The 68,897-nt window shown below is 45.3% G+C and overlaps 8 protein-coding genes and 1 pseudogene across 9 annotated transcripts; 6 read left to right on the forward strand and 3 right to left on the reverse strand.

Moving 5' to 3' along the window:
* Positions 1–10,306: 10,306 nt before the first annotated feature.
* LOC120681647 (glycine--tRNA ligase, mitochondrial 1-like) lies at positions 10,307–16,980 on the forward strand. The gene is made up of 9 exons (XM_039963236.1): positions 10,307–10,698; positions 12,169–12,551; positions 12,633–12,750; positions 13,043–13,237; positions 13,348–13,572; positions 14,104–14,163; positions 14,329–14,409; positions 14,485–14,890; positions 16,507–16,980. Exons 1-9 carry the CDS (start codon positions 10,381–10,383, stop codon positions 16,752–16,754), a joined length of 2,034 nt encoding a protein of 677 aa, XP_039819170.1. The 5' UTR covers positions 10,307–10,380; the 3' UTR covers positions 16,755–16,980.
* A 191-nt stretch (positions 16,981–17,171) lies between these two features.
* LOC120681648 (cytochrome b-c1 complex subunit Rieske, mitochondrial-like) lies at positions 17,172–21,073 on the forward strand. The gene is made up of 2 exons (XM_039963237.1): positions 17,172–17,527; positions 20,153–21,073. Exons 1-2 carry the CDS (start codon positions 17,353–17,355, stop codon positions 20,803–20,805), a joined length of 828 nt encoding a protein of 275 aa, XP_039819171.1. The 5' UTR covers positions 17,172–17,352; the 3' UTR covers positions 20,806–21,073.
* Positions 21,074–23,980: 2,907 nt separating this feature from the next.
* Positions 23,981–26,500, forward strand: LOC120681649 (annotated as a pseudogene). Its single transcript, XR_005677989.1, has 4 exons — positions 23,981–24,175; positions 24,959–25,347; positions 25,459–25,700; positions 25,787–26,500. The product of XR_005677989.1 is annotated as a probable glucuronosyltransferase Os04g0398600 (transcript).
* A 115-nt stretch (positions 26,501–26,615) lies between these two features.
* On the reverse strand, positions 26,616–27,689 carry LOC120681650 (pollen-specific protein C13-like). The gene is made up of 2 exons (XM_039963238.1): positions 27,233–27,689; positions 26,616–27,136 (listed from the first exon to the last, which is right to left on the reverse strand). The coding sequence occupies exons 1-2, from the start codon at positions 27,390–27,392 to the stop codon at positions 26,805–26,807; spliced, it is 492 nt and encodes a 163-aa protein (XP_039819172.1). The 5' UTR covers positions 27,393–27,689; the 3' UTR covers positions 26,616–26,804.
* Positions 27,690–33,486: 5,797 nt separating this feature from the next.
* Positions 33,487–37,543, forward strand: LOC120681079. Its single transcript, XM_039962623.1, has 4 exons — positions 33,487–33,691; positions 33,795–33,896; positions 34,482–34,510; positions 37,179–37,543. The coding sequence occupies exons 1-4, from the start codon at positions 33,487–33,489 to the stop codon at positions 37,356–37,358; spliced, it is 516 nt and encodes a 171-aa protein (XP_039818557.1). The 3' UTR covers positions 37,359–37,543.
* Positions 37,544–42,537: 4,994 nt separating this feature from the next.
* LOC120682609 (nudix hydrolase 13, mitochondrial-like) lies at positions 42,538–45,842 on the forward strand. Its single transcript, XM_039964579.1, has 5 exons — positions 42,538–43,039; positions 43,159–43,346; positions 43,443–43,526; positions 45,006–45,158; positions 45,288–45,842. Exons 2-5 carry the CDS (start codon positions 43,173–43,175, stop codon positions 45,468–45,470), a joined length of 594 nt encoding a protein of 197 aa, XP_039820513.1. The 5' UTR covers positions 42,538–43,039; positions 43,159–43,172; the 3' UTR covers positions 45,471–45,842.
* Positions 45,843–59,729: 13,887 nt separating this feature from the next.
* On the forward strand, positions 59,730–60,884 carry LOC120683895 (ethylene-responsive transcription factor LEP-like). Its single transcript, XM_039965992.1, has one exon. The coding sequence runs from the start codon at positions 59,855–59,857 to the stop codon at positions 60,668–60,670; it is 816 nt and encodes a 271-aa protein (XP_039821926.1). The 5' UTR covers positions 59,730–59,854; the 3' UTR covers positions 60,671–60,884.
* A 742-nt stretch (positions 60,885–61,626) lies between these two features.
* LOC120681080 lies at positions 61,627–62,545 on the reverse strand. The gene is made up of 2 exons (XM_039962624.1): positions 62,134–62,545; positions 61,627–61,994 (listed from the first exon to the last, which is right to left on the reverse strand). Exons 1-2 carry the CDS (start codon positions 62,543–62,545, stop codon positions 61,978–61,980), a joined length of 429 nt encoding a protein of 142 aa, XP_039818558.1. The 3' UTR covers positions 61,627–61,977.
* A 2,491-nt stretch (positions 62,546–65,036) lies between these two features.
* Positions 65,037–66,023, reverse strand: LOC120681081 (adenylate isopentenyltransferase 3, chloroplastic-like). The gene has a single exon (XM_039962625.1). The coding sequence runs from the start codon at positions 66,021–66,023 to the stop codon at positions 65,037–65,039; it is 987 nt and encodes a 328-aa protein (XP_039818559.1).
* Positions 66,024–68,897: the final 2,874 nt, after the last annotated feature.

Raw genomic sequence — 68,897 nt, forward strand, 5'->3', positions numbered from 1 at the left:
TTGCCGCAAAGAAACCATGCTACAATTGTGGTGGTATAGGCCATTTCTCCAGGGATTGCCCCTCTCCGAGGCGTGGTGGTGCCTTCAATGCACCCAGGCCTAATAACCCTCTACCTCAAGCATCATGCCAAGAAGTCAAGCAATAACAAGCTCCTAAACGTGGCCGTCTCAACTACACCACCGCCGAAGAAATTCCGGAGAATGCCGAAGTTCTCATGGGTACGCTCCTAATCAATTCTCACCCTGCTATGGTTCTTTTTTATTCTGGAGCAACTTTTTCATTCATCAACAAGAAATTTATGCTGCATAGTAAGCTTGAGATGCAAAACCTACCAGTGCCATATCGTATAGAATCACCGGGTAGAGAGATCATTTCTAGAGACTTTGTGGATAGAGTTCCAATTCTCATCGAGGGAGCTATTTTCCAAGATAATCTTCTTGTTCTAGATCAGATAGGTTTAGATGTGATTCTTGGAATGAATTGGTGGGTAAGCATGATGGAGTTATTAAATGTGGGCCCCGCACCATCGATCTTTTGCATCCCTCCGGAAAGAGAGTTCTACTCTCTCTTGCCAAGATGGAATCTTGTTTATATGCTTTGCCGAGTACTAAAGCTACAACATTGGAAGATATTCATGTTGTATGTGAATATCCAGATGTCTTTCTAGAAGAATTACCGGGTATGCCTCCTGATCGTGAGGTGGAATTCATTATAGAGCTCATGCCCGGGACTGCTCCTATCTCTAAACAGCCTTACCGAATGCCTCCCAATGAGTTGAAGGAATTGAAGAAACAACTCAAGACTTTATTGGACAAGGGTTTTATTCGTCCGAGCTCCTCTCCTTGGGGATGCCCGGCTCTCTTCGTAAAGAAGAAAGATGATAGTTTGCGGATGTGTGTTGATTACCGTCCGTTAAACGAAGTCACTATCAAGAACAAATATCCTCTTCCTCGAATTGATATCTTATTTGATCAACTCTCGGGAGCTCGTTATTTCTCCAAGATTGATCTAAGGTTAGGTTATCATCAAATCAAGATCCGGAAAGAAGATATTCCTAAAACGGCTTTCTCTACTAGATATGGTCTCTATGAATTCACTGTCATGTCCTTCGGCCTTACCAATGCGCCGGCTTATTTCATGTATTTGATGAATATCATCTTCATGGAGGAACTTGATGTCTTTGTGATCATCTTTATCGATGATATCCTTATTTATTCCAAGACCAAAGAAGATCATGCTCGTCACATTCATATTGTCCTTCAAAAACTTAGAGAACATCGTCTTTATGCCAAGTTCAGCAAATGTGAGTTTTGGCTTGAAAAGGTCTCTTTTCTCAGTCATATTCTCTCTAAGGATGGTATTGCTGTAGATTCTAGCAAAGTGCAAGATGTTCTTGATTGGAAGCAACCTCAGAATGTCCATGAGATCTAGAGTTTTCTTGGACTTACGAGATATTACCGCCGGTTCATAGAGAACTTCTCTAAAATTGCGAAGCCTGGGGTCAAGTTTGAGTGGTCCCCAGCCTCTGAAGAAGCCTTTCAAACCCTTAAGGATCGTCTCAGTACTGCTCCAGTTCTTGCTCAGCCAGATATTTCCAAGAGTTTTGATGTTTATTGCGATGCTTCTCGCATTGGTCTTGGCTGTGTTCTTATGCAAGAAGGCCGAGTAGTGGCCTATGCTTCTCGTCAACTCAAGCGACATGAAGAAAATTATCCTACCCATGATTTAGAGCTTGCGGCTGTTGTCCATGCTCTAAAGATATGGCGTCACTATCTGCTTGGCAATCATTGCAATATCTATACTGACCATAAGAGCCTCAAATATATTTTCACTCAATTTGATCTCAACATGAGACAACGTCGATGGCTTGAATTAATCAAAGACTATGACATTGAAGTGCACTATCATCCCAGTAAAGCGAATGTCGTCGCCGATGCACTAAGTCGGAAGGCTCAATGCAATTGCCTGACCATAGCTCCTCCTGTACGTACTCTCTGTGATGATCTGCGGAAACTCGGAATTTCTATGGTCAAAGAAGGCTATCTTGCTACTCTCACGATCAAATCTGATCTTTATGATCAAATTAAGGATACTCAAAAGAAGAATAAGGGTATGGCTCGAATTCGGGAATTAATGAAGGAGGGTAAAGCTCGATGCTTCTCTACCGATGATCAAGGAGTTCTATTCTTTGGGAAGCGTATTGTGGTGCCTAAGGATCATAGCCTCAGGCGAATTATCCTTGATGAAGCCCATAGTTCTCAATTCTCCATTCATCCGGGCAGTACCAAAATGTATCAAGATCTCAAGCAAAGGTTTTGGTGGACTCGCATGAAGCGAGAAATCGCTCGATATGTCGCCGAGTGCGATGTTTGCCAGAAGGTTAAAGCCGAGCATCTCAAACCAGCTGGTACTCTTCAGCCCTTACCTATTCCATCATGGAAGTGGGAAGAAATTGGAATGGATTTTATCACCGGGTTACCCAAGTCTTCTCAAGGATATGATTTCATATGGGTAATCGTGGATCGTTTGACAAAATCGGCTCATTTTCTTCCAGTAAAGACTATGTATCATGTCAAGCAATATGAAGAGTTATATCTCACTCGCATTGTCTGTCTTCATGGTGTTCCTAAGAAAATTGTTTCTGACCGCGGTCCTCAGTTTGTTGCTCATTTTTGGAGAAGTCTTCAAGAAGCTATGGGAGCCGATCTCACTTACAGTACTGCTTATCATCCTCAAACCGACGGTCAAGCTGAGAGAGTCAATCAAATCTTAGAAGACATGCTGCGAGCCTGTGCTCTCATATATGAAAAGAAATGGGTTACTTGCTTACCATTTGCAGAGTTCTCTTATAATAATAGTTATCAAACAAGTATCAAAATGTCTCCTTTCGAAGACCTCTATGGAAGACGGTGCATGACTCCTATCAATTGGTCCGAATCTAGAGAAAGTCCTTTCTTTGGTCCAGATTTGGTGAAAGATGCCGAAGAACAAGTCAGAATTATCCGTGAGAATCTTCGCATTGCTCAATCTCATCAAAAGATTTATGCTAATCGTCGCCGTCGTGAACTCCATCTTAAGATTGGCGATTATGTCTATCATAAGATTTCTCCATTTAAGGGCACTCGCCGTTTTCAAGTCAGAGGAAAGTTAGCGCCACGCTATGTGGGACCTTTTCGGATTATCAAGAAAGTTGGAGCAGTGGCTTATCAATTGGAACTTCCTCAATCACTCTCCGCCGTGCACAATGTTTTTCATGTCTCTCAGTTGAAGAAATGCCATCGTGTTCCAGCTGACGCCGTCGACATTGAGTCACTTGATCTTCAACCGGGCCTTACCTACGAGAAATACCCAATTGCCATTCTTGATCGTGATGAAAGAAGAGTAAAGCGTAGCATGGTGAAGTTTGTGAAGGTTCAATAGAGCAATCACTCCGAAGATGAAGCCACTTGGGAGCGTGAAGATCGATTACGTCAGGAATACCCGGAATTCTTTTCCGATGAGTAAGTTCTCTCCCTACCGCACTCCACTTCCTTTATGAAGTTCATCTTCCCAGATATGGTTATATGTGGACACAGTCACCATCAAGAAAACTCTAAGAATGTTTCATCACATGACATCATCCCTGCCCTTGTGCATCGTCTCTTTGATGTTTATCTTGTCTAGGTGAATATGGTCTCAACCTAGTCTGAGTTTTATCCTTCCCCTCTTGTCTACCTAAATCTCGGGACGAGATTTTCTTTAGGGGAGGAGAGTTGTCACGACCCCGATGTCGAGCGCCGGCGCACGCATCGCGGCATGCCCCGTGTCAGCCTCACCGTCGGCCATCCTCGAGCCGCGTGACGGCCATCCCCGTTCACTGCACGCCGCGCCCATTCCGCGACCGCGCACAGCCTCGTCAACGCCACGCGCCAGCCATCCTTGGATGCCGTGCCGCGCGTGCCCTCCCTCGCGCGTCCTTATCCGCGCCGCCATCGCCGGCCTTATCGTCCTCTCTCTCACGCGTTCCCCCTTCTCCACCTCTTCTTCTTCGCACAGAGCAGAGCCGCCGGCCGCCATTGATGCCGTCCCCTGGAGCTCTGCTGCCGGCCGTGATTCGCTGTGGTAGTCCCGCCTAAATTAATCCGACTTAAGTGCGCTAACCATCACCGAAACAGTAACTAGAGTTAACACACACTTAAAACGGAGTAATCCGGCAATGCTGTCGGGTAAAATCCCGATTAAACCACTTGAAACAGGATCGACAAAGCAGTTCAGAGAATACAACATTCACAAATTTTACTGTACAGAGAATGAAACTGAAATATTATTACAAACCGAGTTTGAATTTGTAAAAGTACAACAGAGTTCAAGAGTGACGGAAAACAAACGATAGTCTAGCGACGAAACAATACGTCATGATGAAGCCCGTACATGACGTCATCCATCCTCAAATGTACCACCTGAAAAACAAAGCCACAAGTAAGGCTGAGTATACTAATACTCAGCAAGGCTTACCCGACTAAGGGTATACTTAGCCCTTAATTTAGACATGCAAGGCTTTTGGCTGGAGGGGTTTGTTTTGCCGAAAAGCAGTAAAGAGTAGATCCTTAATTTCAGGTTTTAGCTTCCAAATTCTAGTTCATTAACCATTCTAGGTGAGCATCTATCCAATAGCATACATGGTGGGAAACAATTATCTTTCATCATCCAATCAACCATATTCATCATCATCATCTTTCACTTCTTACTCTATGTGGCAAAAGAGTTAAGCAATCCCAAACCATGAGAAACGGACGATTCGAATCGAATTTGTTAACCTGGCCAGGCAGACCTAACACACACGTATGGGAACCAAGTCACCCACATGACTTTTCCCCTTTCTTTCCGGGTTGTGGATCAGGGTCACCCACCTCGACTACAAGAATCCACGCCACGGTACGACGCCGGGTCGTGAGCCTTCTTGCACCCGCATGTGGCCACATGAGAACAACGTGCAAAGAGGGTGAAAGTAAAGTCCACTCGCCAGGCCGATCAGGTACTTAAGCTTACCGATTACCATATTTCTCGGCATGTGGTTAGTATATTCAAAAGCTTAACCACCACTACCACACACTGCGGCCTTATCCATTTTCACTAAACAGACGGGGTATCACAAGCATCACAACCCCGCCCGTGAGCCTTATAGTTGCAATATGTAGTAGACATTCAACTCCTATAGTTCTCGCGAGTGACAGGAAATCACTCGACTTCTACCGAACCATTAGCCTAGCCATCTAGCGACCTACACATACTAGTGTTCAAACATAGGTACCTAGGATCATGCAACTAAGGTTCCAATCAACCCCTGTAATCTTGAATGCACAAGTCAATAGGAATAACAATAAGTTGCATAAATTTAAAATAGACGGGACATGCTCCGGGGCTTGCCTGGGATTAACACTAGGTCAGTGTTAGTTAGAGGAGAATTGCTCAACGAGCATCTTCCTTCGGTCGTGCACGTCGGGATCCATCCGTCCATCTTCTAAACGTGTCCACCATTCACCGTCTTCTGGCTCGGCTTCAACGTCACATCCTTCACATGGTACATCTATCGTACCTAAATGAAATGCAACAATGTATATGTATGAATGCAAAGTTCCAAGTTGCTCAACAATATAGATGTTATTATTTTTCCTTCATGATAAAGTTGTAGTCCAACATGATGTGAGTTTGGATGTGAAACTTCTTAATTAACATCTCCTGGGCAGTCATTTATAGAGTAGTAATTTTATCTATACTAACTCATAAAAGAGCTGAGTGTGTTGCTTTTCTTTTATATTAGTACAGAAAAAGCATTTCTACCCAAAAATAATTCTCCGGACTAGGAAATGTAAATGCTGGTAATGAAATTTGACCAGTAGGTTAGATTCCTTAAGATGAGCTTGTGGTAAAGTTTTCATAATTTATTGAGCTATACAGCAAGCATAGGAATTTAGATTCCTTTCCTATGCATTTATCTAACTAAACATCTACAGAGTAAACTACTTAGTTTCAGTGGCTAAAATTTTACAGGAATGTTCATGTACTGAAAACCAAGCTATAGTAAAAATATGAGATTTTTCTAATGAAGGAAACTAGGGTTTTTGATTTACAAAGTTTATTCATGAATAAATCAAAAGGACTAGTTATACATTACTAAAAGTTCCCAAAATTGTTCTATAGCATCTAGAAGCTAAAGTAAGTCTTCTGTAAAAATTTCAGCTCAGGAAAACTAAAATAGAACCGTGTGGATTTAATTCTATTTAACATAGGCATAAACCAAGATCTAATGAAACATATAGCTAGATTTGTCAAAATGTCATCAAATTTTTACATTAAGCTACTCATCTAGGGTATAGCACACTGTCCAAAAATAAACTAAATATCATGGATAGAACTTGAGATACATATAAATGTGTATAAAACTAATATTTAATATAGAGATAAAACTATTGGTCAAATGCAAAAGTGGATGTAACAAAAGTTGTAGGTTTTGATCTAAGTATTCCAAAACATTTTAGTTTACATTTTTATTATTTTTCTACGATTTTATATGGAATTTACAAGTTTGCTGTCTTGAGGGTGTTTTTACAGATTAGACCCCGAAGTTTCATTTCTTCTCATATGGGGTCCCTGGCGGTCTGGACAGAACAGGGGAGAGGTTTGCGCGGCGTTTTCCAGCGAGGTCCCTTGCCGGCGGCGAGGGGAAAGTTGGGGAAAAGGGAGAGGGGTTCGCGCCGCACCTTTGGGTGGTCTCGGGGCGCGGGGAAGTGCTCGGAGGCGGCGGCTCCACGGAGCAGTGCGGACGGCGGCGGTCTGCTCCGGCGCGGCGGCGTTCCGGCGGCCATGGGCGGAGGTGGCTGATCTTGGGAGCTCCGTTGGAGCGAGGTGAAGCCATTGCCGAGGTCGGTTGGAGCCGAGGGAGGGCGGAGGAGGGGTCTCCACAAGAGCAGACGGCCGGCGGCGGCGCTCTGATGGCCTTGGGTGGTGGGGAAACGGACGTCGAGCAGCACGGTGGCTCGGGGAAACTAACTGCAGGCTCGGACCGGGCGAAGGATGGCCAGAGAGGGGACCTCCACGGGAGGCCGAGCCTCGGTGGCGGCCATGGTGAGCGGCGGTGGCCGTTCTAGGCAAAAGGAGGCGCGCGACGCTGGGCTCTCGAGCTCAGGAGAGGAGAAGGAAGGGTTGGGGACGTCTCTGAGCTCGAGGGAAGGCTCTAGGCGGTCAAGGGCGAGAGAAGGGCGAGGCGCAGTCGGCCGTCGTGGCACGACGTCGCCGTGGCGCTTCGGCAGCCACTCTCCCTCAGCTAGGAGCCAGAAGGAGCCTTTTGTTCCGGTTGGAGCCTCGAACCGGGATTAAAGGTGTATCATTAGTAGGCGCGGGGAGCCTCTTTAGTCTTGGATTGACGGTTCTGGTTGGGAAACCGGGACAAGCAAGGTTTCCCAACCGGAACTAAGTGCAAACTTTGAGGCTGAGGATCTATGCATATATACGTTGTTCATACGAGCTAAGGAGTAATCATCTGCATCTTTACCATATTTGCAATAAAAAAACTAGCCAGTCCAATATACATGAACCATCACTAGATCACATTTGGAGCAAGTGAAATAATGACATTCAATATTAATTGTTGGGGGGGGGGGGGGTCACAGTTGATGATTGCGTTCAATGACCCAAAAGGGTGCCAATATATAGTCTCCCACTCTCCCTCAAGGATATAATCTGTTCAACTTGCTGATTCAACATATATTCTCGTTTCAAGCTAAGAGACCTTCACTTCATGACCGAGCTAGGGTGAAGCTAAGGAATAATATTACCACTTACACATTCCCAACAACAATGCCACTTTCAAGTGCATGCATGCATGCATCCAAAGAAGTGCAGAAAGAGATAGATGTGTATAAGAATAATGCCCCGGAACTAGTTCCACATCAACTAGCCTTTCCGAAAAACTATTTCCTTTAATTGGCACGAGAGAGCTCCCTTTTGGATTAGTCTTTGCCCCATTGCTGATCATGCTTTGTCCTAGCTAATGCAATGTGTTTCTCTTGTCGCTGATAGCTATGCGGTTTTAGCTTTCCTTTTCCTTTTCCTGGTTTTTAACTAAATAATTGGACTATATATATAGTCTAATTATTTCAGTTCTTTTAGCAAAAGGAAAGGCTCTAAGCTTCAGTTCCTCTGAAACCTAGTGCATCGTAGTTAGCAAGGATGAATAATTTCCGGTGGTCGGTCACTGTACTTTGTACTCCACTAGAGGAATCTGGTCTAGTTTGCAAGTATGACAGAAAGAACCGCTAGAGCAATAATCCAATTGTTTGGGGCCCTTACCGCGTAGTGGCACATTTGTCAACAGAACAGCAAAAGAAGTGCTACAATTTGGTCATTTGGGTGCACAGATTATGAGTCGGATCAATATAAGGCCCAAGTTATTAGGAAATGTTGTAACAATCCACAGGACAGAATGTTTTTTTTTCCAATCATGCGCACGACAGAATGTTACTACCTCCGTTCCCATTTATATGATGTTTCGGATCCATATGCAAGTCAAAATGGCTGTCTGAAACGTCATTTAAATATGACCGGAGGGAGTAGAATCCAACAATCTGTACGTTCCCTGCAAGCTAAAACAAACAGGGTCTAATTCTGGAGAAATTATCTCATTTGCTTCAGAGTGAAATGCTGGAAAGAATCAAGTTGGCCAGCTGCTGGTTCTCTTATGCCATTTATCTGCTACTAGCACTCTAGCAGCGTGACTGAACTCCCTTTTCCAGGCAACCATCACCCATCTCCCCCAACGTTGTAGGGGCCGGGCCTGATATCTGGACTCATATAGAGATAGAGGTGGAAGCAACAGGGCAAATAAAAAGGATTCCGGGACTAGATGCCCAAAGCAAACTTTATCAGTTCGGCGCCGCGCCGATTGGATGCAAAACGTACGTACTCCAGCTAATGATCGGAGAACGAAGAACACATCACATGCCGCGCACGCAGCCTAATCATCATCATCAGCTCCTTCCTTGTCGTATTAGTTGACATCGTCATATGCATGCACGTCCATCTTAGTATATAATAGAATCTTTAGCTTTGCGCCGACTTGGCCCGCTGGCCGCCTCCATGCATCGTCTGTCGTGAGTACTGAATCTATTCTCATTCTGTACGCTGGTTTCTCTAGCCATGTGGCACAATCATCATCTTCCATCATATATGGATGTTCTCTAATTGTTAAAATGTGTTTAAGAAGCCTAAGCCGCTGCAAAAAAGAAAACACTTCTATATATGTTTACTCAACACCCCAAATTCCCAAGTCACACATGCATGCATTTAGGGGCCAATTTCACAAAGACACGCTTTTAGTTCAGTTCATACAAAAAGGGGGAACTTTCACTAATACCACCGTTTGAGCAGCGATTTTTATGTGTATCACCAAGCCAGTTAATGGCATGTGAGGCGTGTGGGTCCTGCATGTTATTGACATAGGCGAGTGGTATAAATGCAAGGTGTACCTTGAATGGTGGTATAGATGAAAAACACTCCTATAAAAAGGGTACACTATCGGTTCATTTTTGTGGAATTTAATGGAAATGAAAGATTTTTAGTGGCGCAGATTCATAAAAAGTTTGGTTTATTTTGTGGTATTGAATGGAAATAAGGCATGTTTGGTAGTGCTTCGTATGATTCTGATTCTCTATGGGAGCTGATTCTCTGAGAAAAGTAATTCTGTGGTGGAAAGTGATTCACTTTGATTCTCTAGCATAAACACTTAAAACCAGGATGAAGAATCACTTCACAGAATCAAGAGAAGCTATTTTTCCCCAGCTCCCAGCCTCGTAGTTCATTTCACAGAATCGCTTAACAGAATCAGTAGAGAATCACTTCTCTCTTAAAAACTATTTGGCAGAGATTCAGCAAAGAATCAGCTTTGGAAGGTCAGCCAAACACACCCTTAGATAAGTAAGGTCTTAGTTGTCAATGAAGTGTTTCTACTTTCCTCAATATGAAAATGAGTAATTTGAATCAAATGCTGGACGCATCAAAATTCTACCAAAAACAATCCTTCACATCACCCAGTAGGCGACATGCAGCTGAAAATCCTGGCGGCAGTTTCATGCTTAATATGGGCCTATAATGGATATTCACCGTAACCTCTCTAATTCTTAAAATGGGCCACTTCAAGTCGGCCTTCTGGATCTACTCCTATAACGGGCCTAACATGGGCCTACTTCATACATTGGGTCTGTTCGCCCGTGCTTATCTCGTCACGAAAATATCTTCTACCCCGTGGGCCCGGAAGTATGGACCCACGGCCAGAGCGCCGTGGACAGCCTTGGTCACCGACTAGTGGGCCCCACACGTCAGCCCCACCCACCCTGCCCCATCTGATGCTCCTGCTCCGCCGCGTCTGCTTCCTCCTTCCGTCGCCCTCCCCTCGCGCGCCGCTCGCAAAACCTCTCCCGCTCCCCCTCCGCCCGCCCAGAACCCTAGCCCCGGCGGCGCGCCCGCTCGCTTCCATGGCCGCGCCGGCGGGTGGGACGGCGGCGACGAGCCGGGACGCGTTCCGCGCGGCGGTGACCAACACGCTGGAGCGGCGCCTCTTCTTCGTGCCCTCCTTCAAGATCTACGGCGGCGTCGCGGGGCTCTACGACTACGGGCCCCCCGGGTGCGCCGTCAAGGCCAACGTCCTCGCCTTCTGGCGCCAGGTACTGTACTACTGCCATACCTAGCTTAGCTAGCTCCCCCCACTACTTTAACTTGCTAGGAATTGGAGGTATAGGCGGCACCATTTTACCCATTTTGATTCTGGATTGAGGCCAAATAGGATGCGAGGAGGGCCGCTGGGTGCTGAATTTTTGTTCTGTTTGTTCTGGTCTCACCGAGAAAGGTCGTCTGGCCCTTTGTTTGCAAATAGTAAGGTTTATAGCGTAGCTCCGTTGGTGTGCCGTGTTGGAGTTTCAAGTCGACATGTGGTGTGCTGTGGTGTGGTATGCGCTGATTGCTGAAATTGGTTGCCTACCTTTTGATGAAAGGGAAAGGTGGTGCTCTGGCTTAACCTATGCTCCTTTCGTGAACTGTAGACCGTGGAAATTACTCTGGTTTTGGTAAGTTCGTGGATTAGTATAGCTAATTTGGTTTACTGGACGGTAGAAGATCAGGGAGCAGCTCACACTACTCAGTTCCCAGTTTCACTGTGTCGGGGCTTTGAAAATTTTCAAGGCTTACCTTGAATGCGCGGAGTTTTGAAACTATGCTCTGCAAATAATAGTTCGTAACAGTGATATATAAAAGAAATCTAGCATATGTGTTAATATTTGCAGGGCTGGTTGCCACCAGGTGGTACTGAGAAAGTGTATTTGTCAGAGTAATGAGCAAATAGTCCCAGAAAAATAGCTCTTTGGTGCAGCTAAGGAATGCATTATTAATTTTCTATGAATAACTTATACATTTGATAATGCTACAACAAAACTGCAGATTTAGGCCAATGTATCACAAAGCTACAGATCTAGAGGATAGCTGTGTGCTTGGGTAAATATGTGTTATATGTGCTTAAATCCTCTGAAGGATAACATGAAATTTTGTGACACAATTGATGCTAAATCTATTTGTTTTGTGATAAGCTGACCTAGATGAGTAAGTATGTTGTTTTGATAATTAATGCTGGACATCTATTTCTGTGATATGGTGGCATAAATATGTAGTTTTGCCAAAATGAATGTTATCTTGTGAAATTTACACAGTATTTGAATACCAGGCGCATTTAGGGGAAAGGCTCTTACTCTGAGTCACAACTTTTCAATTTGATTCATGGATGGTCAGGATGCTATGGGTAACAGCATTGTTGCAAAAATGTTTCCGTTACCATTTTTGTTGTAATAGGAAAAATGGGGTGGATATGATACATAAATCTTGACATGTGTTGAAGTATCCTTAATTTGAATATTTAAAATGTCTAGGCTAATATATATTGGGCATATCAGGCGAAGAGAGTACCTAAGTTTTGAATACATGAAAATTGTTGCAATGAGCGTTTTATTTTACTGGAATTTAGGTTTCTTTCACTTGATATGTCCCCGTGCCAACATGTATTAACTATATGTCTTCAGTACTTACTTTTGTGAATGCAGTATTATCATGTTGATCCTTACTTGCTATCTAATGTACACCTTTTTCAGCATTTTGTATTAGAGGAAGGGATGCTTGAGGTCGACTGCCCATGTGTGACACCAGAAGTTGTCTTGAAAGCCTCTGGTCATGTGGATAAATTTACAGACTTAATGGTTAAAGATGAAAAGACAGGCAACTGCTACCGTGCAGATCATTTGCTCAAGGATTTCTGTAAGGATAAGCTTGAGAAGGACCAGACATTGTCACCAGAGCAGGCAGAAGAATACAATAAAATTCTTGCTATCTTGGATGATCTCTCTGCTGAGCAATTGGGTGCTAAGATTAAGGAATATGGGATTGTTGCTCCTGACACTAAGAACCCGTTGTCAGATCCCTACCCCTTCAATCTCATGTTTCAGACTTCCATTGGACCATCAGGTTTGAGTCCAGGGTGAGACAATAACAGATGAATATATTCACATACCACTATGTTCAATCAAGTTTGAGCCTAACTGTTTCATTGAATTTGCAGGTATATGAGGCCAGAGACAGCGCAGGGTATCTTTGTGAACTTTAAAGACTTGTATTACTACAATGGCAACAAGCTACCTTTTGCTGCAGCTCAAATTGGCCAGGCCTTCAGGAATGAGGCATGATTTTCTGTTCATTACCTGTGCTAGTCGTCTTCTTATTGACATATTTGCTATCTAAAATGTGATGGGACACGTGAAAGGTTATCATTACTTGCATCACTCATGTAATGTACACTTAAGTCATCAGCTATTTAATAGGTATTCAGATTCAGCACAAAAGATATTATTTATAAACTTGCTTTTGAGGTAAACTGCACTAGTAAAGTGTGCACAAGTAGATTAATTAGTTGCAATTTTAGGGCTGTCCTTCCCAAAGTACATTGCAGACTGAAACAAACTTCTTCATTAGATATCTCCCCGCCAAGGCCTTCTGAGAGTCCGCGAGTTTACATTAGCTGAAATTGAGCACTTTGTGGATCCAGAGGACAAATCCCACCCAAAATTTGGTGATGTCTCTGATCTAGAGTTCTTGATGTTTCCAAGAGAAGATCAAATGGCAGGAAGGTCAGCCACAAGACTTAAACTCGGAAATGCTGTATCTGAGGTATTACATTCAGATACTTCAGTTACATGTTGTTATGGCACTATGTTATTATTGGTTCTGTTCTCTTATCTTGCAGTTGATGTCACATTAATTTATGCTACAACTTTTAGGGAACTGTGAACAATGAGACCCTTGGCTACTTTATCGGAAGGGTCTACCTTTTCTTGACACAACTTGGGATTGATAAAGATCGTCTACGCTTCCGACAGCATCTGCCAAATGAAATGGCTCACTATGCTGCTGATTGTTGGGATGCAGAGATTGAATGCTCTTATGGATGGATTGAGTGTGTTGGAATTGCTGATAGGTCTGCCTATGACTTGCGTGCACACTCGGTATGTATCAGTATTGTCACAACTGCTTGCACTGTTGGAAATGATCAAATGATTATTCATTATACACCATGCTTGATCATATCAAACTAAGAAGCGAGGAACACTGCATATCTTTTTTTAAGTCACCTTTAAATAGTGCATCTAGAAGGGCGGGCCTGGTGCAGCGGTAGAGCCTACCGTCTGTAACCGGAAGGTCCCGGGTTCGAGCCCCAGCCTCTGCACATTTGTGTGGGTAAGGCTTGGGGCTTAAAGACAACCCTTCCCCAGACCCCGCACAGTGCGGGAAGCCTACGGCACTGGGTACGCCCTTTTTGGGTACGCCCTTTAAATAGTGCATCTGCCACGTCTTATGGTCAAATAGCTAGTGTTATGAAAAGTTGGACCTTTTGTTTTACTGACTTCATTTACCCCCATTTGTTTGTCCTATACCAAAATAAATAAATAAATCGTTGATGCATTCAATTTTGAAGCTGCTCATAACATCATGATAGAAGTGCCCCTTTCTAATGTCATTATTGGACAAATCAACAGGATAAAAGTGGTGAGAAACTTGAAGCACATGAAAAGTTTGCAGAACCCAGAGAAGTGGAGGTGAGGTTACCCTTTCCTTTTATTGTTTGCAAATGCTTTCAGTCATTATTTTTCTCTAAAAAATGATTGTCATTATCCCAGCTGTGAAGCTGTAAGGTGTAAGGTTCCTGTCAGTTTTTAAAATTAATTGCTTTTCTAATAATAGTTTCATTTTGCCACATTCAGAAACTAGTTATAACCCCATCAAAGAAGGAGCTTGGCCTTGCATTCAAAGGGAACCAGAGGATGATTCTTGAAGCATTGGAAGTAAGTTTTGTTTACACATTGGCTTGTTATATTATGTTTTAACTGTGTGTCTTCATGCACTTTCTCTTCGTTCAGGCAATGGGTGAGACTGAAGCTTTGGAGATGAAAGCTGCATTGGAGTCCAAGGGGGAGGTTGAGTTCAAGGTGTGCACCCTTGGGAAGGATGTTACGATAAAGAAAAGCATGGTTTCAATTAATATTGAGAAGAAAAAAGAACACCAAAGGAAATTTACTCCTTCCGTCATTGAACCATCCTTTGGGATTGGGCGCATTATATACTGCCTTTTTGAGCACTGTTTCTACCTAAGGCCTGGCAAGGCAGAGGATGAGCAGTTAAATGTGTTTGGTTTCCCCCCTCTTGTTGCCCCAATAAAGTGCACAGTCTTTCCACTGGTGAAGCTTGAGAAATTTGAGGTTGTTGCCAAGAAAATCTCAAAGGCCTTGACAGCAGCAGGGATTTCACATATTATCGACATGACAGGTGCATGACCAAACTTCATGGACTTGTGCTTATTTTCTATTCAGCACTTATATCTGAGTTCTACTATTGTCTTTTTGTTATTTTTTTGCAACTTACTATACTTTTAAAGATGAGATAGATAAGAGCATCTCCAAGAGCCTAGCCAAATCTCACTCTCCATATTTCCATTTAGCCAAGATTCCCCCTCCATATTTAGGTAAACTCCAACAGACTAGCCAAATCACTCTTCATATTCATATCCATTCGTGGATACGGCGCCTCCTGTCCACTCCTCGCCGTGACGGCCGTCTCCGCAGGAGCCTTGCCGGAGAGATTTGTACGCGCTGTCCAAGCTCAAGTCCTCCCTACTCTCCCACAGCGCTCGCAACAGCACCTTGCTCGCCGACTAGGACACCTCGTCCTCCTCCGATCAATTGGATTGGATTGGATTCCCCAACAAACAACCAACAATTCAGTGCCTAAAGATCATCGCAAGGGTCTGAACTCCCTCATCATCCTGGTCACGTGGGAGGTCTGGAAGCACCGCAGTGCTTGTGTGTTCGAGGGTGCTCGACCAAGTGTTCAGTTGCTTCTCCAGTGTCTAGTGAGTGTGTTCTTTGGTGCATGGCAGGAGCATCCAAGCTCAAAGAGTTCCTCGATAGGTCACTGCCCCTGACACCTTAGGCCCTGGGGGTGTGGTCTTGGTTTGTTTCTTTTGTAAGAATCGACCTAGTGGTGTGAGTTGTACTGAGCACAGGGGTTGTCTAACCTCTGTACTCATTCCTTTCTTCTATCTTAAATGAAATGACACGCAGTCCTACAATGTTCGAGAAAAAAAAACAAGCAACAAGGGCAAGGCAACAAATTAAGTGATCTAAGCAAGCCCCCAACCAGACCCAGACCAGAATCGGAGGAGCTGGCGGCGTCTACTAAGCTGTAGGAGGAGCCGCTCGGCGACGACCCAGCAGCAGCAGATACCTAGGAGCAGCACAAGTTCCTGGTGCTCTGCCTGTACGAGGCACCTCAGCGGGGGAGGGGCGGTGGGTACGGGCAGCCCTGGCAGGGAGGGGCTGGGGCGGGGAGGGCGCGCTGGAGGAGGGGCCTAGGTAGGGGGCGCGGGGATGGAGCGGCGGACGGGGAGGGTGCACGGAAGGGAGATGGCGAGTGGGAGTCGCTCGGCAAAGATGGCTAGCGGAGGTAGGGGATACCGTGCCAGATAGAGAAGAGAGGAAGGAGAGACTGTTGGATCACTTTTTCCCAGTATTTTTCTATTTTTACCGATCCGAATGGATTTAGCTAGCCTCTTGGAGTTGCTCTAAGTAGTTTTACATGATTTGTCGACTGATTGTTAAAGTTTTAATGTCTCATAGAGGTTCAAATTTCCTCTTGGTATGCTTCGTGACTCAGTGTCCTGCTCTGCTTCCTTTTCAAAAATATTCCAATTGAATTAAATGGAGCATGTAAATATGTTCTTCCAGATATGTTATTATGGCATATTCCACACTGCACCTGATGATCTAAAATTGTAAATTCCCAATACTATTTTATGGTATCATGCTTTAGCCTTATTGGGCAGTGACAGACTGCAAGGCTGTTGATTTTCAGTCTGTCATGTCATCGTGGATATTTTGCTGCAGGTAACACAATAGGAAAACGCTACGCAAGGACGGACGAGCTCGGCGTGCCCCTGGCGATCACCGTTGACAACACCACAAGCGTGACGGTGCGTGACCGGGACAGCAAGGACCAGATCCGTGTGGAGGTGGACGAGGTGGCCTCGGTGGTGAAGGAGGTGACGGACGGGCAGAGCACCTGGGCCGACATCATGTGGAGGTACCCGGCGCACACTGCCTCGGTCGCCGAGGATGAGGAGGCCGAACCCTGAAGAGCACAGCCAAAACAATATCCAACGATCGTTGGCCCCTGATAGCATTTCCTGCTTAAAAGAAACAGAATGCGTTGTCGTGTAAGTCTACGGTAGCCTGATTCCTGCAAATTTCCACACTTTATTTGTGAATTGTGATGTTTGACCCGTAGATTCTGCTGTTCGTTTCATTTTTTTTTTCACCTTACGAACTGCAATGTTTGATGAATCTTTTGTCAGATTGCAATTTTCACAGTGGCGCACAATACGTGACTACATGTTAGTGCTGAGTTGCTTGTCGTAAGAGGTGGAATTTCAGACACTACGTCGGAGATTCTGTGGCCCACCTGTCATTGATGCAGCTCATTAAGCTGGCTAGCTGAAATGTTCAGGCCCAATAGAATATATCTAGGCCCACGTAACACAGTGGGCTGCAGGAATCTGGGTAGCGTAGCCCAGCACTCCCAATATTTTTCTCCGCCTCCCGTTTTTTTCCCATTCCTCTCTCTCTCTTCTCTCTCTCTCTCTCTCTCTCTCTGCGACCGGGCGGGGCGAACCCTAGCCGAGATTAGATTGGAGGCGAGCGCCACCATCGGCGGAGGACGACGACGACGACAAGATGCTGAGGGTTGCGGGGAGGAGGCTCTCGTCTTCCCTCTCCTGGCGCCCTGCCGCGGCCGCTGCCAGGAACCCGCTTGCCGGCGCTGGCGCCCCCGGCGGGGACGACGACTCCGCCCGCGGCCGGAGCCAGCCGCGGTTCTCCATCGAGTCCCCCTTCTTCGCCGCCGCCAGGGGTAAGCGCGTCGTGTGCCCTCCGCCTGCTTCATGTGTTTCCGTGTAGATTCGGCTCGGATTGGGATCGGGATCCGTCCCGCGAGTTCCAGAGGATCCCTTGATCTGATACGTGGGTAGATACTTTGCCGCGTGATGGGTGATGTTCTGGCCCCGATGATGGCGTTGTTCTGCTTACGAAGCATTATGTTTGTATTGTTAGGGCTCTTTGTCCTTCACTTGCTTGTTGTGATGTACAGCTTACTGCCAGTAGTTCTTACCTTGGATCGGCCTTGTCCGTGGTCTACATTCATAGTATTACTGTTGCAATCTGCGCCAATTTACCTGTCCGTTTGATAAATTTGTGCTCAACTTGTTTGGATGATTTTGTATTTCCATTCGAAGTAATGGAAATGGGGGCGGCCTCGATTCAAAAAATAAACTTGTTTGGATGATTTGTGTCCCTATTAGGGGCCATTTCTGCTGCCCCTAGAAGCATGAAGTATGTTCTCGTTTTTACAATGTTCTTATGTTGTTTGGAGCACCATTTCTCCACCTACTGTTACTGAGCATTGTTTGGACATAAATAATTGGACAACTCTAAGGGACCGACCATGTAGACATGCAATTTTACCTAACAAATTGGTGATGAGTTGTCTTGCTATGATGGCAATGTTGTGTAATGTGAGTATACAGGAGGGGGAGGAGCATTTTCTAGTAATATGTCAATACTCTTTGTAATCCCCTAGAATGCTTGAGCTAGGGCCGCATCTCCTTAAAAAAAAAAGGATGTACCCAGTGCCATAGGCTCCCGCACTGTGCGGGGTCTGGGGGAGGTTATTAGCGGGAGGTCTTTCCCACACATCGTGCAATGTGTAGAGGCCACCGCTTGAACCTGTGACCTCTCGGTTCACAGGCGGCAAGCACTACCACTTGTTTCTAGAGTTTCATCTGAGTTTCTACCATTATAGCTGCTTTATTCATGCTATCTTAGTCTACTTCTGTTGATGAGAAGCTTCTATTAATGTTGTGTGGCACTCATCTATCACCAATTGTTCAGTACCATATTGCATGTAGTTATTTAGTAATTTACTTCTGTCTGTGATGATAAACAAGAACAAGTTTGTATGTTTCTTTCGCTTACCTGTTGGCTGGTACCATGATAGTGACCACTTACATTTGATTATGCTTGGTAGATTCAAAAATATATACATGATGCATCTTGTTGTTAGTCTAAGGCCTGCATATGTGCTGATTTTTACTGTGATTAGTGTTGCTATGGATGAAAGCTCCATTAATAAAATACAAGGATTCATCTGCCTTATATTCTTGTAGACCTTCATGTTCTGGAGAATCTCTTGATCCACAAAACTAGGATGTAGGATACCCATAAGATGGCTGGTTTAGGTTCTTATGATTGCCATAGATTGACCTGAAAGCCTTCATATTTGTATCTTTGTGGTTGCTACATCATCTCTGACCTTTCTAGACATGTGTTTGTTTTCCTTCATCATCTGCACATATGGCTCTTTCATAATTTTTTTCATCTTCCGTAAATAAGTCTGTATTTCATCTGCTGCTATAGATTTTCCTATTTCCATAAGAAGTTGGATGATCTCCAAAGAATTAGTTTTGACAGTGGAGTCAGAAGAGATACGCAGAGCAATGATCTCCGCAAATGTTGTAAAGAACCTTATCAGTTCAGTTGTAAACAAGCGCTTTCTTGTGCTAGCGACAATTAGTATGTGCACCTTCAAATTTTATCTGTATGCCTCAATTTCTATTTGAATAATGTCTCTTACCTAGCCTGAATGATTGGTGTCACTATCTGGAGACTTTCTTCACTGTTGCATAAAGTACATTCCCTTGATTTTAGCTGGTTGATATGTTGTTTGGCGAGTTTGGGTACTATCATGACGATGCTGATAGTACTCATGGCAAATTGGCAAAGCATGTTGATATGCTTACATTTAATTTGAACATACAATTAGTGACCTACTCATGGAAAAAATAACTCTTCTCTGAACTTCTGAAGTAACATACCAACTTTACTTCACTGTCTTGTTTCTTTAATCTAGTTTTGCTGCTTGAGCGGCTCCCATTGTTTTTTGAATGTTCTAGAGACCTTATATAAGGCTTTGTTGTTGTTGTTGTTGTTGTTGCTAGAGACCTTATATATGTCTGGACTAATTTGCCTTGTCACCTTTGGTGATTTACTTCTGTCAATGTGTTCCAAAACTACAATTAGTTTATAGGTTTCTCTTGTACCTGTTGGCAAAGGCCAAAACAGTGGCCACTATTTACTGGCTAAAGAAATAGCTTATTATGCTTTGCTTGGTTTGAAAATATTCCTCATGTTTTCTCTTGTCTAAGACCTGCGTAGCATATGTGAATTTTATTAAAATCTAAAATTACTAGAGCAAAAGGAACAATGAAGCAACAGTGGTTCCTTCATGTTAGACCTCTATGGGACACTCATTATTCAATGTTGGCTAGTTCCATGAAATGCCTCTTAGGATGATCTTGTTCCTATCGTTGCCAATGCTGGTTTATCCTTGCTTGCGCTGGAGGTTGAATGCCCTACTATCATTTGCTAGTTCTTTACTTATAAAAAATTGATAGGTAACGTTAATAAACTTGTCCTGCAGGTTTCTCTTTCTCTTCAACTGAAACACTTGTACCAAGGAACCAAGATGCTGGTCTGGCTGACCTCCCAGCAACTGTGGCTGCTGTGAAGAACCCTAACCCAAAGGTGGTTTATGATGAGTACAACCATGAAAGATATCCTCCTGGAGATCCCAGCAAGCGCGCCTTTGCTTACTTTGTCCTGAGTGGTGGGAGGTTCATTTATGCGTCACTGCTGCGTCTCCTCATATTGAAGTTTGTCCTGAGCATGTCAGCAAGTAAGGATGTGCTTGCCCTCGCTTCACTTGAGGTGGACCTCTCCAGCATCGAACCAGGCACCACGGTGACTGTGAAGTGGCGTGGGAAGCCGGTCTTCATCAGGCGCCGGACTGAGGACGACATCAAGCTGGCCAACAGTGTGGACATCGCGTCCCTGCGCCACCCAGAGCAGGATGCGGAGCGCGTGAAGAACCCTGAGTGGCTGGTGGTCATTGGCGTCTGCACCCACCTGGGCTGCATCCCGCTCCCGAATGCTGGAGACTTTGGTGGCTGGTTCTGCCCATGCCATGGCTCCCACTATGACATATCTGGGAGGATCCGCAAGGGACCTGCGCCGTTCAACCTCGAGGTACCCACCTACAGTTTCTTGGAGGAGAACAAGCTGCTCATAGGCTAAGAGCTCGGAAAGTACCGCCTATTTTATCTACCTTAATCCGCAGAGGTGAATCCCTGCTGTGCTGTTATATTGTTTCTTCTTTTGTTGGGTTGGGTAAAATTTTTGTTTCGCGGGAGTCAGAGCCATGCCATAATGGTTGACTGTCATCCACCAAAGTGAATTTTTCAAGTAAAAATAATTTGCCACTGTTGTGCTACTGAAATGTAAGTTGGAAATGAATTGGGAACTTCATTTTTTCCAAGGTAATGTAGGGGGGATATTGGATGCATCTTTCTGGCACATCCTCATGTGATGGATAATTAGCAGTCTCCGTTAATTTTGCCATTTGTTTATCTGTTGTGAAGCTACATATTGAACTGGTGATGGTTGGGGGGGGGGGGGGGGGGGTCAAAATTGCATGCGTTCCACGATCGGCGGTCGAGCGATGCCATTGTGGATTGGCCGGTGGTGTTCTGCCGCTGGCTGTGAGCCTGTGATAAGGCTGTGTTGGTTGGTCCTACCTGACAGTGACTGAACCGCGTGCACGTCGTGGCCTGTTGCCATCACGGGCATAGCAGCAAGACCATGACAAGGACGACTACGCACAGCCAATGGCCCAATGTTCAGATGGCGTCTGCAAGGGACATGGTCACTCTTCTACAAAACATTCAAAAAATACCCCCCACAAATTACACTTATTTCATTATTTGTACGCTTTTCGATCGTTGGAATCTCATGGAGCTCACCTAGCTAAGCTCGCTAAGCTTTGGTATCAACTCGAGTAGACTCCGTTTTATACCCGAATTGAGCTCGAATCAAGGCCAGATCGTGCTTAGAAGCTCGGAAACATAGTCGATCGCGAGTTCTTCAACAGCCATTTTCTCCATCGTGGTTCACAAAAATCACGCATATTTTATACGGGAACATAAAGATGGCGGATCGATCCATATCCTGCCGCTGCTGGCTAAAGAGACTCAGGACGATGAGGCCAAGCAGTGGCCGGTGTTGAGTGGGCCAAGGGCTGCATGAATTACTAGGTCTGGGTACGACAAGACCTTCTACCTCCGCCTTGTGCTGCGGCGCCGACATCCAGAACCTCGCCGACCTCACAGGCATGGCGGCGGACATGCATGCGCGGCCGTGGTGGCGCCGCACGTGCACATCGGCGAACAGGCCGGCTGGGGTCGAGCGTGTGGCGGTGTAGCTGCGTCGTGCGGCGTCATGGATGTGTACTTTCCCTAGATAGGATCGAACCACTCGATCCAATAGTTCTTCTGGTTGCAATCCATTGACCCTAACTCCCTAAGCTATTTTATGGGTTGGAATTGGAGCCCATTAGAATCGCTTGTATGGATGGGTTCGGCGATCCCTTGGAGCAACCCGCACCACGCCCATCAGGCTGTTGAAATATGCGTGAACCGAAGGCAAAATATTTTCGAGGGATCCGAAGCCGGGAATACGTGGCAAAGTAGGATAGGATATGAGCTATCTGACAACGAAGAAAACTGGGTGAAAAACAAGGTACTCGAGCGAAGCGGCACATGGCAAACGGGATGATGAACAGGTCAAGTGTCACCCCGCGTCCAGCCCAACGGTCCAAGGGGAGGGAAGGCGTCAACAGTAGCGTCAGGGCCAAGCGTGTCCATTCCGAATCCTTCGAGTCCTCGTAAACAAACGGCAGCTCATCGAATTTTCACTATTTTCCTTAAAAAAATAGAATTTTCACTATCAAAATTTAAAATTCAAACATTTTTTTTAAAATAATAGTAGTACTCTTATCCCTTCCCTGACAGGAAAATATCGAGTTTCTAGCTCCGCCTGATAATACAGCGGATCGTTTTAAATAATGGTAGGTCTCTTTTTTCCCCGTTGATGCACACCCAATTTACTACTAATCTTTATAGATAAAGTTTTGAAAGACGGGTCACATGTTGCCTACAGCTGCATACATTTACTCTTTTTTCTTCTTGAATGGGTGCATTTACTTATTAACATGAAGATGATATGTGTTTGGGGAGCTTAAGTTGAGTGCTAAACTTTAGCACCTAGCACTCGTACATTTGTTAAAATTTTTAAATTTCGACTAAACTTTAGTCCATCCTATTAGCGTTCCTATTTACATACTAGTGCTAAAATTTGTACTTCAACCATTAGCACTCGGATTCAAATGGAGCTTAAGTAGACTTTCTCAACTGTGCCTTACTTTAAAAAAGTGCCCACATATTTTAGCATCCTATTCGTCGTATTTCATTCCTCGTCAAATTCTAAATATAAACAGGTCACTATTTGATAGTTGGGTGTTTTTCTCCTACTTCATAATACACTTGAACTTTTTGACCGGCTACTAGTTTTGTTATATATCTAGAACTCAGTGAAATAAATTTTAGCAGCTATAAAACATGTTGAAACGTTTTCACTGAAAATTGGTCGAATAAAGATGTTAACCGTTCAGGGATACGTGATTGCTAATTTACAGCGATTACCATCCTTGATTACTGTGGACTACTAGTTGGAGTGTGGACCCATTCTCTCTCCTCTCTCCTCTCTCTCTCCAAAAATTTTCAAAATTTCCAGTCACATCGAATTTTCAAACACATACATAAAATATTAAATGTAGTTGAAAAGATAATTAATTATATGGTTTAATTGTAAATGACGAGATGAATCTTTTAAGCCTAATTAGTTTATGATTGGATATTAATTATCAAATAACAACAAAAGTGCTATAGTTTTCGAATCCAAAAATTTTCACCAACTAAACGGGGCCTAACAAAATCTCTCCTTTGAGCTCCTCAATTCCTCTTCCTCCTCTTTGGTCCTGTTTAGTTCCCACCCCATAAACCCTGTAAATAAAAAAAACGTCACATCAAATGTTTCGACACATGCATGGAGTACTAAATGAAGTCTATTTACAAAACTTTTTGCATGGATGGACTGTAAATCGCGAGACGAATCTAATGAGCCTACTTAATCTATAATTTGCAACAGTGATGCTACAGTACCATCCACTAATTATTAATTAATCATGAATTAACTAGCATCATTAGATTCATCTCGCGATTTACAATCCATCTGTGAAAAAAAATATAAATAGACTTCATTTAGTACTCCAAATCAGTAAGATTCCATCGAAAAAATGTTTGAGTTCGATTTTTGCGTTCGAACTAAACACGGACTTTATCGAGTTCCCAAATCCAATCCCCTCGCGAAGCTCTCCCCCTTCGCCCCTAGAGGTCGAGACCGGCGCAGGCGTCCGGGATGGGATCAGGGACGGGGTGGCTCCCCGTGGCCCTCCTGCTGCTGGCCGCCTGCGTCCTCTCGCCGCGGGTCGCAGCAGCCGCCGCCGGGGAGGCCGAGCACGCCGTTCAGCAGCACAGCGAGCGCATCTCAGGTGCCCCCAACTTCTCCCCCCTTTCATCTCCAAACTTTGCCTATCCAAAGTTGATTCCTATTATGATTTAGGAACCTAGTTTGCTTGTTTTTCTCTCCCCCTTTTGCGCGTTGTTGTTCCCTTGGAATCCGAATCCCGCGTGGCCGTTGATTGTGGGTTGATAATTTCTTCGTCCCGCCTGGAGCTGGAGGTTCAATTTCTGAATATTTTTCGTGGGTGCTGTTGCTTAGAGTTGTGGACTAGGATGTCTTTGAGGGCTAATAAATCCGCGTGATTTCAGCCGAATTTCCTTCCCTTTTTTGCGCCTTTTGTGTTGGATTTCTCTTTTTGTTATATATCAAGCTCAAGTTTTCAGGTTCAAGTTCTGTCCTTTTCTCGTTGTGGATGGTACCGTCACCGTTTAGTTGTTAGCTGTAGGGTTGATTTCGGGTGCTCTCCTTGCCCATTTCGTCCACATATTCTTGCGTTTCTTAGTTCCTTGATAGGTAACATGAGAAAAAGAGCTTTTTATGCAGCTTTGTATACTGTGTTAAGTTGGCTGAAATGGTATGGAATCAAAGAGGAGCCTAACTCAATAACATGAATTGGTTCAAACATAATAAATGGCTATTTCATCTTAGCTTTCAAATCAAGTAGAGAATGCTCAACATGTTATTGGGCTTCGAAACCAATTTTGGGTGGAAATATCCACATTCATGTTTCTCTGCTGCACTTTTTCTGCATCATATATGTTATGTGAGTTCCTGGCATGTCTGTACTTACATGACAACAATGGAACTGTAGGGAGTGCTGGTGATGTGTTAGAAGATAATCCTGTGGGGAGGTTGAAGGTTTTCATTTATGACTTGCCGAGGAAGTACAACAAGAAGATGGTCACCAAGGATCCACGGTGCCTCAATCACATGTTTGCTGCAGAAATTTTCATGCATCGTTCTTGCTCTCAAGTGCTGTGCGGACTCTAAATCCCAAGGAGGCGGACTGGTTCTATAACGCCAGTTTATACTACTTGTGATTTAACTAATGCTGGACTGCCCTTGCCATTTAAGTCACCACGGGTGATGAGGAGTGCAATCCAGTATATTTCAAACAAATGGCCCTTCTGGAACAGAACTGATGGAGCAGATCACTTCTTTGTTGTTCCGCATGATTTTGCAGCATGCTTCCACTACCAGGTGATTACCATGCTCGTCATGGTTTCCATTATGTATATTTTTTTCTTTTAATGCCTTAACTACCTTTTTTCTCAGAAGATGCATGGGTAACAATTGTATTGATGTTTGCAGGAAGAAAAGGCTATTGAGCGTGGAATTCTTCCATTGCTGCGACGTGCTACTTTGGTTCAAACTTTTGGACAGGAGAATCATGTCTGTCTGAAGGAGGGTTCTATCATTATTCCACCCTATGCTCCTCCACAGAAAATGCAAGCTCATCTGATTTCCCCCGACACTCCACGCTCAATCTTTGTTTACTTCCGGGGACTTTTCTATGATACGGGGAATGACCCTGAGGGCGGGTACTATGCAAGGTAGCAATCACTTTGAGGTTTTAACATATTTGAATCCTATTTTAATGTTTGAGCACTTTATTCACTTCCATAATATTGTTGTACAGAGGTGCACGAGCTTCTCTGTGGGAGAATTTCAAGAGCAACCCTCTATTTGATATTTCCACAGATCATCCTGCCACTTACTATGAAGACATGCAGCGTGCTGTCTTCTGCCTGTGCCCATTGGGCTGGGCACCATGGAGCCCTAGATTGGTTGAGGCTGTGGTCTTTGGCTGCATTCCAGTCATCATAGCTGATGATATTGTGCTACCATTTGCGGATGCAATTCCATGGGAGGAAATTGGTGTCTTTGTCGAGGAGAAGGATGTTCCGAAGTTAGACACAATCCTCACATCAATGCCAATCGATGACATTTTAAGAAAGCAAAGGTTACTGGCAAATCCATCAATGAAGCAGGCCATGTTGTTCCCACAGCCAGCCCAACCAAGGGATGCATTCCACCAAATCTTGAACGGTCTTGCTCGCAAGCTGCCACACCCCGAGGGAACATACTTACAACCTGGCGATAAGCATCTCAACTGGACTGCTGGACCTGTGGGAGATCTGAAGCCCTGGTAGCGAAGAGCAATCTTCTTCTCAGATAAGCTTTGCCATGGAAACCCCATAGGAGTAGTCTATACTTCATGAAGTGTGATGTACTAATCGAAATGTTGTGCTTTAGGTGCAAAATACACCTTGGCCTTGTCTAGTCCTTATGAACATCATGTAACTTATTATCTTTCGATGGAAATGAAATTGTGTTTTTCTTGCTATCAAAAGTGCATTTTAGATTGGTTATTTATGCTGATAAGTTTTTGCTACAGCTGTATTGTTGCCCTGTCTATTGCAGAATGGGTAGCAACTAGCAAGAAGAAGAATGCAGCACTCATAATATGGCCAGTCACAAATCTGTGAGTAACATTAGATAGACAGCATAGTTACATTTTTCTTTTTGTTTTGTCCAGATATTGTTAATCATTGACTCTGTACTTTACTGACACATCCAAGCTACTTGCAGATGCAGGCCAGGCGACTAATTTGTCGTTTGTGCAGCCTGTCCAGTGATGCCACCGTACTCCTTTCTTACTCAGTCTGATCATCCAAGTCGAGCTGCTTGAGCAGCTCACCGCAGACGGGCAGCGGCACGTCCTTGAAGTAGCCGAGCGGGTTGGCGAGGCGCACGCTGTCGCAGATGCCGACGTTCCTGGTGAGCAGGACACTGGCACGGTCCCTGAGCTCCTGGACCTGGTCGCAGTCCTCACGCGGGCTCTGGACGAGGACGACCTCGCAGATGTCCTCCTCGTGGCTGTCCTTGAGCTCGATCTTGTAGGTGCCGGTCTCGTCGGTCACGCCATCGATGGCGCGCTCGATGTTGCCGGTGCCGAAGTGCTTGCACTCCAGCCTAACCTTGGCGCCTGCAATCAAGAACCCAGGTGAGCCAATGCTTTGGAGTTTGGACATGCAGGGTCAGCGAAAAGATTGCATCCAGAGATTGAGAGATGCCACATTACCCTTCATGTACTCGGTGACATTGGTTTCGAACCCGGCGCGGCAGGTGTCGCAGTAGACGCGGCCCTGGATGACGTAGTCGGGAGCGTTGGTGGCGATGGCAGCCACGGCAAACAAGAGGATGACAGTGGCGACCGCAGGAAGGATGCGGAGCGAGGCCATGGCCGCCGGATTAATGTTTCCTCTCCCCTGGATGCTGGAGAAAAGGGGTGGGAGCCTTTTATTTGGTGGGAAAGGGGAGAGGAGGGTAGTGAAACTAGCCTGGTTTTTGCAATGGGGCGGTGGCGTCCTTTTTATAACCTGGGAGGCCGGAAGGTTTGGCTGGATGACCGTGGAAGTAGGAAATAGCTGGAGGCTGGAGCAGCTGTCCTGATTCTGGCCGTGTTTTGCGCAGTTGGGAGGCAAAACATGGTGAAAACTCTGGCGATTTTGGTTGAGTTTCTCTGCGGTCCACAGAAGTTGAACAAGTTCTAACGTGTTAGACATCAAACATCTCCCATCGAGCATTGCCATTCGCATCCATGTTCCCACAAAATGTGAGTGAAATAATCTTTTTTGGAAAGCAATTTGAATGAACTTATCTTTTCGAAAAGAAAATGTGAATGGACAAATGCTGTTTCATGTCCCTTCTAGTGCACGCATCAGGAGTGCAAGAATAAATCTTCATGTTCGGCATTTCTGCATTCCAGGTGATGCATGGTCCCGAAAGCATTTCTTGATCCATCAACTGTGGAATCAAGTTTTGGCAAACAACATGAGCATCAAGAAGATGCAACACGCTTCCTGAATTGAGCATCAGGAGCAACTCACATTTCCAGATTATTGCTCTTTATTCCTAGAGTAAAATACACCAGCGGTCATCAGACTTGTCTTATGGTGTTATTTAGGTACCTAAACTTTTACAGTGCGCACTTAGGTCCTTAATGTTGCTATGAGTGTTATTTGAGGTTCAAATCACCCTATCGGCTAGTAATACATACGTGACTCTCTAGTGTGCAGCTTGACTGCTTGAGATGTCCTCATACTCAACTCTGAGTTTAGGTTCATTGCTAATTGCTAATTAAATAATTTTCATGTTTAGATTTCAGTCATGAAGCACGTATCCTGACAACTACACCGCCAAATATATTTATAATATTCATGGGTTTATTTAAGATATGGTCTCAACTCACAACATTTCATAATTGTTCATGAACAAACCTGTGATATTGAAAAGCGGGACAGCAAATCTGGTCAAGAACATTGTAGGGTCCTCTGAGATATAGACAACTTGAAGAGGTGAAAACAAACCACAAAAGTTTTGCTGCTCTTTTACATTATGAAGGAAAACTCTCGCAGTTTCACCCTCATCTCCGCTCGGCATGGAATCAGAAACTATGAATACCAGATGCACAATGAAGTTGATTTGTTGGGCATTGCTGAAAGTGACCTGAGACACTCTGTTCTGCATATAAAGTGAACACAGTAAAACCTCGACAACCGAGGTTATAGTGTTTGCTTTGATCTGACGGGGACATGACAAGACAAGATTGAGAAGGAAACAATGAGAGACCACATATGCAACAAAAAGGGCAACATACATAATTTTATTAGCCTACGAATCAAGATGTGGATGTGAATGCTTCTGATCCAAATACATAATCAATCACAATCAGGGTTCAGTTTATTGGATCCAGGAAAGTCTGCCCCCAGGATTGTTACAGATTCCATAGTACTGCTAAAAGATAGGATTGTTTCCCACTTTAGGTTTGCACGTAAATTTAATCAAACTCTAAACAATATGTTCTTTCTGCAAGTAGAAGGGCTTAAATTTGATTTCTTTTAAAAAAATGCTTAGGCTTGTTAAGATTCTCCTAGTCCACACCTGGATAGAATTATTGGTGGTAAACATCCAGTTACTGCCGCGAACCTAAGACCATTACTGCATCGAGAACTGGAATAAGCCATCAGAGATGGCCTTGAGGGATGTTTAGGCCGTGCGAAAATATAAAAGATTGGACTTCTATTTCCTTAACTTGCATTCTGATCTCAGTTTGAAGGATATAAAGAGTCTGAACCAACTGCAATTGTCCAATTATTGCCAATTTCCCATCAAGTTGTGTCCCATGCTGAATGCAACATCTTCACCTAAGCACTCAAATATCATAGTTGAATTTGCGTGCGTTGTGAGTGTCTGAGTTGTACTATATAATCTCAAAAACTACAAGATCAGGCGCCAAGGTCAGGCTGGAGTGCTCATAATCTCAAAGCACTTTCGTTTATTGCAAAACTATGTGCACTTTCTCGTTTATTGCAAAGAGAAAGTTGTCATATATAGACATATAGTCTTCGTTCTTTATAGATTACAGTTGATGCGTTGGACGCGTCAAAAGACATGCATCAAGTAATCCTACTGCAGGTACGCCGTGGAAATCGTGACAGCTAGCCCGGCCGCAACAAGGCCGCCGATCGATGCACGCACGGCACGGAGTGGTCGTTGGGTCACGTTGTTCACTCGGCTGCTGGCGGCGTGAGCGATGCGGGGACCCAGGCGCCGGCTGCCGCAGGCCGCAGCCGGCGAGGCAGCCGATGTCGCCCTGGACGCAGGCCGCGGCGCAGACGGGCGCCTCGTCGGCGCGCGCGCCCGCGCACCGCGTGGCGCAGCCCATCGCCTCCGTCACGCACCGCATCGTGCAGTCCAGGATCCTCCGGCTGGCGCGCGCGGCGTCCGGGTCGGGCTCACCTGCCGCGGTGGCGTCGTCGGCCCCGGCGCCGGTGACGGCGGCTATGGCGACGACGAGGAGAAGGAGAAGGGAGGCGAGCGCGACGGCGGTGGCCGCGGCACGGGTAGAGGCCATGGTTTTTCTGGCCGTGTAACTAACCAGCTGCGATGGGGGCTGTGGAGTGGAGGAGGGAGTGAACAGTGAAGGTCAGTAGAGGTGTTTGTATAGGGTAAGCATGACTGGTCGCATGGCATACGAGATGGATGGATGCAGGGCGGCACGAGGAACGCGTGGAAAGAAGGCGTCGCAGCCGGCCCAGCTGCTGGTCGCTGCTACGATCGTCGGCCGACGACCAGCCGCCGCGCCCCAGCGAGCCGCTTCATTCGTCGCGTTCGTTCTCGGGAGCGGCGGCGCGGCATCTCGATTCTCGGTCGCCGCATGGACGACGGATAGAACGACGTGTTTATTTCGGAATTATTTCCCTTTCCACATTCTTCCTTTGCATGAGCTGTTTTCACATTATTTTTCAAGACATCAAGAGAAGCTACATGTAAAACAATTATGTAACATCACAAAAATAGTAATCAGATGTACACCGATAAGATATTTGGAACGAAAGTATACAATTGCGAATAGCAATGATATAGGTCACTTAGCAATGACATAGGTCCGAAGTGTGATAATTGTAGTGGTATATATCCAATTAATTTCTAGAATTGAATTACGCATATTTTATATACGCTAGGCGGATCAACATGGACCAGTCCCACTTTTACTCTTAGGGCATGGTGCGCCACTCCTGCTATTCACGACCGCCACAATGAGCCGCCTCACGCAAGAGCCGTTCGAGCACCAGGCGGCAGTCCCCCTTGGCGGCGCAGACGGACACCTCCGCGACGGCCGCGCCGCCGCCGCCCCCTCCCCCTCCTCCGCCCCCTCCGGCGATGCACTTGTTGTAGCACTGGATCGTCGTCATGATGTACCCGACCAGCTGCGTGGAGCACGTCATGAAGCAGTCCATGGGTCCTCCGACGGCGCCGCGCGCGGCGTCCGGCCGATCAGCAGGCTCTCCCACGCCGCCGCCCCTGACCGCGGTGGCTAGGAGGAGGAGGACGAGGGAGGCGAGCAGCACGGTGCCAGCGCACCTCGTGGCGCCGGCATGGGAGCTGGGAGCGGCCATGGCTAGCTAGCTGTTGATTGAGCGAAAAGGGCAAAGGTTTGTGTAATATATAGGCGGCCTAGACTAGAGCCTAGACGGGATGGGACATGGTATGGCTTGTTGGGCTGGTTTGATGTCGGAAGCGCGCCCATACGACATGAATGCTCTGGTGGCAGGGTGGCACGACGAACGTGTGCAGAAGAGTGTAAAGGCCAAAGGGAGAAGTATATAATTAATAAATTGATTGATTTTGAACACAAAAACAAAACAGTTGAGATGGCCGAGTTAGTCTGAGGCGCCAGATTAAGGTTCTGGTCCGAAAGGGCGTGGCTTCAAATCCCACTCTCAACAAGCTTTTTTTTGCCTTTAATTTTAAATCTTCATCTTCTTTATGGTTTACTACAATTTTTGCCTCTGTAGATAACATTTCCCTTTTTTATACTAGCACGTTTTTCAGCATATAAACATCGGATTTTGTTAATTATTTTGCTTCACAAAAAGGAAAATACTTTTATGTAACAACACTTTTAATTTGTGTATTTTATTCACATATCGATTCGTGACAAGCTCATAAAAAACATCCAGATGCTCATCACACGGTAGTATCAAAAAGTTCTGCAATGGTAAAAACCTTGCCTAGCAAAGCAATCTGGATGTAAAAGGGAGGTTATCATATGATTTTTTAAAAGGGAGAGGTGGTGTAGTGGTTGGGTGTTCCTCCATATCGAAAGTTCACAGGTTCAAATCATATGATTTTTTTATACTACCGTGGAAGTATAAAAAGTAAAAAAGGTTTGCATATAATTATTAAAAAAAATTATATGATCACCTCTCCGTTGGAGAATAAAATGTTCAGAGAGGTGATCATATGATTTTCTTATTAATCATATGCAAATTGTTTGGGACAAATGTTCGTGTGGTAGGATTAGGGTTGTACGACGGGCTCAAAACTCATAAGCTGGCTCGGCTCGATGGTTTTTTTAATGAGCCAAGTAGTCATTTTTCTGTTTCATTAATGAGCTGGCTCGAGAGTTGCTCACAAGCTAATCGAGTCAGAGGGGCTAAGGGACTCGGCCTTTGATGTACTGTTCATCTAAAGTTTTAAGCTAAAACTATTGTATTTACTGTTAGTTCCTGTTCTATAATTTTGTCATCGTGTCATTGAAGTCTAATATTTAGAACAGATATAATTAGAAAATTGTTGATCGGTTGTGGCCATGCTCGATGCACGGTGAATTTTGGAAGTTTGGAACTTTATATTGCTATATTTTTGAATTTCACCCATATCGAGCTGGTATCCCAAATTTACATCTAGTCCACGAGTCTAATGAACTAGCTCGAGCTATTAACGAACCGAGTTGAGCTGCTATTTTTGCTCGCTTTTGTTAATGACAGCAGAGCTGGCTTGATGTCCAACCCTAGGTAGGATACATGTTTGGCGGAAGAACATAGAAATTTCACTAGGGGTATGAATGGTGCGCTAGACGTCCCAACAACACAATTAGTTCAATCAATAAAATAATATTTCACATATATGAGAAAACTAGTACTCCCTCCTTTTAAAATTGTAGGTTGTTTTGAAAATCCAGATACATAGATATTGATATATATTTAGACGTAGCATACATCTAGATGCACTAGATTTGCCAAACGACTCCCGCTAGCTTTTTTTATAGAAAGTACCCGCTAGTTTTCAATTAACACTGCTAAGCTAAAATGTTGGAAGATGCGAGTAGCCTTTTTAAGCTTGAGGCTCAACCTCAGGAGCTTTACCGTGCTAAAGCTCCTCAGGTAATATCATAAGAGATAATATCGTAGTTAGGGATGCAAGTTATATATTTGGATCATTGAATCGATCTAGAAAATTGATAAAATGAACTAAAATTGTATTTTGCGTAAATAATTTGAGTTGGAGAAATAATCTAGAGTTGCATGCCATCATAATTAATTATATAACTAAAAATACTTAATTAATTAGCTAACTAAAAATACTATTAGGTACCCACTTGTAGGGGTGGAATCGAGCCGAGCCTCGACTTTTTTCGAAATCAATATATTCGTATTTATTATAGTCTCCCGCGTTGTTTGATATGCAACTTCAAATCGAGCATAACGAGCCGAGCCGAGCCGAGCCTGCCAAAATTGACTTTTGTTCCAAATCAACTAATCTTTATTTTAAAAAAAGAACGAACGTAATCGGAGCAATTTTGAAACAAGCCACCGAGCCAACTTAACGAGCCTTTTTTCCAGCCCTACCCACTTGCATCCCTACCACTTGCATCCTCGCTGCAAAAAGACTGTTAGACCCATGAGCCTCTTGTAATTGAGCCCAACCTCTGTAATTGAGTCGCGCGCAGCTCAGCAGCAGCTACCACTCTCCCCCAAATCAACTGACATGTGGGCCCAGCAGAATAAGTCGCAGCCGATTGACGGCGGAGATCTTCGCCACCCCTTGGCTATAAGCACCACCGCAACCCTAGCACCTTCCCCTCAGCCTCAGCCTCAGCCTCCTGCCGCCGCTGCTCTCTTCTCCGGAGACCCTCCCCTCCCGAGACCAGCGAGCGCGGAGACGCCGGAGCGAACCCTCACCTGCCACTATGGTACACGCGGCGGCCCGATCCGACGGAGTCCTTCCGGCTCCGTACTTTTCTCGTTGGGTTTGGGGTTTTGATCGGTGCTGTTTTTGTGGTGGTGGCGTTGCAGGTGCTCTAGAACGACATCGACCTGCTGAACCCGCCGGCGGAGCTGGAGAAGCTCAAGCACAAGAAGAAGCGCCTCGTGCAGTCCCCCAACTCTTTCTTCATGGTACTATTCCATCGCCTAGCTGAAACCTTTGGCTCCTGTGTTGTTCATTGGCTCCTGTGTTGTTCATTCAGTAGTGTAGTGCGCCTTTTTCTTCTCGTAGAGAACACCACGATTGCGTTGTAGAGCAACCACACCTAGGCGATGACAATTACAGTACGTATATCATGTAGATGCATTCGGATATGTGTTTATTGGTATCGAAAATGTAGGAAAGTCGGTGGTAAGTGGTGACAGTGAATGCTGAAAACATAGTGAGAGTTGTTACTGGCTTCATGATATATTAGAAATCTTGATTCAAAGCTCTTTTTGTGCACCAATAATCGGTCGGAAAACTAAAGTTGCTAACTTGCAATTAGCATTGGATGCCCTTGATTAGTGTTTATTCACCCCAAGCAACATTGTCAACGGATTCAAGCTTAGCTCGCATTTGAGGGAAATTCCTGAACATTACAGCTATATTATTGTAACCTACACCAGCTTTCCTGTAGCTCTTGTCACACTGGCACTGATGATGATTTCTGTGTGATTCTTCTGTAGCCTTGTTGAACATAGTATTGAACTATTGATGTGTTTATCTTTTTGCAGGATGTCAAGTGCCAGGGCTGCTTCAGCATGTAAGATCTCTTGCCTTCTCTTTTCTTTTGGATAGAAGCTTTCTATCTATTGTCCGCCCCTTGCCTTTCCATGTTTACGCTTGGCTATGTGATCTTATGGTTGCACTATTTTTTTTGAAGTAATTGTCAATCTGTACTGCTCAGTGTTTCGAAACTAGATTATGGTGCTGCACATTGGCCAAGCATGTACACTTTTGATATTTTTGTAGCTTATTAGGGATACTAGTAATCTCCATTTTTGTTGCATGTATTAGGTGTGACACTATACTTGTCATTGGTTCCTGGTCTAGTGCTGATGTGGTTGCTTGACTGAGTATACTGTACACCTTCCTCATTGCATTCAAGTTGTGAATTTATTGAATGAATTTAGTCCCCATTGAGCTTTTATGCTAGCTTACTAATAACCATTGTCTTTGAAACTTGGACATTTGTTTTCATGCTAGTGTATTTGATTTTGATTTCAATGGGTTTGGTAGCTTGTTCGAGCAGATGCACCTGCAATATGGCCTACTGGGGATGCTATCTCCATTTCTGTTACAAATGTTTGTTGAGCACATTTTCCTTGTCACTGATCTGCAGTCATGGTAGGGTACAATGTACATTACCCTTATCATTACAGTCAAGTATTCAACTGATTTGGTTGCCGCTCCTTGAATGAGTGCAATCCTTGTTTGCCTTCTATAGTAGGCTTAATAACCCAGCTTGGACACCTGCACTTGTTTTCACGCTTAAATGTTGCCCTCATTTTCCTTGTCCTCGCATCCAACTGGATTTTGGTTGATGGTTCTTTAGCCCCCATTTGCCTTATATAGATGGATATCAGGAGCAAACCAACCTCTTCGTGCAAATCGTGCAAACTTCAATCTGAACCACCAGATCAACATCCAAGGGACATGGGGGAGTGGGTAATTTTACAATTAACCGCCCGCCTGTAATCACACTTCTGCAAATCCCCCTCTCACCCTTGCGCACCCTCTTGGATGTTGATCCGGTGGCCTAGATTGAAGTTTGCACAAAGAGGTTGGTTTACACCTGATATGTTTCCTATATAGTAAGCTTGATTATACATCTTGGACACTTGGGATGTCTGCATACTTAAACTATGTGTTGGGGCAGCTAACAATAATGTTCATATGGATGTCCTGGTTGTCCTATTCTGTTTAGGGGTTCCCCATTCACCTTGTCATTGCAACCAAATGGATTTGGCTGATGCCTTGATGGTTCTTGAATGACTGCGGTGTCCATTCTTTTTTGATAATGGTAGCTAATTAGCCTTGATGGACACTTGGACATTTGTTTTTCGGGAAAAGTCTATTTTTGGACCTTGAACTCGTCGGGTCGTCCGAAATTGAACCCCGAACTACGAAACCGGGTAACCAAGGTCCTCGAACTATCAAAACCGTCCGAAATACAACCCTAAGTACTGTAGCAAGCGGCTTCCTAGGGCTGTTTTGTGACGTGGCATCATGGGGCCACATGGCAGTACACGTCATCACACCATTCCACACTGCCAGGTGGGACCCACTCCCTCCTTTCTGCCTGCCCCTCCGCCCGCTCGCACCACCGCCCGCTCCCTCCGCCGCCGCCCGCTCCGTCGCACCGCCGCCCGCTCCCTCCTCCGCCGCCGCTGCCGCTCGCTCCCACCGCCACCGCGGGCGGGAGGGAGAGGGCGCGGTCGAGGAACCCAGCTTGCAGAGCACCCGCGCCGCCCGTTCCTTGGCCGCCGCGCTCCCAGCGCCCGCGTCGAGGACGCGGACCACGGGCGCGATTACGCCGCCGACGGAGCGGGCGGCGGTGCGAGCGGGCGGCGGTGGCGGCGGAGGAGGAAGCGGGCGGCGGTGGTGGCGGCGGGAGGTGGCTCCTTCCGTGTGGCGGCGCAACGCGCGGGAGGCGCGGCGGAGGGAGCGGGCAGTGGCGGTGGCGGAGGGAGCGGGCGGCGGCGCAACGGTGCGATGGAGCGTGCGGCGGCGGAGGGAGCGGGCGGCAGTGCGACGGAAGGAGCGGGCGTGAGGGAGACGAGGGAGGAGGCCGCGGAGGAGGCGGAGGCGGCGCGCGCAGGTGCCGCCGCTGGTGGAGAGGGAGAGGAGGTGACGGGCCCGCGCCGCTGGGGCGCGAGGTGCCGGGGCGAGGTGGCCGGGTGGGGGCGGCGGGGTGAGCTCGGCCTACGCCTCCATGGCTGAGGAAGGGAGGGAGGAGGAGGTGGCAGTGGGACCCACTTGTCATTGAGAGGGAAGAAATGAGGGAGGTGCTGACGTGGACTGACTTGTGGGCCCCGCGGGCCACGTGTGCAAAACCACCTTCAAAACAGCTTGCTACAGTGCTCGAGGGGGTGATTCGGACGGTTTTGACAGTTCGAGGGCCTAGGTTACCCGGTTTCGTAGTAGGAGGTTGAAAAACGGACTTCTGGACTAGTTCGAGGTTGTAAAATAGACTTATCCCTTGTTTTTCACACTTGACCTATATATTGTGTTCAATTGTGATTGTGATATCAATGGATTTATAGCTGTACTTAAATGCAACCTGTCCATATACCATTGCAGAATAATTTTGCCTGTCTTTTCAAAAAAAAAATGCCTGAAGTTTGTTTGTAACATAGGGGTAGGATCTGTTTCCATTTTCATTGTTTTGGCACAAGACACTGAACTGAACCCCTATACTGTGATCGCAGCACTACCGTGTTCAGCCACTCCCAGACGGTGGGGGTCTACCCTGGCTGCCAGATGGTGCTCTGCCAGCCGACAGGCGGGAAGGCCAGGCTAACCGAGGGGTGCTCCTTCCGCCGCAAGGGCGACTAAATCTTTGTGACGCAAAAGCTCTGCTGATGGAGCTGCTAGTTCCCAGGATGTAGTCTGAAAGTTTTGCGAATGGCTGCTATGTGAACCCATGCTCTTTGAATCTCTTGCTAGAAGTTACGTTGAGACACTGGTACCTTATTATATTCTACAATTGGGTAAGGAAGGTCAGACTAGCCGTGTGTCCTGGTGATATTCGGCGTCAATGAATCATTATTCCTGGTGCTGTTGGATGACCCAATCCTCTATTCTGTGTGCCTTGGTCTTGGGCCTGCTATTGCTGTGAGCCTGTGATGCCTTGTGATGATGATGGGTCACAGAAGGTAGAGTGGCGCGACATGGCTACCGGGCGCAGTTTGCTGTGCTGTATCCAAGCAATTGCTGTGCTGTATGGTGTGAGGCTCTGCCTCTGAGCATCCCCTCCTGAACCTGAAAGGGCAAAAATGCTTCTGATCGACGAGCATCGTCTCTGAATGCAATCTGCATTGGTCCCTAGCTGCTGGCGCAGCTTCGTGCCAATTCCCTTGGCTTGGCAGTGCGCGTGTGAACGCGCAGCCCCTGCCGCCGCAGGCGGCGTCTGAAACTCTGAACCGTTTAGACCTGCGGTGGCGTCGCCGCTCACGCATGGGGAGCACAAAGCCGGCGACGAGGCGACCAGACCAGCCTCTGCTCGAGCCGCGCTCGCCAAACAGTGTGCAGGAGGCCCACGGATTGGCCCTAGAATATCCCTGGGAAGGGAAGCTCTGTCTATCTCGGCGAGATTGTATATGCAGACCGTGATGACCCGATCGTAACCCCTCTGCGACTTCCTTCCTACTCTTCTAGTAAAAAGTCTATATCACCCCCTCAACTATGGGGGATGGACTACATAACACTCCAACCTATAAAACGGTCTATATCACTCCCTGAATTTTCCAAAACCGGTCAAATTACCTCCTAAAACAGTTTTAAAAAATTATAGTAAATCACAAAAAATCATAAAATGGAAAATCCAATTGTGTTAGACTCCAAATGAGTAGATCTACACAGTGAACATATAATATGATATGCTTTAGTTTTTTTTGCTGTAGCTTTAGATCTATACTTTTCTTCATAGCTGTAAAAAATATACTGAAGCATACCATATTATATATTCACTGTGTAGCTCTACTCATTTGGCGCCCAACACAATTGGATTTTTCATTTTATGATTTTTCTGTGATTTACTATAATTTTTCAAAACTATTTTACAGGATAATTTGACCGGTTTTGAAAAGTTCAGGGGGGTGATATAAACCGTTTTATAGGTTGGGGGATTATGTAGTCCATCCCCAAAAGTTGAAGGGGGTGATATAGACTTCTTTCTACTCGTCTAAGATATGACAGGCGCCTGATCATCGGCAGTTTGTTAATCCAAGAACATTGTCTAGCATATGACTACACGGCGTCATGGTTTGGGTGGACATGGGAGATTCAGAAACTCTCACCGATATACCAGGTTGTTGATCCAAATCATTAGCATTCCTAGTCGGTTCATGCGCGGATCGTTGATGAAGTGAGCGCGGTTGATTTTTGCTGCATTGATAGTTGATTAAGATGCATCGTGATTCCTTCTTTTTTTTGGCAAAATATATATTTTGATCCCTCAACTTTATACCAACGGTCAAGTTCGTCCCTCAACTTTTGTTTTGAGATCAAACTCGTCCTTGTGTTAATATTATGCTCCATAATAACATGAGATAAATATAAAACATCCAATTTATATGGTGGTTTCTTTTTGGTCTCCTCGATTTTCACAACAAACCGTTCGCTCAACTTTCCGCAATATTTTATATGGTGGTGCCTAGTTATGAAATAAGTAGTTTTACTTTCCTTGTGTTCGCAATACAATAGGTTGGATGGGTAAATTAAATTCCGCACTCCAAATTAAACACTTATAAGGGGAAGGAGCCAGGAGCAAGTTTGCATAAATCTCATGTTATTATGGAGTATAGTATCAGCATAATGATAAATGTGACTTAAAAACGAAAGTTGAAGGGCCATATTAGCCGATCTAAAAGTTGGGGGATAAATTTGACCTTCGAATAAAAGCTGAGGGACTAACATATCTATTTTATCTTCTTTATTCTCAACATCTCTGGAGGTCATCTTCTTTTAGGTGTAACAATGGAGCAAGTTTTTCTTGCCCCTTTACCTATTACTTTAGGCTATCCGGTCATTTCCCTCTTCTTTTGTTTTACCTTTAGGGATGAACTGCAACTTCATAGCAGGAGAATAGATGCAAAACTTTGTGAGCGCTACCTTTGTCCCTACTTTCTCAAGTGGGGAAGCAACCTCATCATCATCATCGATTTCCATCACACGAAGGTTCCCGGAAATTTCCAGGGTAGCTACTAGGTAGTACTGTAGTAGCTAGGGTGATCGATCATTCCTGAAAGAAGCCATCCCGTGGAAGCAAAAAGATGCGCCTCTTCTGATAAAAGAATAAGGCCATGTTTGGGTATGTTCAAAAAAAAAAGGCCATGTTTGGGCAACGGGCACAACTAAAGCGTATTCCTTTCCAAAATTTACACAGCGGTGACAGATGCAAACCTAACAAATGAACAATGCATGCAAAAGCTGAGGCATGGAGAGCTTCAACTATAATCATTTTTCCTATTTTATTCAGTACAAATTCAGGTCTTGTTTGGAACAGAGGAAAAGATCCCATGAGAGTTTCCAGGTCGATGTGTTCACTATTCTTCTCTTAGAATTTGAAGTTGTATTGCGCTTGTAACTCAGCAGCAGGTGGTAACTTCAAGTGGTATGCAGAAGATTAAAGCAAGAAACGGTGGCAAATTCACCCAGATTTTGTTCTCATGTCGGCACAATGTGTGCTCATGGCCCTGAACCTCTGAACGGGGCGCTGAGTTTGGAGTTACAAGACACATTCGTCTGGGTGCTCCTGCTACCGTTTGTTCTATGTACGCCACGGCCAACATCAGCAACTTGAAACAAATGCAACTTGATCACAGTACAAGTTGTCTTCTACCTCTGGCACTAACATAAATCTGAACATCACATCGCTTTCAAATCCACCAAAAGGTTTCACAATCTAAAGGGTAGCAATCAAATAGTAATGCCTAGTTTCAACTTGCTATTGCATATGGTTATGTCTGATGTAGACTTTTCATTGCGAACAATTGAGATTTTAGAAAGGGCAAACATGAGACATGGATGTTTGAATACTGACACCATGGGAGAGAAGTCTTCACAAGCAAATCTTCAGAGGTTACATAGCATGCAATTTCTTTGAGAAAATAAAAGTTCAGAGGAAATAATATTTGTCATTCAGTGTACAATGTACTTGATGCCTCGAGATAATCTGATAGCATGACACATAAACAATATCGATCTGCTTATGAAGAACGAACACGGAATCGAGTCGCTGGTTTTTGTATCGATTTCCAGATGATGAGCAGATGGGCCAATTTATAATGTGCAGCTGCGTACTCTAATGTGTAATCTCATGACTCCCAAGGGCATTGGATGGGCACTGCATGTGACGGGCCAAAATTCAATGATATCCATAGGAGACCAGTGAAAATAATTTACATGCTAGGCCTTTCAAAAATTTACAAGCTGAAACTATCTCCTTGGCCAGATATGGGTACTGTCTTGACTTGACCAAACGGTACCCAAGTTTCGTACTCACAAAATGTTATGCACAAAAGAAACATTGCTAGTGAGTAGACAGTAGTCAAGTACATATTTATTCATTTACAGAGGAAAAATGTTGGTCTGTATGTAAATAAATTCCTGGGGAAATTTGGTGCTCTGATTTGGACTAGTATAGGACCGGTATAATGTTGGCCGGCAGCTTGAAGCAATCATGCACATGATGGTGAGAATTATGAACATTTGTTGAACCCAGTGGTTATGTTGGTTCCAACTTCCAAATGACTATATTGAAGATTTAGTTCCTAACAAGATCTATGCTCCCCAGTAATCATTGGTTGTGACGAGTCTTGTTCATATTGGCTGCGTTCATCAGTTCAGCGCCGAGGCTGAAACCTTATTTCGTTTTTTGTATAAAGATTCCTTTATATAACAAATAAGGTAATCATTGGTTTAAAGGATTAAGGTGCATGGTTTGATAGGAAATTTCATGTTGTGGTTATGGGAAAAGCCCTTCTAGAAAAAACCACAGTGTTTTATTAGCCTCCATTGCTTAAAAGATAAAAGGATGGACTTATTTCCCCACTAGAGCAACCAGAGAAAAAAATCGACGCAAAGGAAACTAGAATTGATTCCTAACTGATTTAATGTAAAAAATAAATAAAAAATGATTAGCATGGGCTTTAAGCTTAAGTTGTTTCTACATCAGAGATTCTAGGCAACGAAAAGAATGATGAAATGGTTTCTTTGGGGGAACTCGGCCACATGGAACTGCATCTATACATTTACCCAGTCTTTGTCCTCCACATGACTGACATAGATTGCACATAAAAATTTTCAGTTAGTTAGGAGGCATGCCACTATGTTGAACTTTGTGGCAACGAAGGTGTGGCTATTGTTGTAGGCAAAGCATGCATTTTCAAATGTCAAACAAAGCGCATCAGTTTTCTTCAATAGTAATGCTGCACATGCTATAGTCCTTGCAGCGTGCATTGTTTTGTCCCAACCTTTCGAATTTTTGACACCCGTGTCCAAACCCGTAGCAAGATAAAAAAAAATGCAACGTGATTGGATTGCGTAGCTAATAAACAGATTACTACGTAAGCAGATTACTTGAAAATATAAGACTAGAGTCTACATGTCGTAGCACTCACTAGCCATATATACTGTCCCATCAGGATACCAATAGCGATATGGTATAGCGTGGCTAGCTAGCACGAAAACTCGTCTAAAATAGCGGATGAGCAGAAAATTCAGACGGACCCATCTTGGGTGCCAAGAGCCGATTGGGAACCTACAGCTAGAAGACCCATGGCCGACCCATCCCAACCCGGCCGCACGAGGGCTGGGCTGGGTCACTCGTTTTTTTAGAGCAAGTATTATGATAGGCTAAAAGTAGGCTAAATATTGAGATGGAGGAGAGAGAAGGGGGAGAGAGAGAGGGAAAATGGGCTGTTAGCTTACTGCCCAATTTCGACACAAGAATCAAAATATTTTATAAAATAGACAAGTGGATTATATATTTATGGTGGAGAACTAAACCATTATATAAGTGGGCTGAGAAATGAGCTGCAAAAGTTATTGCAGCCAACACATTAGCCTTGCTCTTATAAAATCCGCCGGCCGTCGTCCATCACCGTTCCCGGAGCGAACCCCATTCACCACCTGACTCCCTTCTCCCCTCCTCGATTGCAACCACAGGCCGGCTCGAGGTGCCGCCCAGTTCAAGTGCTCACCGGCGCTCGCATTCTTTACTTGCACTGCCCACTAGTCGCAGCGGCTTGGCTCGGCGCGATTCTTTAGTAGCTTAGCTTAATTTTTATTCTTGTTTTGTCTCTGGTTCGGAGGAAAGAATAGTGGCCTTGTCTCGCCGGCCGGTTGGGCGGTGCAGGTGCGTTAATGGCGGTTGACCGCACCGCACCCTTCTCCCCCTCGCGCCTTTTAAATCTGGCGGGAAGCGCCCGTGGCGACACGACCCGCGGGAGCCACTGAAAAAGCTTCTGTTCTTGATCCGCCCTCTCTTCTAGTGTTCTTGTTCTTGATCCGTTCGTCCACCTTCAGAACCATCACGAGCAACCTCGCCCGTCTTTTCCATTCCAAGGTGATTGCTCGCTCGCTCTTGCCACCCTTCCTTCCTTCGGCGTGCATGAACACGAGGTTCCGTGCCGTCTTCCTCCTCGCAAGGCTCTCGGATTGAATTGCTTGCTCTGGTTGTTGCAGGTTGCAGCGGTGTAATGGCGCCGGGGGAGAAGAAGATCCTGGTGGCGAGGAAGGGCCGGCTGCGGCAGCGCTACGACGGCGAGCACCGCCTCGTGGCCGGGTGCGTGCCGTACCGCATGGGCGCCGACGGCCACCCCGAGCTGCTCATGGTCTCCACGCCCAACAGGGACGACCTCGTCTTCCCCAAGGTAACTGACCAGACCATCCAAGCTAACACACGACGGGTTCTCAGGTCATCAGCAGCCCACCTTGACGTACGGATCGCCTTCTTCCTCCTCTGGCAGGGCGGGTGGGAGGACGACGAGGACGTGCACGAGGCGGCGTGCCGCGAGGCGCTGGAGGAGGCCGGCGTCAAGGGCGCCATCAACGTAAGCATCCTGACCCTGAATTCTCTCTAATTCAGACAGTAGATAAGGCCATGCCAAAGCGTACTGGATCACGTTCCCAGCCGTCTAGAGGCTGCTCATGGCTTGTGTTCATTCGTCGCCATGCGAGCTAGCTAGCTCTCTCGACACCCTGAAAACAAAAGCGCACCCCTGACGGCGACGGGCTCCTGCTGCCCGCGCCGTTACGTGGGCGAATGTGATCCTAGCAACCAACCTGCTGCTGACTAGTTGCCAGATTATCCAACATCAACATCCTATTAAAATTTTCACTTGATGAAAGCTCAGGTCGCAGCTTTGTTTGCCCGTCGTCTCTAGTTATAGCTGAACCGGCTTCCTACTAAAGATGATAAAAAAAGAGAAAACTAGTAGCTGAATTGATGACCTTCAGAGACAGGTACACCGGAATAAGCCGACAGTAAGAACACTCGAACACGACAGCGACTCGATGCTCGATGGGGAAAGCGACAGGGAAATTTCCCTATTGACAAGGTTGCCATGGTGGATCATTTTTAGCCGTAAGCTACAGGAGAGGAGAGACGACTTGGCCGTTGACTTGCTGATGGATAAAAACGGTTTCTGAATGTATATACACAGTTCGAGATAAGCACGGCAATTGCGCAATGGCATGCTGTTTACAGTATTTTACAGCCTTGTCATCGAGTTGGGAAGCCCAGATTGTGATTTGTGGATGATTGGTTTGCTTTGTAGTTCACTCGGCTTTGGCTATGGCTGGCTCGTCGTCAGAACACTGTCTCTTGGGACAGTTTCTTCAGAGATCTGGGCTGGTCAAGGCCAACAGCCTTTTCTACTTCACCATTTTATCCCTTGTTTATTCTACATCCATGGCCGGCAAGTACGCATGTGCCATGTCCCCTGCTTGGCAAACACCAGTCCACAATCCATGGTCTCCTATTTATTTGTGATATGTGTGGGTGTTTTTTTTACTTGGGTGTTCTTGTATGAATCATTTGTCTAGTTTATATACTTCTTTAGACGAACATTTGCATTTCGTTTAGCAAAACTTCGTCTAAAGACAATTTATGATTGTACAACTGCCAAATATACTGGCCGTGTTTGGTTTGGGGTGTAAACGTTTTCGCAAAAAAATTTGGCCTTTTGACCACTAATTTAGAGTATTAAATAAAGTCTAATTACAAAATCATCTCCACAACCCCCGTGTAAATCACGAGACGAATCTAATGAGGCTTTTGACAGTGTGATTAGCGGATGGTCACTGTAGCGAATGATCAATTAATTATCGTCATTAGATTCGTCTTGAAAAGTTACACTCATTTTTGGTTTTGCAAATAGACTTCATTTAGTGTTTCATGCCAGTTTCTCTTCTCGGGAAACGTGCAGTAAAAATCACCAAACACCGCCACTGCTGAAATTAAGGCTGGAAAGTTCAACCGAACAAGTCACTGCTGAACAAACACTACCTGCAACATTTGTGTTTTTCAGAGAACCGCGCTGGGGATGTGGGTGTTCCGGAGCAAGAGCAGCCCGGTGAGCGGCGACAGCCCCCGGGGCGCCTGCAAGGGCTACATCTTCGCGCTGGAGGTCGCCGAGGAGCTCGAGCAATGGCCGGAGCAGGACACGCACGGCAGGCAGTGGGTGAGTAACCAACCAAACCCATCGTCGATCGTCTCAAAAATGTCCCATCACTGTTCATTCGTCATCTGCTTCCCATTGCCAGAGCTAGTTCAGAGTTCTAATAGCCTCCTGGCAAATCGATCGCAACAGGTCTCTCCGGCGGACGCGTACCGCCTGTGCCGGTACGACTGGATGCGCGAGGCGCTGTCGGCGCTGCTGGACCGGCTGGCGGAGGCGAAGCCCGCCGCGCCGGAGCTGGATGGCCACGGCGGCGTGTACAAGATGGTGAAGGAGGCCGCTGCCACCGCCGACCGAGCGGTGGCTCTCTGCTAGCTGATCGCAATGTCAGTGTCTAATAGCAATCAGAAACCGTCTGAACTCTGAAGAATCTATGATTCCCGCATGGTTTTGAGGTTGTTGGTGTACTGTACCCAGTTAGTGCTCTCCTCCATGTGCATCTGCCCCTGCAACTTCTTCCTGCTGATGACGGTTTCCTGAATGTAATCTTCGTCGACTTGGAGCGCCTGTCATGGCCGTTTCCTGAAGCTCGGTATCGGCCGGCTGTTGTTCGTCTGAATGCTCTGACTCGTATGGAGAGATGGAAATTCTTGTGAGCTTGTATGATCAATAGCGTCTGTTGCAGAATTTCACTAGTAGGGTTACAAGTGTTCACATGTAAAAGTTTGGATTGTTTTTTTGTCCTGAGACCTAATATGTTCACCTGTAGGATGTTCAAATACTTGTATTGAAAGTAGATTTTTTTAGTAAACATTTGGATCTAATATGGAATTAGTATCAACTAGTATTTCGAAAAATAAACTACCTTAATAAACAATAAAAATAGCTAACAAGACGTCTTTATGGTAGACATGCGTTTGTCCTTTTCATAGTTAGCTCCAGTACTTTGTAAACAAACTGAATCTTCACCATAGGACCAAAAGAGGTACCAATCAAGCCGATTGAGAGTTATACTCTGGGCTGGGCTGTTCCTAGTGCCACGTACTCCGATCCTGAAGCCCAATATATAGAAAGATGTTATGATATTGAAGAAATTATATTTGTTTTGTACATGCATGATATCATAGTAGATGCTTAGGTTTCAGTGAACTGTTCTCTTATCACAACAGATTCACAATATAGATCGATTTGTCTACTTAATGTGAGCTTCAAGATTTTTACAAAAGTGGCAACAATCAGTATCAACTTGGTTGCAGATCACCTAATTAGTCATACACAGACAACTTTTATGCAAGGTCGAAACATTCTAGAAGGGGTTGTGATCTTACATAAAACGGTACACGAATTACACCGAAAGAACTAGAGTGGGGTAATCTTTAAAATAGATTTTGAAAATGCATACGACAAAGTGAGGTGGAACTTTCTAGTGCAGACGCTTTGGTTGAAAGACTTTTCACACAAGTGGATTGAGTGGATTAATGTCAATGATGAAGTATATCCTTATTTTCAAACAAGGAAGGGACTTAGACTAGGAGACCCACTTTCACCCATCCTGTTTAATATAGTAGCCGATATGCTAACAATGTTTATCAACAGAGTAAAAGCAGCGGATCAGTTGAGTAGTGTGGTGCCCCATCTTATAGACGGCGGTCTCTCCATACTACAATATGCTGATAATACGATCCTTTTTTTGGACCATAACTTGGAGCATGCTCATAACATGAAGATGTTCTTTGTGCGTTTGAGCAGCTATCAGGTCTAAAAATCAATTTCCATAAGAGCAAAATCTTCTGTTTTGGTAAAGCAAAGAATTTTGAAAGTCAGTACACAGAACTATTTGGATGTAATCCAGGCACTTTTCCAATTTGTTATTTAGGCATTCCGATCCACTATAGGAAATTGCCTAATAACGATTGGATGAAGATCCAAGAATGGTTTGAAAAATGACTTAGTAGCTGGAAAGGCAAAAATCTTTCTATTGGAGGTCGCTTAACACTTATCAACTCTATTCTTAGAAGTTTACCCATGTACATGATGTCCTTCTTCGAAATCCCAAAAGGGGTTCGCAAAAAGTTGGATTACTTTCGCTCTAGCTTTTTTTTTTTTGGCAAAGTGACGAAATCAAATGAAAATATCGGCTATCAAAATGGGATATCATGTGTCAACCGAAGGATCAAGGGGGACTAGGGATACATAATCTAGAATTAAAAAATATAGTCTTGCTCAGTAAGTGGCTATATCGTCTGTTAACAACACATGATACATGGCGGCAGATCATACGTAATAAATATCTAGGGACTAAGCCACTAGTGTAAGTCCAATGGAAAAGCGGAGATTCGCATTTTTGGGCAAGTTTAATGAAGGTCAAATGAGACTTCTTAAGATTTGGAACCTTCATAATAAATGATGGGTCTCAAATAAGATTCTGGGAAGATATATGGTTAGGTAATAGATCTTTACGATACCAATACCCTCAACTATATAATATAGTTAGAAAAAAAAACAAGATACAGTAGCTGAGGTACTACATACACAGATTCCAAATCTATCTTGGCGTAGAGATCTCATTGGCAACAAGTTGGCGATGTGGAACAATCTTGCCTCACGTCTGCCAACGGTGGAACTAAGCCAAAAGAGATGATTTCAAATGAAATTTAGACCAACAAGGTGTTTTTACAGTAAAATCACATTATCCGAGACTAATCCATCAAGACATTCCTAACCTAAGCAAGAGAATTTGGAAACTGAAAACCCCACTCAAGATAATTTTTTTTATTTTTACAAAAGATAATCTAGCTAAACAAAACTGGCAAGGAAACAATAGTGCTGCTTCTGTCGTGAAAATGAAACGATACAACATCTATTTTTTGACTGCCGATTCACACGAATGGCATGGCTTCGGTCTATGCGGCCTGAGGCATAAGCAAACCTCGCAACGTGCCCAATATGTTTGGGAGCTGGTTAAATGGATTATCAAAAAATTGTAAACCACTAGTTCTTGTGGGCGCGGCAGTCTTGTGTTAGTCCGTTTGGCTCTGCAGAAATGCAGTGGTTTTTGATAACAAACAATCTTCCTTTTTGCAAGCTATCTTCTCGACTACACACTGGCTTCGTACGTGGGCTATCCTTCAGCAGCATACTTCACAGGATATTCTTGTAGCGGCATCTCTTTTTTTGGCACAGGTGACCAATGATTTTTTTACCGGGACACATGGGTGGCGGTCTAGTCTTAGGATCGACAGTCATTAGTGTGTCGAGATTCTTATCAAACTTCTGTAGGCTGTGTGCACTTTCTACATAGGCCGGAAAATTTTCAAGATGATGTATCAGCTCCTCGATTTATCCTTCTTGAAATCAATAAAGTTTTCCTTTTCCAAAAAAAATCACATAGAGTAAGGTTTTAAAGCTAAAAATTTAAAAAGTATATATCATTATTCACTTAAGCGGCTGATTTTAGCATGTGCAGATGCACGGGTTCATGGGCTAATTGTCCTCAAATTGGCATCGTGTATCTGTTCTCATAGACATGGTCCTGGGCTTCATGGTACATGGTAGCTTGGTCGGCCTGTCCATCTTGGAGCCGAAAGGTGGAAACTTTTCGCCATTTGAACTTGAAAAAAAAAAGTATCTCCCTGAATATTAATGTGGAAGGACTGTGTATGAGCATTGTGCGGCAGAGAAAGTTGGTCTTCATGATCGCTCTATGTCATTGTATTGATGCAATATGTACATTTGAGTTTGGTCCTTTGGATTTTCGAAGATTTCAGGCAATCAATTCAAGGAAGTCAAATTCAGCAAAGGTGCATGCAGGTGTCAAGGCTGGAGTTATCTGCCCTTCATAATAATGCAGGCACAAACTTTTCCTCTCCTAGGTATATGAAAGAAACGGAACATCCATACGTATACTTCATCTTTTTAAAATTATATTATTGCTGGCACAAGCTTCTTGGGGTGGTTTTGTGTTTTTTTAAAGAAAAGCTAGTCACCTAGTAATAACAGGAAACAGCGCCCCTGTCGCTTCAGTTGCGCTTTAGATATGTTACATTTCAGAGGGCTAGCCCAGGTTGCCCACAGACGCAGCAGCGAAGCCGAACATACCAGTTCAACTCATTGTTTTTGGATGGCACCATATGCCATTGGCATGATCCAGAGCTTTAGAACAAGATAAGGTGCAGACTGATGACCGTCGCACATGCATGTCAGCTGAAAACTGTGTTCAGTTTTCCTCTGGTATCATTTTCTCATGTTCTGAATTGAGCTTTGAGATTGCTATAGCCTCCAGACTTTTCACAAGCCTAAGTTCTGGAAAGGTACATATATACTAGAACCTAGCAAAACCTTCAGATTGCCATAGCCTCCAGACTTTTCATAAGCCTAAGTTCTGGAAAGGTATACACTAAACCTAAAGTTTGTCTGTTTCTGTTCCATTTTTTTTTAAGATGAAGAAGAGAAATTTGCCTTTTTTTTCCATGAACATATGGACAGTATAACCATCCAGGGGAGGCAATATTGACTTGGCCTCAAGTTAGTTCATGGTTCATGCTATCATGAAAAGAAAATGAGTTACGCTTCTATATCTTTCATAATGGGGGTACATGCACATGGCTGACTGGCCAATAGTATTGAACTTATACTTTGGTCGTGAATCCTATAATAGATAGCTTTGCTTTGCTCCAAGCTTAACAATAGTAGGTCGCAAGTGGCAGGATGCGTTGTTCAAGCTAATAGAGCTAGTGGATATGCCTATTCTCTGTGGAATCCAAGATTTTGGCAACTCAGGGATGCAGTTACTCCTAAATTCTAATCAAGTCCAAATCTGCAATAGACAATCTCAATCGAAAAAGAATTAAAGCACATACATATAACTCAAATAGTAGGTACGAGCGCAACATGGTACAAATTTAAAGCGCATGTGTTTCTTATAGTTTTGTTTCTTACCAAATGAATAAGAAGGATGATTTTTTTTAAAAAAAATCTGGAGACGATCAGAAGGTGAAAATGATATTTACATGCTTTGGGAGGACAGTGGGTTCTTGTTATGCTAATCTCTATCTTGAAACAATGCAATACCCCACCAAATTAAATATAAAAGTGGATAATAAGAGATAATATGAAAGAATCCTAGCAGAGTTTAAGAAAGTGGTATGGTGAAATGGACATATAACAGGCCTCAGTGGTAGAAGTTGAACTTTTGCACCACCCTTAGCCGCACCATGATTAGCCATCTCTTGATTAATATTTACTTTTTCACTTGCATGCCATATTTTTTATTACAACATAACCAACCAGTACTAAACTTTGACTTTCAGGATCTAATGCTCGGGGATACATTGCATTCTGCTCTTTTCCAGTCCCCAATGCTTGTTGAAGAAGTGCAGGGGTCCGAAGTGATCAAGTGAAACTTTTTACTGGTACATGGAACCTTGGTTCCATGCATGTGTGCTGCATTTTGTGCAACAGTCAAGTGCTTGGTTTGTTTAACAAATAACATGCAGTGCATGCATGAGACTGTACTGTCTGAACAGCTACCTTTTAGAGTATGTCACCAAGGCTCTTCAGAGAAACAGGTTTGTTGAGATTTGAGAACAGGCTGCATCAGCTCCAAATCTTTTCACTTGAGCACATGATTTTATTCGTCCTAGCTTCTTGTTTGTTGCTGTTGGGAGAATGTGTCCGAAAGTAATAATGCTCCATTCTATTTGTTATGCTTCTGCCTTTAGGTCTGAGGAAGCATCGGCGAAGTCACGTAAGGATACCTTGTGAGAAAAAGTAGCCCCAAGGATAGAGTTACTTGTAGGGTAGTTTGGATTCTGTCGAAGTTATTCAGTCATAATACATTACTAGAATACTAGGTCGACTTGTAGACTTGGGAACATCAGTTACTACATCGCATCCCCTTTTGTCGCTAATAATACTCCTTGTTGGTTTTTTTGTGGTTAATTAAGAGCAGTGTTTCTGCAATGCCAAATGGATGATATGAAATTGTAAATCAAAATGATTTTCTCTAGATACCATACAGAAGGTAGATAAATATCTAACTTTAACCAGTTCTTGTTCGCTATATTTATTCTGGAACTTAAATAGTACTAGTCTTCGGTTTCAGCAGCAACAGATGAAATCAATGAAAGTAGACTGAATATTGTATGAAATGCACGGTTATGTCAAAATCTCTGTCAACACCATATGTCCATACACTAAAGGATTCCCCTAATTTGCCGTGTGCCGTGTGCCTTTTTTCGGTTTGCCGTGTGCTGTTCTGGCCCACGGGAAAAGAAGTGGCGTGACGGCCCTCGTCAATGGCCGCTTTGCCATATGCCTGATCTCGTGGGACACGGCAAACAAGGTATATATACCGTGTGCATGTCTGGGCACGGCAAAGCCTAGTGTGCTAGCTATTTGCCGTGTACCAAACATGTGACGTGTGTGTTTTAGACACGCACATGATAAATGATTAATTTGCCGTGTGTTGCGTCTTTCGTGTGTTTTACCTGCAGCACGCGGCAAATAATTTTTTTATTGTGTGCCCGATATTCTGAACACAACAAATGCTCAAGCACACGACAACCTCTCTGTTTCCGGTAGTGATATATACTATATTTTTGCTAAAAAATCCTACCTGATGTTTATTAACCACGATTGGTGCTGGTGAAACAATAATGTAACCCTTTTGTTACACTAAATCAGAATAAATAGTCAATGGTCAATATTTGCAAAATACTCTGCACGATCAGACATATAGTCTTTAATGTCATGTGACTACAGTGTAAGAGGGGGATTGACTTGACCTGCAGTCGGTGCATACAGACTTTTTTCGGTAGACCTTAAACTCCGAGTTTCAGATGACCCCTTTATTTAATTCTGAGTACTGTCTCCATAAAAATAATTATCTTAGTTCCTATAGGAGCAATGAATGCTGAATATTATGCTGTATCATATATGCACATCCATACCTGAAATGGTTATCTTGGTCGAGTTTTCTGTTTACTCAACAGAGGAACATTGCATCTCAAATATCTAGCAGTGATCTTGGTAATTCAGTGAGACCGGCAAATGGATATAAACTATACATGATCAGTATTCAAACCTAAATGATTCTCAAGATCCACTGATCCTGGCTATGGGTCTTGGTGCAACGATAATATATGTAGCCCTTGTTTAGATGCAAAATTCAAAATTCCAAATCTATTACATTGAAAGAGAATCTTACATGCATGGAGTATTAAATCTAGACAAAATAAAAAATGAATTACATAGTTTGCTTGTAAATTGCGAGACGAATCTAATGAGCCTAATTAGGATATGATTAGACACTAAATTACTACAGTAATTGCTACAGTACACATGCTCTAATGATGGATTGATTAGACTCATTAGATTCGTCTCGTAATTTACAGACAAGTTATGTAATTAGTTTTGTGATTAGTCTATGTTTAATACTTCAAATATATAAAGATTCCATTTCAAAAACTTTACGAACGCAACTAAACAAGGCCGTAGTACTCTTAGATCTGGCAAAGATACACCTTTTACCTTTCATGCACATTGGATTGGGCAAAGATTGCTTGTGTCAGAAGATTTTCTAGAAGATCACACACACACGCATTATCAGCGAGAGTAAGCGCAGTCTGCTCTATTGCCTTCCCATGCAAGATTAGAACAGTTTATTTTCAGAACATTGTAGTGCCCACTGGCCGGTCAGTATATTGTTTAGCTACCATTAGAAAATTCAGCCAAGAGTCTTGGCTCACATGCTGCCCATAACTGGTTTGGACCCATTGGTAGCCTCTTGCCTTGATCTTATTTTACATCAATGCATATGTAGGAGTAAGCATCTGCTAATCTATCCATGAGTGAGCTGAGATAAAAAGTGTACGTTTCCATGGGACCTTAAAGGTGATGGATGATCATGGAAGTGCTGATCCATGATTAGTTTGGCTGAGATCGCAGTCACATGTACCGGGAAGTGGTAATGATAATACCCTTATGTTGTCAAACCAGAAAACTAATAACCTGCATGATTAGTATCATGATGGGATGATCTAAAAGAGCCAGTAAGATATCATAATGTAAGTACAAATGGCTTCCGTTTTAGTTGGGATTATTGAGTTGTGTTAAAATATCAATGTCGGCATGCAATTTTCAGTTAGTTCTGATGAATTGTTTATTCCCATATACTCCATAAAGGAAGGTGAAATGTAGAATCTTTAATATATTCGAAGCAAGAACGGTGATGGTTCATAAACAAAGCAGAAGTTGTACTGGTACAGCATCCTATCATGCTACCACACATCTGCTCGATCATACTGAAATTTTTCATGCGCCTACGTTTTGAGACGGTCGATTTGCAATGATACTGAAGAGATAGATCAATCACTACTAGAAAACGGGCCATCGGTCTAGACAAAAAGTACCACTTGTCGTTTCACCCGGTACTAATACGAACATTAGTACCGGGTGCAACGATAGCTGGTACTTTTTGATCTGGACCAATAGCCCGACGCGTCCAGAAGAGCTTTTGGCACCGGGTCATAGGACAACCCGGTACCAATGATTAAAAATTGGCACCGGTTTATGCCAAAACCCGGAACCAATGAAAAAGATGTATTTTGGTACCGGATGATAGCACGCACCGGTGCCAAAAGTCGAGTTTCGGCACCGGTGGAAACAACCACCCGGTACCAAAAGAGTGGGGGCGGCCTCTGTTCCAGATATTTCTAAGTCCTGGCGCCGATCTTCTCTCCACCGCTCTCATTTCTCTGCCTCTCATCTCTCTACCTTATCCTTTGGAGTGCGGGGCGCGCGGGCTGCTGCTGGCACTACTGCGGGCCGCCGCCGGCCGCCGTTGCGGGGCGCAGCTGCGGGCCGCGCCGGCCGCCGCTGCGGGGCGTGCAGGTCGCCGCTACGAGGCGCTGCTGCGGGCCGCCGCCGGCCGCCGCTGCGGGGCGCGCTGGCCGCCGCCAGGCGCTGCTGCGGGCCCCGTTGCTGCGGGGCGCTCGCGGGGGGTCCGCCGTGGTGGAGCGCGAGTGCCGCACGGTAGCAGGAGCTTGAGGCTGCAAGAACCCGCTCCGCACATCGATCGATCTGGCGAGACCCATCGACCTCTTGGTTAGTTCTTGCATTGGTTCTTCCGCTCGACCACTGCACCGCCTGCAAGATTCTCTTGCGGCCTCTTCTTGTTCTTGTATGCGAATCTTGTTCTTGGTTCTTGTCTGTGCAGGTAGCCCGTTCGACAGAATGCCCCCGGAGGGCACAGAAGCTGGCCGGGAGCCGGCCGTGGGGTGCGGTGCGTGGGCCGCCGCCGCGGGAGCCGGCCGTGGGGTGCAGAAGCATGGGCAGCTGGCCGCCGCCGCTGCCATCGTGGGAGATTTTTTCTTTTTTTTCTTACTTTTCTGATTTCTGAAATAGAGATGTATGTTGTATGGATTGCATCTATTTTGTGAACAATTTTTTGAATAATTTGTGGGATCTATGAGTATTGTGAATATTCTGTGTTCGTCAATTCAATAATTTGTGGATCTATGAATAATTCAGTATTTTGTGGGAACGGAGAGAGGATGCGGGGAACGGGGGAGGATGCAAGCGAACGGCGTAGCGGCCCTTGGTACCGGTTGGTATTCCAACCGGTACTAAAGGAGGTCATAGGCACCCGGTGATTTACCCGGTGCCAAAGACAGGCTTCATTGGTCTCGGTTGCCGGGTACCGGTTATAGAACCGGTACCTAAGGCTCATTTTAACCGGTGTCTATAGCTCTTTTTGTAGTAGTGAATAGTATCTTCGTTAATTTCATTGCTTTGTACCCATCGATTATATTTGCAAAATAAACAAATGTGGCATCTTTCAGAAAAATCTACTAGCTAGCTAACACAACTTATTCTTTGCACCTTTCAGTCAGGTAGTCTACTTGGATGTATTGTGTCGGTTTCCGTCACATGGTTTCGGTATTGGTATGCAAATCAAAGATTCTGTATGACTAATAATCTGATGTACTGCATATATTCAAACCAACTGCCATAACCACCACTGAACTGATCGACTGATTAAGCAGTAAGTACTGGATAAATTAACAGGATAGAGCATCTCACTCTCACTCTCTGGAGACTTTGGTCATAGATTGTTCCCTTGACTCTGAGGAATGACTCAAAAGTTAAGAAATTGTTAAGTTAGATCAGAAGAAGGAAGGGTCATAGTATTTGTTCAGAAGTAACATGGGCTAAAGTGTCTGCATTTCCAAGTGTCATGCCAGAATGGAGCCTGGTACCAAATGCCCCACAAAAGTCATAATACCTAATGCCCTAAGATACTATTAGTGTCCCTTTAAGCAAGATGCTTCCATATATGTAAAGATCTTATTGTCAATTAGACAAACAGAGGCGCATGAGAGAAGGCACTGGTATATATATACCATATTTTAAGAGAAACCTTTAGAGGTACAATGAATCAAAAGATTACTTTCATGGGTGTTTTGTGTGGCATTGGGGAAAGAGAAGAAGGGCATCTAAAGAAAGGGGAGGGCACATGCTAATCATTCATCTTAGCTCAACTAATCATGTGAGCTCATTGTTCCATTGGCCCCATCCACATATATATGTCATATATATGTGCTCCATGCTTTTTCTTTTGTATCTCACAACTCACATCAAACGTCTAAACCATCTCTTTTGCTCATCATTAGAAGCTTCACCTGCATCAGAGCGCAATCATAAGCGGCCCTAAAGTGCTCTGCGTGCATAACCCATACCTGGACCTTTCACGCTCAGGCACCTTGACCCGATCGAAGAGCACTAGCTTGGATTTTGCGCCAATATCTTGAGGCAAGCTGTTGCTTAATCAATTGTTAACAATTTCTGAAAGTAACTTAATTTCATCAAACAAGAAAAAGAGTCTGCATTGATACTGTCACCATGATGTAACTTCATTTGGTAACTTGATACCACTATAATATATTTGTACAACTTAGTAAAATTACAAAAAATGTTTCAAGACAAATCTTCATATACATCGTTTTCTCACACATACCGAAGTTCATAGAGAAACTGGAAGTATCTAAAGCAATTTAGGGGGCCCTAAGTTCCCAAAAAATTTGGGCAAAATTTCTTGGCAATTTTAAAACACTAATTAGGAGTATTAAACATAGACTAATTATAAAACTAATTACATGGATGGACCAGAAATCGTGAGACAAATCTATTAAGTCTAATTAATTTGTCATTAGAGATTGTTTACTATAGCACGATATTGTATAATTAGGTTCATTAGATTCGCCTGGCGATTTCACCCAAGGGTTATGGAATGTGTTTTGTCAGTTATCCACATTTAACACTCCTAATTAGTGGTCAAACGTTCGAAGTTACTATTGCGTATGAAAAATTTTGGGAACTAAACAAACCCTTACTAAAACTCATAGGTTTCTTTTAACTAGAGGTAGTACACCATAGTTGAAAACTAATAATGATAACACTAAACACGATTTTACATCTTGATTTCCCAAATCCATCCCATACACAGATCGATGTGCATCTATCCCAAAAAAACGGTGACAATTAAAGAAGGCATGTGAAGGCAGTCAGACTCGGACCCTGCTGCAGGTAGCCCCCTGCCCTTTGGCACATTGACCCTTGACTCATCAGGTTTGGTGCATGCAGATGATCATCGAGGGCGAGATGAGCGGAGCATATGGGGGCGGGCATGGACCAGGCCTTGGTCGGTTGGGATCTAGCTCGTCGTCGTACCAACGACGCCCCACGTTGGCGTGCGCCCCGGCCGGGCCTGCGCTCCCATGTTGTTCACTTGGAGCGGCAGCAGCTGGTCAAAGGACACATTCGCATCAAGGAGAGACCGACCGTTTTATAGGGTGTACGTCTTCTGATGGACCTAGTGTGTGTGTGTGTGTGTGTATATATATATATATATATATATATATATATATATATATATATAAAACTTGATGATCGAGCTTCTTGTTTAGAGATGGATTAAGCCAGCTCCAGACATCGATGGGCGACGTGACAACTACTAACTAGTGGCGGTGCATTGCATCGGCCGAGACCGGCCGGGCCGGGGATCAGAAACAGTTTTGGCAGTTGCATCCTGATGGACCCCTCACAGAGATCTCCCCCTTCATCCTGACCGAATTTTCTGCTGATCGATCAATTGGTACCACCGGTCACTGGCACGGCTGCCGGTCGATCTCGAGAGATCACACACACACACACACAACAACAGCAGCAGCAGCACGAGACAGAGACGACAGGCCTACATGGCATGGCGTCGCGAGGCATATCTCTGTCATGTGCCGGCAGATCGATCAATCCGACGCCCGCAAGGCCGCAACCACCGCTACTCCCTGAGGGGATCGAGGAATTTAAGGCGCCCCGATCGATCGACGACGGCGTACCGGAAAACGATCGGTGTCCGGATCCTGTCCGCCTGCCCGGCCGGCCGGCAGACATGGCCACCCGCCCTGCATGCGCCTTTGCTGCTTGCCGCCGGCCGGCCGGGGACGATCGCAGTAATGGCGGCGGTTGCTTGCGGCCGCCGCCGCCGGACCCGGCCGGCCGGCCGGCCACGAAAAGCGAAGCCGCCCGTTCGTCCGGCCGGCGGCGGGCCAGGGGATGGCTCGTCGTACGTGTACTGTACGAGCGAGCGCTCCTGCCGGTGGCCAAGCGTAGCGTGCATGCCGTGCGAGCACGCACGCACGTTGTGGCTTGCTGCGGTCGGCCGGTCGTCGCCTGCTGGTCGGTGCAGCGCGTCCGTGCGAGGTCGATGGTCGCGGCCGGCGGGCGAGCGATGCCTGCTGGGCTCGCCATGCAAGGACGCCGCCGGCCGTGGCTGCCTGCTGGTGGTGGGTGCCCCCTGGCCCATCGCCTGCAGCGTCGTCGACCAGCGCGGCGCCCGGGCCACATGCGCCGCCGGCCAGCGACATGGCATGCATGCGTCCACGAGGAGAGCTAGCAGCGTCGTCGTCGATTGTTTTGACAAGCCGAAAGCAGAGATATAGTCGACATGTATATGTATCGTTCCTTCGTTCCTCCGATGCAACAGGGTGAATAATGAAGGGGGAAGGGGCCACGGCCGGTGGCGCCGCCGCCACAGCACACCTGACCTGATACGTTCAGAGAGCTGCTCCATGTGATCGATGGTTCACCAATGCAAGTGGAGTACTAGTGTTGTGCTGGTCAGTAGACTAGCTAGGTCGATCATATACTCCCTCCGTTACAAATTATAAGTCATCCAAAGAATCTTGGAGAGTCAAAAATTTTCAAGTTTGACCAAATTTATACAACTAAATAATAACATTTACGATACCAATTAAATATCATTAAATTCTTTGTTAGTTATATTTTCATACTATATCTATTTGATATCATAAATCTTTATGTTTCTCTCTATAATTTTGGTCAAACTTTGAGATGGTTTGACTCTCCAAGATTCTTGGAATGACTTATAATTTGAAACGGATGGAGTAGTTTTTAATACAATGGACGCCGCCGGCATTGCTAAACCTCCGGAACTTTTCTTTCCCTTCTCTGCCAAAGCCATCTGAAATTGAGCAGCAGTGTGTTCTTTCCCTCATTAATTTCCACCCTTCATGCGCCCGTAATGCACTACGCATGGATAAATAAAATTCTATGTTCTGAATTTAACGCTTATGATGTTCAGCTCCTATGCATTGATGTTTGTGCCACTACACTGATTTGCTTGTATTGGCTAAATATTTTTAGTAATATTAAATTGTTGATTAATTTAGAAGGGGAAGGAGATAAGGGTAAAGAGGACTTTTTGCATTAATCTCATGTTATTTTGGAATATAATATAACAAAGTTTAACTAAAAAAATGAAAGTCAAGGTACATTGATCTATCTGGAAGTTGAGGGATAAATTTGACTCTCAGATCGAATTTAAAGGACCAAAACGCTTATTTTGCCTCAGGAGACCCTCTACTTTGGTCCTATTTCACTAGCTAGGGCCTTGTTCGGCTGGCTGGATGGCTTGCTGATTTCGCGTGAGAGGAAAATACTGTTGGCTGGCTGGCTGGTTGGTGGCTGGGCTGATTTTGCGTGAGAGAAAAATACTGTTGTGGCTGGCTGAATCCAGCTGAATCCGCCAGCCGAACAAGGCGTAGATGTACATTTACCGGAGGACTGATGCTTCTTAATCTTTGCTAGTAGTTTGCTTTTACATTTCTTCTAAGTTTTATTAGTTACTGAGTATGATTATTGATACCAAATGAATCACCATGTACAATCATGTACCCTGCTTGCATCCACCGGTCCAAATCATTGGGTTGACCACCTTTGGTCGTCCCCACACAGAATCAAACCCAAAGCGACCCCTGCTGCATGCATGCTGCCCTCTCAACTCTCTCTCTCTCTAGCATCATGATGTATACCCCAATATGATATGTACCCCCAATTATATAAGTAATAAAGAATGTAAGAATAGCTAGTATAGTGTAGCATACAGTGGCATGTAACGACGGATCACCTCCTCATTAATCCTCTTTTTTTGATGGCAAGTAGTATAATGCAACCTCCTCCCCACTAAACTAGCTAGCCACCCTTCTTTATCGCTTTCCCGGCGCTTATATATACACCAGCCATGCAACCGCCCCATGCAGCACCAATCCAACTACCAGCTCAACCACCTCTCCATCCATCTCTTTTTCCTCCGATTCATCCTCAGCTTGCATTGTCAACGACCAAACACACACACATCTCTCTCTAGCTCGTCGACTTAGTGAGCCTGTGCAGGCAGCAGCATGAATTTCTCGTCGTACTTCTTCTCCTCCTCGTCGTCGTCATCCTCGGCGGACAAGAAGTCGTCGTCGTCGTCTTCCAGCAAGCGCCGGCAGCCGCAGGCGCCGCAGCCGGACGCCAACACGACGCGGTACCTGGGCGTGCGGCGGCGGCCGTGGGGCCGGTACGCGGCGGAGATCCGCGACCCGGCCACCAAGGAGCGCCACTGGCTGGGCACCTTCGACACCGCCGAGGAGGCCGCCGTCGCCTACGACCGCGCCGCGCGCTCCCTCCGCGGCGCCCGCGCCCGCACCAACTTCGCCTACCCGGACCTCCCGCCGGGCTCCTCCATCACCCCCTACCTCTCCCCGGACCTCACCTCCGGCGACAACGCCGCCCAGCTCCTCCAGCCCTTCTACGCCGACCCCGCCGCGTCCCTGCCGCCGGCCGCCCAGCCCGCGAACGGCGCCGGCGGCGACTACGCCTCCTACGGCGGCGGCTACAGCGCCGAGGACATGTCCGCGCTGATGGACGACCTCGCCATACCCGACGACCTCCCCGCCGACGACTACGCCGTCGACGCCGCCGGGGGCGCCATGGACCTGTCCTCCGTGTACGGCGGCAGCGGAGGAGCCTGTAATGCCAGCGCCGGCGGCGGGTGGTGCGACGCGTCGGAGCTCAGCGCGTACGGCGCGTCGCCGGCCGCCGCCTCCTCGCACGGGGTCTACTTCGAGGAGGGGTACGTGCACAGCCCGCTCTTCTCGCCGATGCCGGCCGCCGACGACGCCTGCGCCGACGGCTTCCAGCTCGGCGGCTCCTCGTCGTCCTACTACTACTGACCGCTCGCGCCGCCGCCGACCGCCTCTGCGCCCGCCGGTGGACCGTGGCGTGGTGAGTTGCTGGGTGCGCTTAGCAGTTTGGTTACTTGGTCGTCCTACGTGTCGTGGCGATAATAATTATAATGGTAATAATATTCCCTTCCTTCACTGTGCTTCGTGGCTCCTTGGGCCTCGATCTCCCAGTGCTGGGTGATCGATGGGCCTTTTCACATTGGGCCGTCCAGTGTTTCTTGCCCTTCCTTTTCATTTCTTTTTCTTTTGGGTGCTTGTTGTACTAGTAGTGATATGTGTAAAGATGATCCATCAGTCGGCATGCACTCGTGTGTTGCTGGCGCTTCAGTGTAATATCTTTCCTGCTATTATATATATGTATATTTATTTTCTTCCATTTTTGGAGTGACACTTGTTCTTGCCTGAGGCTTCAAATACTGACTTAGGGCCCGTTCGGTTAGCCCGTTCCGGGCGTGGAACGAGGGCTGGAACTAATTCAGATGATTAAGGGCATGGAATTAACCTGCTATTCCAGCTGGAATTGTTATAGGCATCGGTTTCTAAATAAACGAACGGGTCCTTAACGAATTCTGGTATAGTGAAACTTGTATCTGGACTTTGTGAAGCAACTGATCCAACACCCCATGATCTTCGTGCAAGTAGGTCTCTTGTGTCAAGCTCACTGAGCTGTAGCAGAAAATTTTGACACATGCATATTTGCAACAGTCGGAAGAGGCACACGGAGTTATTCAACAGCAGTTTCTGAAGCTCAACTGCAGAGCTTCTCAGCAGCAGGCACCGCCGCCTTTCTCTGTCTCTCTGATGATGATGCTCCCACCTTTACTCTTAGCTGTTGCTCCTAGCTGTCCAGGTGCCGACTCTGTAACATTGTAGCCGACCGGTTTTTGGAGTACTCAATCCGTTTCAAATTCTAAGCCCTCTAAATACGTAGTGAAAGCTACAAATTTAGAAAAACTAAAATAACTTATAATTTAGAACCCACTACCACATAAAAGGTTTATAGGGACAGGTGAAATGACATTTGTAGTGGCGGACACCACACCCGTCTCTGTTTTCCGCAGCTAAAAATAACTGTTTACAAGGGCGGGTAACATACCCGTCCGTGCCTAGAAATCGATTTCTGGCGAGTCACCCATCACCCGTCTCCAGTAGTAATAGATTAAAAAATAAAAAAAAGTCGAGCACGTCGCCCGCTGCCCGCTGCTCCCGTCGCCGCGCCTCGCCGCCGCTCCCGCGTCCGCGCGCGCCGCCGCTCCAGCCGCCGGCCACCCGCCGCACACGCCGCGCGCCGCCGCTCAAGCCGCGTGGATCTCTGCCAGTCATATCCAAGCAGCATACATATCGATCGTCAGATCAGTCACCTATTGAGACGACAGAATGATTTATACTATGAAGTACCATCAGATCAGATGCATGCATCCATGGTGGATAGATACAGGATACGCACTGACCTGGGTATCCCTTGAGCGCGATGGAGACGTGCTCCATCTCGGCGATGGACTGGTCGCGGTCGCCGATCTCGAACAGCACCAGCGCCCACCCCGCCCTCGCGTACTCTGACAGCGCCTCGGGCCCGGGCCGCCGCGCTCGCCGGCTCGCCGCGTCCCCCGGCCGCCGCTCCAGTCGGCTCCAGAGGCTCCGCGCTCGCCGCGCCCCCGGGCCGCCGCGCTCGCCGGCCGCCCGCAAGGCAGCTGCCTTCCCAGAAGGCCGCGCCGTGCCCCGTGCCCCAAAAATGAGAGGTGAGAGATGATATAGAGGAGAGAGATGAGGGATGAGTGGATGAGAGCAGCCCACCGCTGGGGCCCAGATATTAATAGCTGGCTCGCCAGCCACAAGAAATTTTCGTAGCTCGCGCTCCCTCATTTGGGGCGGATGGTAGGGTCTGCCGCTATATTTTCAGGAGCAGGTCATCCGTTTCTATAGATAATTTATTTTTAGAAACGGGTGATTGTGTCATCTGTTTCTACAAATATATTTCTAAGGGCGGATCAGCTACTACAGTAATCTCGCTTTTTTTTATAGAAATAGGTTATTTTTTGGTCCGCCCCTAGAAAAAAAGAAAGACGTTCCTACAAATCGTTTTTGTAGCAGTGACCGATGGAGTATAAAAAAATTGGATTGCGACAAGGAATTCAACTTGATTTAGTTGGCTCTCAGTGGCGCTGATTGAGGTTTTCTTTTGTGCAAAAACAAAACAAGCATTCCATTTGGGCCAGGGAACAGAGTTAAACTCTTTGTTCTCACGCTGGGAAAATTCTATTAGATAGAAATGCAAATCTTACACTTTGATTGGCTTTTCATCTGGATAGTATCTTTGGTACCACTATACAACTTGATTTTGGTTTCTTTTCCTTTTTGAGGTGCTTTGTATCAGTAGTGATATGTGTAAACATGATCACTCGGCAGGCACTTGCACTATGTAAAAACACGATTTAGTAACGTGGTATTGGTAACAGGTATTTGATGCCCATTACCAGAAGAGTTAAAGGTAACAACCATTGTTTAAACCCGTTACCAATAAGTCCCGTCTGATCGGGCAACACTGGCGTTCGTTACCATTAACTCGTTATGGGTAACGGGTGTTAAAAATAATGCCCGATATTGGAGAAATTGTTTTGCTATTACTTGGTATTTTAAAATGTAATTTTTAATATATGATTGGTAACAGGTATAATATGATCATTACCATTGACGGTCATTGGTAACGGTCATCAACAATGCCCGTTACTAATGACCAGCTTTACTTACCAATGACGGTGGCATTGCAACAAAGAGAAGAACAAAGGCAAATCGGGGCCAAACATGGTACGCCTCATGCCATTCTTGGCTTATTTGGTGTGTTACCATGGCACTGTGACTCACAATGCCGGACAACAGTGTACAAAAATACTGGATCACCAGAGTCACTTGTACAAACTCTCGGCAATAGCTTTAAATCTTGTAGTATAAATTATTTGTACGAACTTACAAAGTTCATTTTTCAAAATAAAAATATGCTTTATAAAAGTGGAGGGATGGATCGGAGTGTGTTTCTTAATCATCTGTACAATGCATGTGAATATATGATTTTCATACGTCATCAATCCAAAATCTACAAAAGATTTCAGAATCTTAGTGGTATTAAACAATAATTTATTGTGACCTAATATAAAAATAATAAATATATATATCTGCAAAAAAAATCTCAGATATCAATTCTTGTGTGTAATCTCATGTTTTTGTGCCTGCGTAGATCTTTGTGGACTTGAAAAACAATAAATAAATTTATCTCTAAGAACATCCGAGGGATACAACAAGCTAAATTCTGAAAGATACGCAAAATATATCTGAAAGAAATGACTCGAGCATTCTTTTTTAGAACCAGACGACGTCCCTAGGAGAGTGCCGTTACTTACGTTGCATGTCGTCTCCCGTGCATTGCATGTCGATCTTGCTAGCATTACCACCTTCTGGCTGTCAGCAGCAGGATTATTCACGCTTTCTGTTGAGGGGTCATCAGTAAAACTTGCAACTGGTGGTAATAATCCTCCTTTCATCACGCCCGAATACTGTACACTGCTGGGAAATGCGGCAGATTCAGGTTGAACGATGCCAACCTTTTGAGTTGGCATTTCAGTTCAGTGGCAAATAATAGCTGTATTTTAATTACTTGTTCTTGGCACCAGCTCAACCTTTCAGATCGCGATTTGGACCATTAATTGTTAATTTCATATACCAATTTTACTACCAAGATTCTACGTACCTCGACACATCATTTATCGTATCTCTGATTTAAAAAGGTGTGCTGTCAAGATTTCAATTATAATAGCACGTACTAACCCGCCCCAAATTACAATTCATTTTGGTTATTCTAGATACATATATTTTGTTGTTTATCTAGATGTACAATATGTCTAGATACATAGTAAAAAAACTATGTATCTAAAAAAGCTAAAATGAATTATAATAATTTGGGATGGAAGAACGATGAGTATTATATATTCATGATAACGAGAGCAAGGATCTTATTATTACGAATGTAAATTCAAAATAAACCATGCCTGTATATATCCTAGTGCCAACCTCATGTTTTCATGTTTGTGATTTCCTTTTGGACTTTTTTTTTTGACGGGTTTCCTTTTGGACTTTGGACTCGACTCGACGACTGGTACATTTGAACGGTAAAAGTAAAAATGTGAAAGAGATATTGTTTCCCGAGACTCGACTCGATCGATATCAGAGAAGAGAATGAAAGATGATGTCATCCCTAATGGACACTTGTACGATCGTCTCACTCTCCCACGCACTGTAAAGTATGCCCGGTGGCGCGCAGTAAGGCCACCCAGCCACCCTGCCGGGTTTAGGGTTTAGTAGATCACATGGTGTCCGCCGTCGCGTCGCCACCACCGGCAGCAATGGCGACGTCAGGGGCGGTGGACGCGGTGGCAACGACGCCGGCATCACCGCCGGCGGCGACAACAGTTGGGACGGAGGCAGCCGGAGGGGTCGTCGTCGTCTCCTCGAGGAAACGCCTCACCATTTCCTCGCTAGGCTCCCAGACGAGCTTCTTCCAGGTGTCGTCGTCGTCGCCAGCAGCACCGCCGTCGGCCTTGCGCGCAAAGACGGGGGTGACATCGACCCGGCGGACGTCCCAGCCGTCGAGCCCGCTCAGGCGGCGGATCTTCTCCGTCTGGGCGCGGGCGAGGCGGAAGGTGTTCTCCTTGATCTCGCGCACCGCGCGGTCCAGCATGGCGGCGAGCTCGGCCGCGCCCGCGGCGCCCTCGCCCTCGGCGACCAGGTACGCGTGCATCTCCGGGAGCCCTATCGCGCGGCGGACGCCGCGGGTGTAGTCGGCCCCGACGCCGATGAACGCCGCGCGGGCCTCGCCGACCAGCCCGCGCGCCATCATGTCGTCCACGCGCCGCGCCGCGTACCACTCGAGCAGCTCCTGCTCGGCGTCCACCCAGATGAAGAGGAGGTCGTGCGCCTGGCGGAAGGCGGCGCCGTCGCCTTCCACCAGCGCCTCGATGTAGGTATTGGAACCGCCGGCCACGATGGGGAGGCGGCCCGCCGAGAGCACGCGGGCGACGGCGCCGGCGGCCTCGCGACGGAACTCCTCCGCGGTGAAGTCGGCGTTGGGGTGGACCACGCTGAGGAGGTGGTGGGGCACCCCGGACTTCTCCTCCTCAGTGACCTTGTTGGTGATGATCGGGACCCCGTCGTGGACCTGGATCTTGTCTGCGTTGATCACCTCGCCGTTGAAGCGCTCGGCGAGGGCGATCGCGAGCTTGGACTTGCCAGTGGCCGTGGCGCCGAGCACGAACACCACCTTGGGCTTCCCGGCGACACGACCGTGCTCCATTGTGTCGCTTTGATTTGCACTGCCGCTCGATTGTGGAACAAGAAGAGACTGGCATTGCCATTTTATAGGCGCCTGTGGAAAAACAAGAAATTAATGCACTCAGATCATCATATCGTGATATGCCTTCTAACCTTAGTCTATATCCAATGTAGTATATCTTTATGGTAGCATTCAATCCAATACATATATAGACGAAAGATATTATATATATTTTCTCCTAGTATAGAGTTCATGGATAACCCGCTTCCATAAATTGTTACCAATTTTCATATAGCCACTAGATATTACGAAATCTAGAGCTGCAACTTTGGCAGCGGTTAATCACTCAGCTGTAATCTTGGTTAAACACTGCCAATAGAGATACTTGAGTTCCTGGAACCCATTCATTCACTCCTACCGAAGAAACAGCCAGATTAGAATGGTGAGTGAATTCCTGCCTAATCAGAAATGGCAGTTTTGGTGCTTAGTCATCCACAAGTGAAGCAGCGAATTAGTTTGAAGCCAGAAAAAAACTAAATAAAATTTTCCAAGTAAACAATAATCCAAATAAAAAGTTACAAGTTGAAAAAAGTTTCAATCGAACAAAAAAGTTTGAAATGGAACTGTTTCCACTAAAACCTTTGAAGAAAAATTTCAATTAAAAAATGTAGATATATTAGGTTTAGTACTGGTGCTAGAACTCGCAGTTGTGACCTCTTCCTCCGCCGGACTAGATGGTGCCGGCGAGATCTCTTCATCCAGTGAGGAGCGGGAGAAATCATCCTTCGTGTCAACTTGGAAGGCAGCAACCAGGAGTCAGGGTCCGGCAAGGGTAGAGGATGGGAGGCCCCGACCCTTAAGGTTGAGGGAAGGCAAGGTCTCCAGTGCCAAGAATCCAGAGGACTTTGGTGCCGAATTTCCTAGGCGAAACAAGGGAGATGGGTTGTAGGGAAGACGAGAGTCGAATGAGTATAGGTGGAGGAGAAAAGGAAATTGTATTACGCGGGGTGGGTTTCTATATGCGGCAGAAGATAGGTTATATCCATAAGCTACAAATCTCGAGCGTACCCCCCCGGGGGGGGGGCGCCGCCACACGTTTTAAACATTTCATCTCAAACTTTCGGTGTAGTGGCCGGACAAGAGGTGGAGAGAACGATACCTCCTAGTATGATCTTGATCATTGCCAAGTAGGGATGCAAGTCCCACATTTTTTGGGTAATTGGGTCGACCCAAAATTTGATAAAATGAACTAGAATGGCATGCTATGTAATTAATTTGGGAGAGAAAATGAACTAAAATGATAAACCCAAAAAACACCAAATGGGTACCCATTTGCATCCCTACTACCAAGGTAAACCACTTCATCTTGCAGGGCATGCACTGCCTTCTTTTCATATATATCACCCCACCCACCAGAGCTACCAACACGAAACTACTATGCAAGGGTCACAACTCGCGGTTTAGAAATATCTGTTTCACATAGTTTCATACTAGTGACAATAAAAATTTAGAGATGAGACCATATCTTATATACATCTAGAAAGATCGATGTTCCATGAACTGTCGGATAAAATTTGATGAACCATGCAAGATCCTTCATTGCCGAGTATATGAAAAACTTCACAAATTACTCAAAAACGAAAAGCTTAGAAATTAGCTAAATAATTATAAAAATTTTAATTTTTGTGGACCATAAAAGGTCCCCACCAGTCACCAACTAGAACCGTCAAGGCACATCTCAGCCAGCCTCTATCACCTGCTTGGCTTACCACTTAGTCAAATACACATATTGCTAGATCTTGAAAAATACCTGATATGTTTCTACTGCTGAGTTTCGAATTTGGGGCCTAGACCTTCAAAGGGAGGAAGCTTCCATCTGAGCTAGCGCTTGTTGAATGATGGAAGTCAAAAAACGATGATTATGAAGCATGCCTAGAAATTAACAAAGTCCGCATCAATTGTTATTATTTAGTTACAGTAGAAAAGTCAAGTATGTATACACATGATCAATGTACAACTTAGAAAATTAAATAAATACATGGGTTTTATAGGCATGTAACACATGTTTCCATAATCTGAAAAGAGTAGATCATCTATACATACATGGCATTAAGCTAGATTTTCTACAAAACTCTACTATTCAGATCATTCCCCAATATTTTAAAAACAAAAGTTCCTTGGTACCACTGCTAAGAGTAACTAACACAATGGCAACTCTAGCCAATGTGCTTTTTGCCACAACTGTAAGTGCCTGACCCAACATCGATTGGTGGGCTAGCCAACAGTGCTGCTACTGGCAGGATTGAAAAAGTATATCAACAAATAAATGAATAATTTTGGTGTCATTAGTCGTGGTGCCGTGAGATTGATTGCGGGAGAAATAGGTGAATTACAACGGAACAGTCAGCCTTTTTGCCTGGAAGAAACATTATGGAGGGCGCAGTCATACTCCATGAAACGAGTCATGAGCTTCACACAAAAAACAAAATGGAGTGATTTTGAAGATAGATTTTGAAAAGGCATATGACAAAGTTAAGTGGGATTTTTTACAGCAAACTCTTAGAATGAAAGGATTTGACCCAAAGTGGTGCGAGTGGGTTAAATTTTTCATAAAAGGAGGCAATGTGGGGATAAAGGTGGATGATCAAGTGGGACCATACTTTCAAACTAAAAAGGGCCTTAGGCAGGGCGATCCACTCTCTCCCATACTCTTTAACATTGTTGTGGATATGTTGGCAATCATTGTGGCTAGAGCCAAAGAGGATGGTCAAGTGAAAGGGGTTGTACCGAATTTAAATGATGGCGGGTTGTCTATCCTTCAATATGCAGAATTTGAAACAGCTTCTTTATGCTTTTGAACAATTATTTGGTCTTAAACTTAACTTTCATAAAAGT

This window comes from Panicum virgatum, chromosome 7N (genome assembly GCF_016808335.1).
Source record: "Panicum virgatum strain AP13 chromosome 7N, P.virgatum_v5, whole genome shotgun sequence".
Classification (NCBI taxonomy): Eukaryota; Viridiplantae; Streptophyta; class Magnoliopsida; order Poales; family Poaceae; genus Panicum; species Panicum virgatum.

What these genes read in the sequence shown, in the direction of transcription:
- LOC120681647 (XM_039963236.1), top strand. Translation starts at nt 10,381, where the DNA reads ATGCTCCTGCTCCGCCGCGTCTGCTTCCTCCTTCCGTCGCCCTCCCCT. An exon ending in GCCAGGCCTTCAGGAATGAG is followed by an intron (nt 12,751 to 13,042) that starts GCATGATTTTCT and finishes CTTCTTCATTAG; the next exon opens with ATATCTCCCCGCCAAGGCCT. An exon ending in ACATATTATCGACATGACAG is followed by an intron (nt 14,891 to 16,506) that starts GTGCATGACCAA and finishes ATTTTGCTGCAG; the next exon opens with GTAACACAATAGGAAAACGC.
- LOC120681648 (XM_039963237.1), top strand. Translation starts at nt 17,353, where the DNA reads ATGCTGAGGGTTGCGGGGAGGAGGCTCTCGTCTTCCCTCTCCTGGCGC. An exon ending in CTTCTTCGCCGCCGCCAGGG is followed by an intron (nt 17,528 to 20,152) that starts GTAAGCGCGTCG and finishes CTTGTCCTGCAG; the next exon opens with GTTTCTCTTTCTCTTCAACT.
- LOC120681650 (XM_039963238.1), bottom strand. Translation starts at nt 27,392, where the DNA reads ATGGCCTCGCTCCGCATCCTTCCTGCGGTCGCCACTGTCATCCTCTTG. An exon ending in TGTCACCGAGTACATGAAGG is followed by an intron (nt 27,137 to 27,232) that starts GTAATGTGGCAT and finishes TCTTGATTGCAG; the next exon opens with GCGCCAAGGTTAGGCTGGAG.
- LOC120681079 (XM_039962623.1), top strand. Translation starts at nt 33,487, where the DNA reads ATGTGGGCCCAGCAGAATAAGTCGCAGCCGATTGACGGCGGAGATCTT. An exon ending in CCCCCAACTCTTTCTTCATG is followed by an intron (nt 33,897 to 34,481) that starts GTACTATTCCAT and finishes ATCTTTTTGCAG; the next exon opens with GATGTCAAGTGCCAGGGCTG. An exon ending in TGCCAGGGCTGCTTCAGCAT is followed by an intron (nt 34,511 to 37,178) that starts GTAAGATCTCTT and finishes CTGTGATCGCAG; the next exon opens with CACTACCGTGTTCAGCCACT.
- LOC120682609 (XM_039964579.1), top strand. Translation starts at nt 43,173, where the DNA reads ATGGCGCCGGGGGAGAAGAAGATCCTGGTGGCGAGGAAGGGCCGGCTG. An exon ending in GCGTCAAGGGCGCCATCAAC is followed by an intron (nt 43,527 to 45,005) that starts GTAAGCATCCTG and finishes TGTGTTTTTCAG; the next exon opens with AGAACCGCGCTGGGGATGTG. An exon ending in ACACGCACGGCAGGCAGTGG is followed by an intron (nt 45,159 to 45,287) that starts GTGAGTAACCAA and finishes CGATCGCAACAG; the next exon opens with GTCTCTCCGGCGGACGCGTA.
- LOC120683895 (XM_039965992.1), top strand. Translation starts at nt 59,855, where the DNA reads ATGAATTTCTCGTCGTACTTCTTCTCCTCCTCGTCGTCGTCATCCTCG.
- LOC120681080 (XM_039962624.1), bottom strand. Translation starts at nt 62,545, where the DNA reads ATGAGGGAGCGCGAGCTACGAAAATTTCTTGTGGCTGGCGAGCCAGCT.
- LOC120681081 (XM_039962625.1), bottom strand. Translation starts at nt 66,023, where the DNA reads ATGGAGCACGGTCGTGTCGCCGGGAAGCCCAAGGTGGTGTTCGTGCTC.